The 71,527-nt window shown below is 42.2% G+C and overlaps 17 non-coding genes across 17 annotated transcripts; all 17 read left to right on the forward strand.

The window, feature by feature from the left end:
• The first annotated feature begins 34,793 nt into the window (after positions 1-34,793).
• On the forward strand, positions 34,794-34,866 carry TRNAF-GAA (transfer RNA phenylalanine (anticodon GAA)). The gene has a single exon. It is a non-coding gene; the product is annotated as a tRNA-Phe (tRNA).
• A 1,184-nt stretch (positions 34,867-36,050) lies between these two features.
• On the forward strand, positions 36,051-36,133 carry TRNAL-CAG (transfer RNA leucine (anticodon CAG)). The gene has a single exon. It is a non-coding gene; the product is annotated as a tRNA-Leu (tRNA).
• Positions 36,134-37,068: 935 nt separating this feature from the next.
• On the forward strand, positions 37,069-37,141 carry TRNAN-GUU (transfer RNA asparagine (anticodon GUU)). The gene has a single exon. It is a non-coding gene; the product is annotated as a tRNA-Asn (tRNA).
• Positions 37,142-38,326: 1,185 nt separating this feature from the next.
• Positions 38,327-38,409, forward strand: TRNAL-CAG (transfer RNA leucine (anticodon CAG)). Its single transcript has one exon. It is a non-coding gene; the product is annotated as a tRNA-Leu (tRNA).
• A 935-nt stretch (positions 38,410-39,344) lies between these two features.
• Positions 39,345-39,417, forward strand: TRNAN-GUU (transfer RNA asparagine (anticodon GUU)). Its single transcript has one exon. It is a non-coding gene; the product is annotated as a tRNA-Asn (tRNA).
• Positions 39,418-40,602: 1,185 nt separating this feature from the next.
• Positions 40,603-40,685, forward strand: TRNAL-UAG (transfer RNA leucine (anticodon UAG)). The gene has a single exon. It is a non-coding gene; the product is annotated as a tRNA-Leu (tRNA).
• A 935-nt stretch (positions 40,686-41,620) lies between these two features.
• On the forward strand, positions 41,621-41,693 carry TRNAN-GUU (transfer RNA asparagine (anticodon GUU)). Its single transcript has one exon. It is a non-coding gene; the product is annotated as a tRNA-Asn (tRNA).
• A 1,185-nt stretch (positions 41,694-42,878) lies between these two features.
• On the forward strand, positions 42,879-42,961 carry TRNAL-CAG (transfer RNA leucine (anticodon CAG)). Its single transcript has one exon. It is a non-coding gene; the product is annotated as a tRNA-Leu (tRNA).
• A 935-nt stretch (positions 42,962-43,896) lies between these two features.
• On the forward strand, positions 43,897-43,969 carry TRNAN-GUU (transfer RNA asparagine (anticodon GUU)). The gene has a single exon. It is a non-coding gene; the product is annotated as a tRNA-Asn (tRNA).
• A 1,185-nt stretch (positions 43,970-45,154) lies between these two features.
• Positions 45,155-45,237, forward strand: TRNAL-UAG (transfer RNA leucine (anticodon UAG)). Its single transcript has one exon. It is a non-coding gene; the product is annotated as a tRNA-Leu (tRNA).
• A 935-nt stretch (positions 45,238-46,172) lies between these two features.
• On the forward strand, positions 46,173-46,245 carry TRNAF-GAA (transfer RNA phenylalanine (anticodon GAA)). Its single transcript has one exon. It is a non-coding gene; the product is annotated as a tRNA-Phe (tRNA).
• Positions 46,246-48,447: 2,202 nt separating this feature from the next.
• TRNAF-GAA (transfer RNA phenylalanine (anticodon GAA)) lies at positions 48,448-48,520 on the forward strand. Its single transcript has one exon. It is a non-coding gene; the product is annotated as a tRNA-Phe (tRNA).
• A 1,184-nt stretch (positions 48,521-49,704) lies between these two features.
• Positions 49,705-49,787, forward strand: TRNAL-CAG (transfer RNA leucine (anticodon CAG)). The gene has a single exon. It is a non-coding gene; the product is annotated as a tRNA-Leu (tRNA).
• A 935-nt stretch (positions 49,788-50,722) lies between these two features.
• Positions 50,723-50,795, forward strand: TRNAF-GAA (transfer RNA phenylalanine (anticodon GAA)). Its single transcript has one exon. It is a non-coding gene; the product is annotated as a tRNA-Phe (tRNA).
• A 1,183-nt stretch (positions 50,796-51,978) lies between these two features.
• TRNAL-CAG (transfer RNA leucine (anticodon CAG)) lies at positions 51,979-52,061 on the forward strand. Its single transcript has one exon. It is a non-coding gene; the product is annotated as a tRNA-Leu (tRNA).
• A 2,180-nt stretch (positions 52,062-54,241) lies between these two features.
• On the forward strand, positions 54,242-54,324 carry TRNAL-CAG (transfer RNA leucine (anticodon CAG)). The gene has a single exon. It is a non-coding gene; the product is annotated as a tRNA-Leu (tRNA).
• A 16,834-nt stretch (positions 54,325-71,158) lies between these two features.
• TRNAF-GAA (transfer RNA phenylalanine (anticodon GAA)) lies at positions 71,159-71,231 on the forward strand. Its single transcript has one exon. It is a non-coding gene; the product is annotated as a tRNA-Phe (tRNA).
• Positions 71,232-71,527: the final 296 nt, after the last annotated feature.

The following is a 71,527-nucleotide window of genomic DNA, read 5'->3' on the forward strand; positions in this document are numbered from 1 at the left end:
TGATTGTTCTGATTATTTAAAAGAGTCGGGTGTAGGCCAGAGAAATAGAACTGTGGTTTTCCTCTTTCACGGTTCTAATCTACTTTTTATTACCCTTTTTCCATTGATAGTGCAAGTGTAAGCTATTTTATTTCATTTACAATGGGCAAGGCGCGTGGCAAGGTTCGTGGAACTGGACATTCTGGTGATGGTGCGTGCAGAGGACGGGGCCGTGGCTAAGGTGAAAATGTGCCACAACCAACAGCCACATCTTCTCGCTTCCACTTCTTGACCGAATTACTAGGTAAGCACAGAACAACACCAGTATTGCGAACTGATCAGTGTGAACAGGTTATTAATTGGATAGCAGATAATACTTCCAGTTACCTGGGCACCACCACCTCCGGTCTGTCTTCCACACGGTCAACTCTTAGTAGCTGTGAGTCTCGACCGCATACTCCTCCTCACCCTGATGCTCCTTCCTCCCATCATGCCGAGTGTCGTCAGCCAGCAATTGATCCCACACTTGGACACTCTGAAGAGCTGTACACTGGTCCATTTCCATATTTGTGCCCCTCGCCTGCTACGCTTGAAGTGGTGGAAGAGGAGATCCCATGTAGTGATGACCAAATATTTGAATAGCCACGGCCACAGGAAGTTGACGCTGGCAATTTGTCACAAGAGGTGGACGATGACGAGACACAATTGCCAGGAAGTGAGGAGGAGCATCGTGGTGAGCAAGTGGAAGTGGAGGAGGTGGTGAATGATCTAGTAACTGACCCAATGTGGCAGGAGGACATGCAGAGTGAGGCCAGCAGCACACAGGGGGAGGGAGGCAGAGTACCCCAACAGGCAGGAAGAAGCAGTGTGGTGGCCGCAGACAGAAGGCGGGCAACCGTTCCCTATAACACCAACACGAGGGATGTTGCCAGTACAAGCGGTAGGTCTTCCAGAGTCAGGAATTTTTTTAAAGACTCTGCTGATAACCCCAAAAAGGCCATTTGTACCACCTGCCATGCCAGCATCAGCAGGGGTGACAAAACTACCCGCCTGACCACCACCAGCATGATCAGGCACATGGCAGCAAAGCACCACGACCAGTGTCAGCGGGTGTCACCACTGCTTCTTCCGCTGTTGTGCATGCAATAGAACCCCCTGTTGTGTGTGCAAGGCAATCCCCTGTCCATACTGCATGTAAAGATGCCCCCTCCTCTCAGTCTTCACTTGTTATGGCAGTTTCTCAAGAAAAAGCATTAACGTCCACGTCCATGTCCCACCGCAGCATTCAATTGTCCATATCCCAGACCTTTGAACGAAAGCGGAAATTTGCAGCTAATGCCCCACAGGCCACAGTCCTAAATTCGCACATTTCAAGACTGCTTGAATTGGAAATGCTGCCTTTTAGGCTGGTGGAGACGGAATCCTTCCGCAACCTTATGGCGGTGGCCGTCCCTCGGTACTCGGTCCCCAGCCGACACTATTTGGCCCGGTGTGCCATCCCCGCACTACACAAGCATGTGTCACAAAACATCTGCGTTGCCCTCAACAACGCAGTTACTGGGAGAGTCCACCTGACAACGGACACGTGGACAAGTGCTTGTGGCCAGGGACGGTACATCTCCCTGACGGCACACTGGGTAAACATAGTGGAAGCCAGGACCCAGTCGGACCTTGGGACGGAACACATCCTCCCCACACCGAGGATTGCGGGCCCTATGTCAGTCAGAGTTGCCCCCACAGTATTCAGCTCCTGCGCATCATCCTCCTCCTCATGTTCAGCCTCCATCTCAGATATCACAACATCAGTTACAAGCTGGAAGCACTGCAGTACTGCCTCCGCCAAGCGGCAACAGGCTGTGCTGAAACTCATAAGCTTAGGTGATAAACCTCACACTGCTTGTGAGTAGTTTTGAGCCACCCCGGTAGTGTTCGAGTTCGGTTCGTCGAACACCCGTATGTTCGCCGAACTGTTCGTCGAACTGTTCATCGAACTGTTCATCGAACACCTTCGAACACCGTTAAAACCAATGGCAGGCAAACAAAAACACATAGAAATACATAGAAAACACATAGAAAACACTTCAAAGGTGTCCAAAAGCCGACAAACTGCTCAGAAGACACAACTAACAAATGGAAAAGTGACAAGTACATATAGTCATGCGAAAAGAAAAGAGGTGGAGAAGTAAAAGGAGGGGGAGACACCGATATAGGCATGTCATGCCATTCTAAAACCAAAAAAGTGCGAAGCCGACACGGCCAGTCCGTTCCTGCCCGTGCCACCTCCGTGTCGCCGGGTTTGTGGCAGAGCTGCGGTGGACCCTGACGGCCAGCCCCCCTCTCCCAATACTGGTGCCTGTCCACTGGTGGGTCGAGCGAGCCCCCCTGCGGTGGAGGCAGGTCTAATCTTTTTAATTTAAATTGTCTCTCTAATTTGAATGAGTACACTTTAAATCCTTTTACAAGGATCTATTCGAGGGCAAGTCTCATGCCAGCAGCCGTGGTAATTCCAGCTCCAGTAGCGTCCACTAAAGCTGCTGCAGTTAAAAAGCTTTTATAAGGATTGAGCTTGGCGGACCACCGCAAGGTGTCCTACTGCAAGTCCCAGCCCCTGTGCCTTAGGGTGCCTCCCCGATGCTCTTCACTGAGTGTCCCGGGGGCCAGAACCATTTCCTTTGAAAAAATTAAGTGTCCAAGCTACAGGTGGTGTAGCTTGCTTAACAGCTGGGTTAATCCGCTGACTAGCAGACACTGCTACTAGGCACAAAGTATTGCTTGGGCTACATGCAGTTAAAAATTTGTAATTAGATACTCTCGTTGGATGCTGAGAAAGCATTCCATAGAGTCTCCTGGCACGCCATATATTATTCTCTTAAAAAGCTTGGGGTAGGGGACCCTGTTATAGCCAAAATCATGGCCCTGTATCGCAATCCGTCAGCTAGGCTGAAGATAAATGGAACATTTTCATCACCTTTCATAATCACCAATGGGACAAGGCAGGGATGTCCTCTGTCCCCTCTCTTATACATCCTAGTGATGGAGCACCTGCTCTCATCAATTCACGATAACCCCAATATTAAGGGGATTGAGGTGGGAAGCACCAAGTACAAGTGCTCTGCATTTGCTGATGATGTCCTAGTATGTATCACTCAACCACATATATCCATCACTGCTGTTATGGCTGAAATAGATCACTTTGGTACATGGTCAAATTTTAAATAAATTCAGCGAAGTCTGAGGCCCTCGATGTCTCCCTCCCCAAATCCATACAGGATTCCATCCAATCCAACTTTCCCTTTGTCTGGCCCTCACAGGGTATCAAATACTTAGGGATTCATATTCATAGAGACCTCTCCCGTCTATTTTATCTTAATTTTGGGCCCTTTATTGAACAACTCCATAGAGATCTTACTTCTTGAACGTTGAAGGATTTTTCCTCGTTCGGCAGAATAAATATACTAAAAATGAACGTCCTACCTAAACTCTTATACCTCTTCCAAACCATTCCCGTGGCAATTCCCTCAAATTTCTGGAAAAGACTACGCAGTAGCTTTTGCAGATTTATCTGGGCAAGTGGGCGTCCACGCATTCGGGGGGACGTTCTGATCAGACACAAACAAAAGGGGGGCCTTAGCCTTCCGGATTGTAGAAGGTATTACATGGCAGCAGTAAGTAAGAAGTAGAATCCTGGACTTCTTCCATCATTCGGAGGGGAAATTGTGCTTCAAAATAGCTCAATCCATTTGTCCTAAAGCTCTTACCACTCTCCCATGGTGCGCCCATTTAATTGTCCCCTCTCTTGGTCTCATGTCATATATTACTTATGCCACTGCTTTGGCTTTGAGATCCCAAAAAAAAAGCTTATCCTCATTCGACCCCCAGGGCCCCTTGCTCCCGATTTCAGATAATCCAGATTTCCCACCAGGACTATCTGCAAATAGATTTCTCGGTTCCAATAAATCCCATCCGATATTATTTTCTCATGTCATCTCCAATACTTCGCTGCTCCCCCTCAATGACTTGTTACAGGGAAGAGCCACTTCCCCGAAGGCTAATTTTGAATATAGCCAGTTGCAACACTTCTATTCAACTGTGAAGAAGCGCACACATCTTCATAGAGATCTCACAAACTTTGAAAAATTGAGCCTATCATTGTCACCCCCTACACACTCCATCTCTCTACTGTATAATCTCCTCATTGCCCAGGTAACTGACAATAGGCCACGACTGCATGGGAAAGGGAACTGGGGAAGTCCTTCTCTGACTCACAATGGGATAAATGTTTATTCCTAAAACATAAAACCTCAAAAGGGTCTAAAGCTCAGGAAACCTCCTTCAAAATTATCTCTAGATGGTACCGGGTACCAGCAGTCCTTCATAGATGGTATCCATTGGTCTCAGATAGATGTTGGAGATGTGGGGAGGGGGAAGGGACAATGTCACACATATGGTGGGCATGCCCTATAATAAATGCATTTTGGGCAAAGGTGGTTCCCATGATTGAGAAAATAACTGGTTTGACTATCCCTAATACGCCAGAAGTCCTCCTTTTCTCAATGTTACCAATAAGTAAATGTAGTTATAAAAGGTCATCAATAGGCTACCTAATACAGGCGGCTAAGAATGTCATTCCACGACACTGGAAAAGCAGAGACCCACCCACTGTGGGCTGATGCTGATAGATACTGTGTGATTTGGAGGGATTGGATTGATTTGCAAAACTCTGACGCCTACCATCTAGCCCCCAACTAAAGATATCCATGATGTCGGCACAACAATGATCATAATCACACTCTATTGATTGGTGGTCTGCCGTGGTCCGCTCCCTCTCTCTCTATCTTTCATACGGAAAAATACATGATTGATCTGGATATTGATGGAAAACCCTCCCTGTACCCCCCAATGTACTGTCGTTATGCATAGATTTATAGTTATACTACCCATTTTACTATGTATATTGTATTTTCTTGTACTTTTTCAACACAAAAATAAAAAAAAAAATTAATTTGAAAAAAAAATTGTAATTAGATCTACAGGCGGTGGCTACTCCGCTGACTAGCAGACACTGAAGCTTTGGAGCAGACCTCTGATTCCCAGGCTATAGTATGAGTAAACAGCTCTTCAGACTCAACCATCTGTGTTACCCCAAGCCATAGTGTATGTAGTTTCTTGCGGTTAAAAGGGGGGGGGAGACCCGACCCACCTGGAATTGACGATGGCAACGTCATGTAAAACACAGCAAGGGGACTCCAAAAAGAGTTTCCATTTTTTCCCAAAATTGTGGCACAGACACCACTTAAGTGGCATCAATTGTCCCAGAGTTGCTTAAAATGGTTGGTGAGGTCATTTTCCAAAATCCTCAAGCTTTTAGTCTCCCCAGAATGACACAGGTGGGGCAGATGGTGGTTGTCCCAGCCCGCTAGGCCGCATTGTAGCACAGTGAGCTTCGCACTGCAACTTAAGCTTCATATCCATGTGACGGTTCATGCATGAAGTACTCAAACTATGGATTTTTTGGCCTCTACTTAGCTTTTGGTGACAAATGTTACAGATAAGACGAGTTGGGTCATCCTTATCGATCTGAAAAAATGCACAGGCTATGCAAGGTTTAGAGCCCATGCGACTCTGCTACTAGCAATACTATCAAATGATTGGCTGGGTTAGATGCAGAGCGTCTGGGTTGGTTGGGGGTCCTCACAGTCTGCCTAGGCTAGATGCAGCTAAAAATTATTATTAAATACATAGGCGGTGCAGCTTGCTTCGCAGCTGGGCTAATACGCCCAAAGTATTGGTAGACTCTATACTAAATAAGGAAGGATTCACTGACTGTGGTGGCCCCTCCATGGGCCGTGGCGATTGGTGGAGATTTGGTGGATGATTAGAGGAGAAAGTTCCTTAATAGAGAAAGTTGGTGGATTTATACTTTAAATACATGTGTACCAGCGGGTTTAAACATCAGACATGATTTGAAGTATCATTATGAATGATCATTTATAGATTATTATTATTATATATGTTCCTTTTTTCTTCTTTTCTTTTTCTTTAGGATTATTTACATTTATATGCATTGTTTCTATGCTATACGATTTTAACATGGTATGTGTGTTTACATTTCTGATTAACTCAGCCTTGAACAGGTGGATAGCAGGACATGACATATAAATTCCACTTCCTTGCTGTTTTTTTGCAATGCAATGCAATGATTAAGAACCTTTAGTTCGAAACGCGTTTGCTGTTCTTCTCCAAGGTGGACTTTTAAAATATTTTTTGTATGACCCAATAAAAAGTGGATTTTAGAAGATTTGTTCAGCTGGATCTTCCTAGTTCCTCATGTTCGTCTTGTAGCATTCCTGGCTCCGTGCTGTTGATCTTCTAGGTGGGTGAGCTGATTTTTTCCTTTCTTTTCTACCATGTGGCGATTGGTCATCCACTTTCGCTGCCCCTTACTCAACGAATTCACAAACATCTCCTGTCGGTTTGGAGTCCCATTATGCCCAACCAAAAACATAGGCCCCACAACTAAAAAAAATCGTTCTTAGGCATCGAAATCGACACCACAGCAAGGTTGTTCCGCCTCCCATGGGAAAAAATACCAAAACATTACACCTGATCTAGGTTTTTTGCGCAGTATGGAAAGTAACACTACAGCAGATGCAAGTATTACTAGGTCTCCTCGTGTTTGCGAACCGGGTGATGCCAGTCGGAAGGGTTTTTTCTCTTCATTTATTGCCCGCAACAAAAGGGGCATCTAAACCGAGTCATACAATCAGAATCAGCAGGCAACTACGGGCGGACTTAGAGGTGTGGAAAACCTTCTTATAATCATTCAACGGTCACACGTTATTTATGTCAGCAGAACAGTCTAACATTCAACTAAAATTATTCACCGGGGCGGCAGAATCAGGCGGATATGCAGCGATACTAAGTAACCAATGGTGCACAAGCTTATGGCCTCCGTATTGGGCAGAACAAGTGCTGACAAAAAATCAGACAGTCCTGCAACTGTTTCCTATAGTGGTAGCAATAGAAATATTGGGTGTGCGTCTGGCTAACAAAAATATACTCTTCATAACCAAAAACACCAGCCTAGCGCACTGCATTAATAATATGGCATCATCGTCTCTCCCAGTGCTAGGTCTACTACGCCCGCTAGCATTCCTGTGCCTAAAACACAATGTATGGGTCTGCGCTAGCCACGATGCTGAGGGGTCTAACGCTGCTGCTAATGCTTTATCAAAATTCAATTGGCAGATTTTCACAGAGCTCCTCCCCAACACCAACCCATTGGGCAACAGTTGCCCAGCCTCCTTATGGGATCTAGTGGAGAATAGTTGATGCCATTAATCAGAGCGTCAGTTGCCCCGTCAATGTGGCAAGCATACAGTAAGGCATGGGAACAGTGGACACGATTAGTAGCAGCAGACGGGTTGACCAATTTGATCAAGCCAGATTACAAGTCACCATAGAATTTCTCCACCAGCTAATGATGAGGGGCATATCAGGGGCGTCAGCGCAGCGGTGGCTGACCAGAGTAGCATTTCACTTCCAACTACTGAATTGGGGATATGTGACAAAGAGATTCATCATCAGACAATCCATAAAAGGGTGGAAAAAGGGTCAGCCAAGTCAGGAGTGTAGACGTCCCATCCCGTGTCACTAAAACTGATTTCTCACATCATATCCCTAACACCATTAACATGATACTCACAATTCGAAGCAACACTACTGTCTACTGTATTTGCGATCGCCTTCTTTGGGGCGCTATGCATAAGCGAATTAGTCCCTTAATCCAAAATTAACACCAGTGGAGGCTTATTACACCAGGATGTAGTCATAGCCAATAATGCAATACGTCTACGCATACGCCAATTGAAAACGGTTCCAGCGGGCAGGGGCACTTGGGTACTTCTACAACCCACAAATGGTACGCTGAATCTGGTAACAATAGTAAAAACATATATAACCATCAGATCACAAAGTAATTTCTTCCTATCACACATTGATGGAACGCCATTATCAAGATAACAGTTCCAAGCTATATTTAATAAATGCATAACATCGGCAGGGAACCACCCCAAAGATTATGGGACACACTCATTCCGCATAGGCGCGGCCACGGAAGCAGCAAGAGCAGGACTGTCAGAAACGGAAGTTCAGAGGATAGGGAGATGGCGATCCACGTGTTTGGCGAGATACATAACACCGGACTTGTTATCCTAACGATGTTTGTTTCATTTACAAGTGACGCTAAGCCAACAGTGTGGGTGATAGGCCACTCGTATATATATTGTGCAGAAAAAAGGGCGAAAATCTGCCCAGGAGGGAGGAAATTTGAGTTTCATAACACATATTTGAACAGGAGAGGTATTAGAGAACTGCAATGGCCACATGTACTAATGGAGGTAATAAAGGAAGGGAGAGAGGCAAGAGGTCCGGTCATCTTAGTTATACAGGCCGGGGGAAACGACCTAGGTCATCACTAGAGCGCATAACTAATGGCAATAATGAAACTAGACACTAAGCGCTTCAGAGAATTTTTCACAAAAATAGTCAGAGATTGTGCCGATCGCGGTATGGCAAGGTGCCCGAGACATCACGGCCATCGAACGGACAAGGCGGCTAATAAATATTTGGATGCCAAAATTTATAAGAGACAGAGGCAGACAACTGGAAGGAGATAAAGCAGGCCTCATACTGCCCGACTGTGTTCACTTAATGGATATTGGACTGGACATATTCCTGTCAGGACTCCAGGACGGAGTGGAACAAGCGTTAAGAGTGATGGATGGGGGTCAGAGTCCTGCATACGAGTATGCAGGATCCTCCGTGGCCTGGAAATAGAAAGGACATGTTGAAGAGTTACACTTGTTGGCCAACTTGCCGTTGTGGAGGCTGGAGACACAGGGCATGCTACAACAATCTGAATAATTTTAGAAATAAAATGTCTTTCTAATGTAATGAGTATAAACAGTTAATAAAGCTGTGACCGATCCTCACCTATCCAGTTGTAAGAGTTACATGATTGTATTGTCAATGAAAGGGGGGCGGTAGGGGGCTGAGCGTCTGGGTTTGGTTGGGGGTCACCACAGTCTGCCTAGGCTAGATGCAGTTAAAAATCATTATTAGATACACAGGCGGTGCAGCTTGCTTCGCAGCTGGGTTACTATGCTGACTAGCAGACACTGAAGCTTTGGAGCAGACCTCTGAGTAAACAGCTCTTCAGACTCAACCATCTGTGTTACCCCAAGCCATAGTGTAAGTAGTTTCTTACGGTTAAAAAGGGGGGGAGAACCAACCCACCTGTAATTGTTGATACCAACATCACGTAAAACTCAGCAAGGGGACTCCAAAAAGAGTCTCCATTTTTTCCCAAAATTGTGGCACAGACACCACTTAAGTGGCATCAATTGTCCCAGAGTTGCTTAAAATGGTTGGTGAGGTGATTTTACCAAATCCTCAAGCTTTTAGTCTCCCCAGGATGACACAAGGGTAGAAAAGTCCTTGCGGATCCTTGATTTGTTCATCTTTATCAACGTGAGTCTGTCTACATTGTCAGTGGACAGCCGTGTGCGCTTATCTGTCAGCACACCACCAGCAGCACTGAACACACGTTCAGAGAGAACAAAAATTATTATTAATTTGAAAGCTGGTGGAGCTTAGTATAGATGGCCTAATAGAATGAGTACCACACACTGCTACTATGCCCAAAATTATTTTCCAGGCAAGATGCAGCTAAAAATTATTAGTAATTTGAAAGCTGGTGGAGCTTAGTATAAATGGCATTACAGAATGAGTACCACACACTGATACAGGCCAAAAATTATTTTCCAGGTTAGATGCAGCTAAAACTTATTATTAATTTCAAAGCTTAAAATGGTTGGTGAGGTGATTTTAACAAACCCTCAAGCTTTTACTCTCCCCAGGATGACACAGGGGTAGAAAAGTCCTTGCGGATCCATGATTTGTTCATCTTTATGAAAGTGAGTCTGTCTACATTTTCAGTGGACAGCCGCGTGCGCATATTTGTTAGCAAACCACCAGCAGCGCTGAACACACATTCAGAGAGAACGCTGGCTACGGGTCATGACAAGATCTCAAAGGCGTGAGTGGCGAGCTCCGGCCATTTATCCAGATTGGAAGCCCAAAAAGAGCAAGGGTCCAGTGACACAGTCAAGGCTTCGATGTTCACTTGGAGATACTCCTGTACTATTGTCTCTAGGCGTTGACTATGTGTCTGACTTCTTGTCTCCTGTGGCCTTGCAAAGGATGGGCTAAAAAAGTGGTGAAAGGATTCCGTAAAATTGCTCTTACCAGCAGATACTGTGTTTCTGTTACGGTTTGAGTGCTGAAGACTCGACAGTCTCACGGTTGGCAAGTTAGAACTGTGAGATTCACTATGTGCACCACTGGTATTTCGTGGAAAAGCACATGTAAGATTCTGCAACAGTCTCTGCTGATACTCCTGCATGCGTGAATCCCTTTCTATGGCAGGAATTATTTTGGCAAATTTACTTTTGTACCGGGGATCTAAGAGTGTGGCAACCCAGTAGTCAGGATTATTTTGAATTCTGACAATTCGAGGGTCATGTTGCAGGTAGTGCAGCAAGAAGGCACTCATGTGTCTTGCGCATCCAGCAGCACCAAGTCCCTGTTGTGTTGGTGGCAGGGTAAGAATCATGCTTCCTTCCTCTGCCCTCTCCCCCCAACCTCGCACAACAGAAATGTGATCAAGGTCTCCCTCATCTGATGAGTCTTCCATGCCCATCGCCAGTTCGTCCTCCACTTCTTCCTGGGTTCCTGCACCTTCCTCACTAGTTTGGCTGCTACCTTGCGCCCTGGTTAATCCCTCTCCCCCACCATACCATGCCTGCTGCCTTGGTGCTGCCGACCGTCTGGACCTTGCAGATGTTAGCCCTTCCGCATACAACTCCTTCTCCTCTACTTCCTCCACCTCCTCTTGTCCCACCACCTGACTCCGAATTCTGTTTAACATGTGCAGCTAAAAATTATTAGTAATTTGAAAGCTGGTGGAGCTTAGTATAGATGGCCTAATAGAATGAGTACCACACACTGCTAATATGCCAAAAAATTATTTTCCAGGCAAGATGCAGCTAAAAATTATTAGTAATTTGAAAGCTGGTGGAGCTTAGTATAGATGGCCTAATAGAATGACTACCACACACTGCTTTTATGCCCAAAATTATTTTCCAGTCAAGGTGCAGCTAAAAATTATTAGTAATTTGAAAGCTGGTGGAGCTTAGTATAGATGGCCTAATAGAATGACTACCACACACTGCTCATATGCCCAAAATTGTTTTACAGGCAAGATGCAGCTAAAAATTATTATTAATTTCAAAGCTGGTGGAGCTTGGTATAGATGGCCTAAAACAATGAGTACCACACACTGCTACTATGACCAAAATTATTTTTCGGGCTACATGCAGCTAAAAATTATTATTAATTTCAAAGCTGGTGGAGCTTGGTATAGATGGCATAATACAATGAGTACCACACACTGCTACTAAGCCCAAAATTATTTTCCGGGCTAGATGCAGCTAAAAATTATTAGTGGTTTGAAAGCTGGTGGAGCTTAGTATAGATGGCCTTATACAATGAGTACCACACACTGCTACTATGCCCAAAATTATTTTACAGGCAAGATGCAGCTAAAAATTATTATTAATTTCAAAGCTGGTGGAGCTTAGTATAGATGGCCTAATAGAATGAGTACCACACACTGCTAATATGCCCAAAAGGTTTTACTTGGCTAAGTGCAGTAAAAAATTTGTATTACATACACAGGTGGTGTAGCTTGCAACACAGATAGGCTACTCCACTGACTAACACACACTGCAAGAGGCCCAGAAGGATTTGCTTAGCTAGATTTAGCCAAATACTGTGAAAAACACTTGCACAGCACTTAAACAGACCTGCCTGGCAAAAAAGTGCTAGGAACTGATGTAACCTAGCCCTCAAAAGGGCTGCAATTACAACTAGTCACTACTCCCAACCTATCTGTCTATTTAAGAGCACAGACCTGCCTGCTAAAAGTCGTAGGAAATGCTGGAACCTAACCCTCAAAGGACTGCAATTAGAACTAGTTCCTACTAGTGTTGAGCCACCCCCGTAGTGTTCGAGTTCGGTTCGGTTCGTCGAACACCCGTGTGTTCGCCGAACTGTTCGTCGAACACCTTCGAACACCCTTAAAACCAATGGCAGGCAAACAAAAACACATAGAAACACATAGAAAACACCTTCAAAGGTGTCCAAAAGCTGACAAACTGCTCAGAAGACACAACTAACACATGGAAAAGTGACAAGTACATATAGTCATGCGAAAAGAAAAGAGGTGGAGGAGTAAAAGGAGGGGGAGACACAAATATAGGCATGTCATGCCCTTCTAAAATCCAAAAAGTGAGAAGCCGACATGTTCAGTCCGCTCCTGCCCGTGCCACCTCCGTGTCACCGGGTTTGTGCCAGAGCCGCGGTGAACCCTGACGGCCAGCCCCCCTCTCCCAATACTGGTGCCTGTCCGCTGGTGGGTCGAGCGAGCCCCCCTGTGGTGGAGGCAGCTCTAAGCTTTTTAATTTAAATTGTCTCTCTAATTTGAATGAATACACTTTAAATCCATTTACAAGGATCTATTGGAGGGCAAGTCTCATGCCAGCAGCCGCATAATTCCAGCTCCAGTAGCGTCCACTAAAGCTGCTGCAGTTAAAAAGCTTTTATAAGGATCGAGCTAGGCTGTCCACCGCAAGGCATTCTACTGCCAGTCCCAGCCCCTATGCCTTGGGGTGCCTCCTGATGCTCTTCACTGAGTATCCCGTGGTCCCGAAGCATTTCCTTTGAAAAAATTAAGTGTCCAAACTACAGGTGGTGTAGCTTGCTTAACAGCCGGGATAATCCGCTGACTAGCAGACACTGCTACTAGGCACAAAGTATTTCCTGGGCTAGATGCAGTTAAAAATTTGTAATTAGATACTCTCGTTGGATGCTGAGAAAGCATTCCATAGAGTCTCCTGGCACGCCATATATGATTCTCTTAAAAAGCTTGGGGTAGGGGTCTAGGGGACCCTTTTATAGCCAAAATCACGGCCCTGTATCACAATACGTCACCTAGGCTGAAGATAAATGGAACTGTAGCACCGTGAGGGCTCGGTTGCTACAGAGGTATTGCACCTCACCCAGAGGTGTGATATCTCACTCTCAGGTAAGGATGGAGTGTGGATCAGGACCCGACACCTGCATGCATTACACCACATTGCCGTGGGGCAGGGCGACCAATATGCCTCTGAGATGGGCACGACAGTCCCTGTCCCTGGCTGGAGTGGGGGGAGGGAACACTGAGGAAGGGGAACCCTGTAGTGCAGGAGCAGGGAGGAAGCAGTTCCTGGGTGCATTGAGAAGGGAGTATAAAAGGTGGGCACCATCTTAGTTCAGTGCAGAGAAGTCTGAGCAGAAGTAGCAGGGAGCAGGGGCTCTGCATGAGCTCTGCTCCGGAGGCGGGCCTAGTAACAGAGGCCCAGGCCTGGAAGAGGGAGAAGGAAGGAAGAGGAGCGGAGAAGGCTCCAGGAACGAGGAATGAAGGGATCCCAGGGGTGCGGACGGGCGAGTCGCCACCGCACGCCCGAATCCACCTGCGTGGAGGGGTCAGGCCAAAGGGGGAGACCGGTCCCCGAAACTAGTGGAGGCAGGAAACGACCCTCAGCTAGAAACGGGAGGCTCTGACATTTTATGTGGCGCAGCCCCTCGCTACACCCGCTTGGAAGGCACCACATAGGGTCAGGGAAACTGGCGCCAAGTTTACCAAGAGGAGGCCCGAGGCAGCCGGACAGAAGGGTTGGTAAGAAAGGCCAGACAAAGGACACACAAAGGGGGTCCTGTGAAGCGCTCCAAAGTTATCTGGGAGTTGTCTGAGCCCCTCACCTGGTGAGCACAGTACGACGTGGGCAGCCATTACCTGCAGACGTGGTCTGGATAATAAGAACTGTGAGTAAAGGCCCTGGACTGCATCACTGACTCCGTGTCGTTACTGCTGCTGCCCTGCAACATCACCCCCATCCTCCGCATACACTGCCCTGAGGCTATACTCCTCCCGTGGGGAGTTATGCTACGCTCTGCTGCACCCACAACACCAGCCTCAGTGGTCTGCCCTGCAGCGGCGGTTCACTCTGACCGCAATCCACGGGTGGCGTAGTCGGACATTTAAACATCAAAACCACATAAATAGTTCCGCCACTGGTTTGTCCACCCTGAGCCACGGAACCGGGTCGCCGCCACGAAGACTACAACCACCTGCATCCACCAAAAAGGGTCCGGCTCCGGGTGTCCCAAGGCCCAGGGGGTGCATCAGAACATTTTCATCACCTTTCACAATCACCAATGGGACAAGGCAGGGATGTAATCTGTCCCCTCTCTTATACATCCTAGTGACGGAGCACCTGCTCTCATCAATTCGCCATAACCCCAATATAAGGTGGATTGAGGTGGGAAGCACCGAGTACAAGTGCTCTCTATTTGCTGATGATGTCCTAGTATATATCACTCAATCACATATATCCATCCATGCTGTTATGGCTGAAATAGATCACTTTGTTACATGGTCAAATTTTAAAATCAATGCAGCGAAGTCTGAGGCCCTCGATGTCTCCCTCCCCAAATCCATATAGGATTCCATCCAGTCCAACTTTCCCTTTGCCTGGCCCTCACAGGGTATCAAATACTTAGGAATTCCTATTCATAGAGACCTCTCCCATCTATGTTATCTTAATTTTGGGCCCTTTATTGAACAACTCCATACAGACCACGGTTGGCAAGTTAGAACTGTAAGATTCACTACGTGTACCACTGGTGTTATGTGGAAAAGCACATGTACACTGTGTTCCAAATTATTATGCAAAAAGTGTTTAGGAGTGATAAGGGAAGAATTTGTTTGTTTGTCAGTTAAACTCATTGATGGTGATGTGTGTCAGGGCTCTTTATATCACTGTAAGCAATTGCAGACACCTGTGCTAATTAGTTTGGCAAGTGTGTCCAATGAAAGGCAAGACTACTTAAGAAGGCTGTCTCACATTATTAAGCAGCCTACATTTTCTGCCAAAATGGGAAAGAAAAAGGATGTGTCGGCTGCTGAGAAGCAACAAATTGTGGAGTGTTTAGGTCAAGGCATGACTACAATCAACATTGTGCGATGATCAGGATGAAGTGTCTTGGCAATCAAGAAGTATGTAGCTGATTCACAGTACACACGTGTGCGTGCTGATAAGGGCAAATTGAGGACTCTTTCCTACAGGCAATTACGTCAGGTTAAAAGAGCAGCGGCAAAAAAACCTTGTCATAGCAGCAGACAAGTTTTTGAAGCTGCTGGTGCCTCCAACGTCCCCCGAACAACAAGATGCAGGGTCCTTCAGAGGTTTGCAGCTGTGCATACGCCATCCTGTCGACCTCCTCTATCCACTTCACACAAGCAGAAACGGCTCCAGTGGGCTAAACATTACATGAAGACTGATTTAAAAACTGTTTTGTTCACGGATGAGTGCCGTGCAGCGCTCGATGGTCCAGATGGATGGAGTGGAGGATGGCTGGTTGATGGACACCCCACGCAAACACGGCTACAGCGCCAACAAGGAGGAGGTGGAGTAATGTTTTGGTCTGGAATCATGGGGAGAGAGATTGTCGGCCCCTTTAGGATCCCTGAAGGCGCTAAAGATGAACTACATAATGTATGTGGATTTTCTCAAACAGAACTTCCTGCCATGGTTCAAGAAGAAGAACCGTGTATTTCACAGCAAGATCATTTTTTTGCATGATAATGCACCATCTCATGCTGCACATAAAACATCTGCATCTCTGGCTGATATGGGCATAAAAGGGGACAAACTTATGGTGTGACCCCCATGCTCCCCTGACCTCTACCCCATTCAGAACCTCTGGAGCATCATCAAAAGGAGTGTCTATGATGGCGGGAGGCAGTTCACATCTAAGCAACACCTCTGGGAGGGTATTCTGTCCTCATGCAAAACAATTGAAGCAGAAACCATCCAAAACCTGACAAATTCAATGGACGGGAGAGTTCAGAAGCTCCTTTCGAACAAGGGGTCCTATGTGAAAATGTAACATCACCTAGAATAAAGTTTTGAGTTGAAAACTGTTTGATTTCAGTTTCTAATAACCTGATAATGCTTATAATTTCAAAAATGACCATTTTTTTGGTCTTTATTAAAATGAAAAGGTTGATCGAAAAGTTTGGGGGATCTAAGAGTGTGGCAACCCAGTAGTCATGATTACTTTGAATTCTGACAATATGAGGGTCATGTTGCAGGTAGTGCAGCAAGAAGGCACTTATGTGTCTTGCGCATCTCGGAGCCCCAAAATTATTTTCCGGGCTAGATGCAGCTAAAAATTATTATTAATTTTAAATCTGGTGGAGCTTAGCATAGATGGCCTAATAGGATCAGTGCTGCACACTGCTACAAAGCCCAAATTATTTTCCAGCTAAGATACAGATAAACATGATTAGTAATTTTAAATCTGGTGGAGCTTATTATAGATGGGGTAATAGAATCAGTGCTGCACACTGCTACAAAGCCCAAATTATTTTCCAGCCAAGATACAGATAAACATGATTAGTAATTTGAAAGCTTAAAACGGTTGGTAGGGTGATTTTAACCAATCATCAAGCTTTTACTCTCCCCAGGATGACACAGGGGTAGAAAAGTCGTTTCGGATCCATGATTTGTTCATCTTTATGAACGTGAGTCTGTCTACATTATCAGTGGAGAGCCGCGTGCGCTTATCTGTCAGCACACCACCAGCAGCGCTGAACACACGTTCAGACAGAACGCTGGCTGCGGGGCATGACAAGATCTCCAAGGCGTAAGTGGCTAGCTCCGGCCATTTATCCAGATTGGAAGCCCAAAAAGAGCAAGGGTCCAGTGACACAGTCATGGCTTCAATGTTTACTTGGAGATACTCCTGTACCATCGTCTCTAGGCGTTGACTATGTGTCAGACTTCTTGTCTCCTGTGGCCTTGCAAAGGATGGGCTAAAAAAGTGGTGAAATGATTCCGCAAAATTGATGTTACCAGCAGATACTGTGGTTCTGTTACGGTTTGAGTGCTGAACACTGGACGGTCCCACGGTTGGCAAGTTGGAACTGTGAGATTCACTACGTGCACCACTGGTGTTTTGTGGAAAAGCACATGTAAGATTCTGCAACAGTCTCTGCTGATAATCCTGCATGCGTGCATCCCTTTCTATGGCAGGAATAATTTCTGCAAATTTACTTTTGTACCGGGGATCTAACAGTGTGGCAACCCAGTAGTCAGGATTATTTCTAATTCTCACAATTCGAGGGTCATGTTGCAGGTAGTGCAGCAAGAAGGCACTCATGTGTGTTGCGCATCCAGGAGCACCAAGTCCCTGTTGTGTTGGTGGCGAGGTAACAATCATGCTTCCTTCCTCTGTCCTCTCCCCCCAACCTTGCACAACAGAAATGTGATCAAGGTCTCCCTCATCTGATGAGTCTTCCATCAGTTCGTCCTCCACTTCTTCCTGGGCTCCTGCACCTTTCTCACTAGTTTGGCTGCTACCATGCGCCCTGGTAAAACCATCTCCCCCACCCTCACATGCCTGCCGCCTTGGTGCTGTCGACCCTCTGGACCTTGCAGATGTTAGCCCTTCCGCATACAACTCCTCCTTCTCTACTTCCTCCACCTCCTCTTGTGCCACCACCTGACTCCGAATTCTGTTTAACATGTGCTCCAGCATGTAAATCACCGGAATAGTCATGCTGATAATGGCATCGTCAGCACTAAACATCTTCGTCGCCATTTCAAAACTGTGCAGAAGGGTGCATAGGTCCCTGATCTGAGACCACTCCTCCAGCGTGATTTGCCCCACCTCTGGATCTCGTTGGCCCAGGCTATACGTCAGAACGTAGTGCACCAGGGCTTGTCGGTGCTGCCACAGTCGCTGCAACATGTGCAGAGGTGAATTCCACCGGGTAGGCACATCGCATTTTAGCCAGTGAAGTGGCAGGCCCAACGACTTCTATAGAGATGTAAGTCGCTGAGCTGCGGGATGCGAACGGCGGAAGTGAGCACACAGCGACCGTGGTCTCTGCAGAAGGCCATCTAGTCTGGGATAGTGGGCTAAAAATTGCTGGACAACCAGGTTCAACACGTGAGCCATACAAGGCACGTGTGTGACATTGCCCCGGTGAAGGGCCGCACCCAGGTTTACAGCATTGTCGCACACGGCCTTCCCTGGTTTCAGGTCCAGTGGAGACAACCATTCATGAAATTGGTTCTCCAGAGCTGACCACAACTCCTCAGCTGTGTGACTCACATTTCCCAGACATTTCAATGTAAAAACCGCCTGATGACGTTGAGCCCTACTGCCAGCATAGTAAGGAGGTGTGCAGGATCCCTTCTGCGCAGTTAGAAAGCTTGTGGCATGACCAGACAGGCTTTGGGTGCAGGTGGAAGACCGAGAGGAGGTTGAGGAGGCAGAAGCAGTGGAGGAACTTTGACATAAAGAGGATTGACGCACAACTCGTGGGGACGGCAAGACTTGGACAGCAGCCCCTTGTCCTGCTGTCACCATAGTTACCCAGTGCCCAGTCAGCGACATGTAACGCCCCTGTTCATGCCTACTCGTCCAAGTGTCTGTGGTGAAATGCACCCTGTCACACACAGAGTTTCTCAAAGAAGCGTTGATATTGTGTGCGACATGCTGGTGGAGCGCAGGCACACCTTTCTTTGAGAAGTAGTGCCAACTGGGCATCTGGTACTGGGGCACTGCGACGGACATAAGGTCTCGAAAATCCTCTGTGTCCACCAGGCGGAAAGGCAGCATTTCTGTAGCCAAGAGCTTGCAGATGGTGAAATTCAACCTCTTAGCTTTCTCATGGCTAGAAGGAAATGATCTTTTACTTGTCCACATCTGAGGGACCGAGGGCTGGCTATTGTGCTTAGACGGGGTTGATAAGGGTGTCGCCGGCAAGCTGCCGGTCTGTGAGGAAGATGCAGGCGGACATGTTAGGTTGCCTTGATCCAAAGGTGGTGCTATCGATGTCAGACAGCGCTCAACACCAGCTGGTGTTACCACCTCCAAAGAAAATGATGACCTGCCAATCACGTTGGCTGTTGCGGGTAAAGAGTTGGCAGGTCTGCGCCCCAAAACAGGTGTGACTGCTGTCCCCCCAGTCACAGAGGATGAAGAGGCCGCGGATGCACAACATATGGCAGATGGTGGTTGGCCCGGCCGGCTAGGCCGCATTGTAGCACACTGAGCTTCCCACTGCAACTTATGCTTCATGTCCATGTGCCGGTTCATGCATGAAGTACTCAAACTATGTATTTTTTGGCCTCTACTTAGCTTTTGCTGACAAATGTTACAGATAACACGAGTTGGGTCATCTTTATCGATCTGAAAAAATGCCCAGGCTATGCAAGGCTTAGCACCCATGCGACCTGAAGAGCCACCACGACTTGTGGTGAGAGGCAGAGTTGTGTTTGAGGATGCAGTTGTTGACGTGCTTCCAGTACTACGTCTCTGTCCAGGAAGGCACAACCTGACCTCGTCGTCACTAGCATCTTCCTCCACCTCCTCTGCTGACCTCATCTCTTGGCTGACTGTGGGTTGACAGTAAGTGGGATCTCCAATCTCATCATCATCACCCTGTGCGTTATCACACCCGTCGTCCTCAGAGCCAACCTGTTCCTGCCCTGACAAAAAACTAAAGTTGTCGCTCCAATCAGGTATTTGAGTCTCATCATCGTCTTCCTCATTGTCTCCACCAACAGGAGTTACAGTTTGGGAATGGGGGTCTACATTATGGTCAGAACCTTCTGCGTCTGGTCCTGGATCCGACTCATAAAGATTCTGGGCATCAGTGCAGATCATTTCCTCGTCTGGATTCACAGAAGCGCTGGAGTCGACCTCTGATTCCTAGGCTATAGTATGAGTAAACAGCTCTGCAGACTCAACCATCTGTTCTACCTCATACTCAGACGGGCAGCTGGAGATTTGGGAGCTGTGAGGAAGCAAGTGCGATTGGGGTGACACCTTTGAGGACTGGAGTATTTGTGATGTTGAAGTTGATGTGGAGGAGAGCCCACTTAAAGGGCACTTGATATCCGTTGAAGCACCTGCTGTTTTTGTGCCTCATCTGGCATTTGTAGCGATTTGCGTGGCCCTAAGAAAGGGATCTTATCACATTGTCCGCTAAAAGAAGTAGACATTTTAATTTGGCTGGAAGATGGTCTTTCTTCTGCAGATGTTACTGTTGCTTTAACACCTACCCCACGGACACAACCTTTTTTCCCCTTCCCAACACGCCTATTCCCCTTTCCACCAGCAGCAGGCCTTTTTCCACTCATTTTGGTGGTTAACTAATTCACTCTGGAGTTGTTTGCACAAAAAAACAATGGATGGGAACCGAGCAGAGCTGAGTGGCCAAACTGTGGTATTAGGCCAAAACTATTGGCTGGGTTAGATGGAGAAAAAATTATATTCGATTTGCAACCTGATGGAGGTCAGTATAGATGGACTAATAGAACAAGTCCCACACACAGCTAGAAGCCCAAATATTTTTTCAGAGGTAGATGCAGAAAAAAAATATATTCAGTTTGCAACCTGATGGAGGTCAGTATAGATGGACTAATAGAGAAAGTCCCACACACTGCTAGAAGGACAAATATTTTTTCAGAGCTAGATGCAGACAAAAAATTATTTTGAATTTGCAACCTGATGGAGGTCAGTATAGGTGGACTAATAGAACAAGTCCCACACACTGCTAGAAGGCCAAATATTTTTTCAGAGCTAGATGCAGAAAAAAATTATATTCAGTTTGCAACCTGATGGAGGTCAGTATAGATGGACTAATAGAAAAAGTCCCACACACAGCTAGAAGCCCAAGATTTTTTCAGAGGTAGATGCAGAAAAAAAATTATTTTTAATTTGCAACCTGATGGAGGTAAGTATAGATGGACTAATAGAAAAAGTCCCACACACTGCTAGAAGGCCAAATATTTTTTCAGAGCTAGATGCAGAAAAAAATTATATTCAGTTTGCAACCTGATGGAGGTCAGTATAGATGGACTAATAGAACAAGTCCCACACACAGCTAGAAGCCCAAATATTTTTTCAGAGGTAGATGCAGATAAAAATTATTTTTAATTTGCAACCTGATGGAGGTCAGTATAGATTGACTAATAGAGAAAGTCCCACACACTGCTAGAAGGCCAAATATTTTTTCAGAGCTAGATGCAGATAAAAATTATTTTTAATTTGCAACCTGATGGAGGTCAGTATAGATGGACTAATAGAGAAAGTCCCACACACTGCTAGAAGGCCAAATATTTTTTCAGAGCTAGATGCAGATAAAAATTATTTTTAATTTGCAACCTGATGGAGGTCAGTATAGATGGTCTAATAGAGAAAGTCACACACACTACTAGAAGGCCAAATATTTTTTCAGAGCTAGATGCAGAAAAAAATTATATTCAGTTTGCAACCTGATGGAGGTCAGTATAGATGGACTAATAGAACAAGTCCCACACACAGCTAGAAGCCCAAATATTTTTTCAGAGGTAGATGCAGATAAAAATTATTTTTAATTTGCAACCTGATGGAGGTCAGTATAAATGGACTAATAGAGAAAGTCCCACACACTGCTAGAAGGCCAAATATTTTTTCAGAGCTAGATGCAGACAAAAAATTATTTTGAATTTGCAACCTGGTGGAGGTCAGTATAGGTGGACGAATAGAACAAGTCCCACACACTGCTAGAAGGCCAAATATTTTTTCAGAGCTAGATGCAGAAAAAAATTATATTCAGTTTGCAACCTGATGGAGGTCAGTATAGATGGACTAATAGAACAAGTCCCACACACAGCTAGAAGCCCAAATATTTTTTCAGAGTTAGATGCAGAAAAAAATTATATTCAGTTTGCAACCTGATGGAGGTCAGTATAGATGGACTAATAGAGAAAGTCCCACACACTGCTAGAAGGCCAAATATTTTTTTCAGAGCTAGATGCAGAAAAAAATTATATTCAGTTTGCAACCTGATGGAGGTCAGTATAGATGGACTAATAGAGAAAGTCCCACACACTGCTAGAAGGCCAAATATTTTTTCAGAGCTAGATGCAGAAAAAAATTATTTTTAATTTGCAACCTGATGGAGGTCAGTATAGATGGACTAATAGAGAAAGTCCCACACACTGCTAGAAGGCCAAATATTTTTTCAGAGCTAGATGCAGATAAAAATTATTTTTAATTTGCAACCTGATGGAGGTCAGTATAGATGTACTAATAGAGAAAGTCCCACACACTGCTAGAAGGCCAAATATATTTTCAGAGCTAGATGCAGAAAAAAAATATATTCAGTTTGCAACCTGATGGAGGTCTGTATAGATGGACTAATAGAACAAGTCCCACACACAGCTAGAAGCCCAAATATTTTTTCAGAGGTAGATGCAGAAAAAAATTATATTCAGTTTGCAACCTGATGGAGGTCTGTATAGATGGATTAATAGAAAAAGTCCCACACACAGCTAGAAGCCCAATATTTTTTCAGAGGTAGATGCAGAAAAAAAATTATTTTTAATTTGCAACCTGATGGAGGTCAGTATAGATGGACTAATAGAGAAAGTCCCACACACTGCTAGAAGGCCAAATATTTTTTCAGAGCTAGATGCAGATAAAAATTATTTTTAATTTGCAACCTGATGGAGGTCAGTATAGATGGACTAATAGAGAAAGTCCCACACACTGCTAGAAGGCCAAATATTTTTTCAGAGCTAGATGCAGATAAAAATTATTTTTAATTTGCAACCTGATGGAGGTCAGTATAGATGGACTAATAGAGAATTCCCACACACTGCTAGAAGGCCAAATATATTTTCAGAGATAGATGCAGAAAAAAATTATATTCAGTTTGCAAACTGATGGAGGTCAGTATAGATGGACTAATAGAACAAGTCCCACACACAGCTAGAAGCCCAAATACTTTTTCAGAGGTAGATGCAGAAAAAAATTATATTCAGTTTGCAACCTGATGGAGGTCTGTATAGATGGATTAATAGAACAAGTCCCACACACAGCTAGAAGCCCAATATTTTTTCAGAGGTAGATGCAGAAAAAAAATTATTTTTAATTTGCAACCTGATGGAGGTCAGTATAGATGGACTAATAGAGAAAGTCCCACACACTGCTAGAAGGCCAAATAATTTTTCAGAGCTAGATGCAGATAAAAATTATTTTTAATTTGCAACCTGATGGAGGTCAGTATAGATGGACTAATAGAGAAAGTCCCACACACTGCTAGAAGGCCAAATATTTTTTCAGAGCTAGATGCAGATAAAAATTATTTTTAATTTGCAACCTGATGGAGGTCAGTATAGATGGACTAATAGAGAAAGTCCCACACACTGCTAGAAGGCCAAATATATTTTCAGAGCTAGATGCAGAAAAAAATTATATTCAGTTTGCAACCTGATGGAGGTCAGTATAGATGGACTAATAGAACAAGTCCCACACACAGCTAGAAGCCCAAATATTTTTTCAGAGGTAGATGTAAATAAAAATTATTTTTAATTGCAACCTGATGGAGGTCAGTATAGATGGACTAATAGAGAAAGTCCCACACACTGCTAGAAGGCCAAATATTTTTTCAGAGCTAGATGCAGATAAAAATTATTTTTAATTTGCAACCTGATGGAGGTCAGTATAGATGGACTAATAGAGAAAGTCCCACACACTGCTAGAAGGCCAACTATATTTTCAGAGCTAGATGCAGAAAAAAATTATATTCAGTTTGCAAACTGATGGAGGTCTGTATAGATGGATTAATAGAACAAGTCCCACACACAGCTAGAAGCCCAATATTTTTTCAGAGGTAGATGCAAAAAAAATATATATTCAGTTTGCAACCTGATGGAGGTCTGTATAGATGGATTAATAGAACAAGTCCCACACACAGCTAGAAGCCCAATATTTTTTCAGAGGTAGATGCAGAAAAAAAATATATTCAGTTTGCAACCTGATGGAGGTCAGTATAGATGGACTAATAGAGAAAGTCCCACACACTGCTAGAAGGCCAAATATTTTTTCAGAGCTAGATGCAGAAAAAAATTATATTCAGTTTGCAACCTGATGGAGGTCAGTATAGATGGACTAATAGAACAAGTCCCACACACTGCTAGAAGTCCAAATATTTTTTCAGAGCTAGATGCAGAAAAAAATTATATTCAATTTGCAACCTAATGGAGGTCAGTATAGATGGACTAATAGAATGATGCTATGCCCAAAAGATTTTACTTCACTAGGTGCAGTAAAAAAATTGGTATTCTATACACAGGTGGTATATCTTGCAACACAGATAGGCTACTCCACTGACTAACACACTCTGCAATAGGCCAAAAAGGATTAGCTTTGCTAGATTCAGCCAAATGCTGTGAAAAAAACTTGCACAGCACTGGCACAGACCTGCCTGGCAAAAACTGATAGGAACTGATGTAAGCTAGTCCTGAAAAGGACTGCAATTACAATTAGTCTTTACTCCCACAATCTATCTATTTAAGAGCACAGACCTGCCTGATAAAAGTCGTAGGAAATGCTGTAACCTAGTACTTAAAAAGACTGCAATCACAACTATTCCCTACTCCCAAGCTATCTGTAGATTTGTGCGAAAATTGGCTTGAAATTAACAAGGTATAGCGCACACAGCAACAGCGGTGCCGTCTAACACTCAGCTGCAGCAGTGAGAAAATGGTGGCGATGGGGAAAATGGCTTGGTCTTATAGGGCAAGGACATGTGACATACACTGCCAATGACACATGCCCTTGCTTGTGTGAAAAACAGCAGTTCGCTCCGTGTGTGCGCTGTTGATAGGCTGACAGACTGCACCTCCCCACTGCAAAAGCGGGAAAGAGAAAAAAAAATGGAGATCTTCATTATTCCTGCAGAGATCCATCCCCTGCCCCTCCCCCCCACCCCGCTGTACACTGAAACTGCGTATTAACATTAATTTTCATCATTACTGAGAAAAAATCCAGTTATGATTTTGGTGTACGAACAGTTATCGAACATAACCTCGAACAGCCGAATTTTTCTCAAATCGTTCGTGTTCGCCGAACGGCTCGAACACCGCCCAAAACAGCTCGAATTTGAGATTGGCGAACAGTTCGAGTAGAACAACGCTCATCTCTAGTTCCTACTCCCTAAACCTATCTGTCTATTTAAGAACAAATTCGCTTGCAATTCACACAGTTACAAAATATAGCACCCACAGCAGCAGCGGTGCCGTCTAACACTCAGCTGCAGCAGTGAGAAAATGGTGGCGATGGGGAAAATGGCTGGGTCTTATAGGGCAAGGACATGTGACATACACAGCCAATGTCACATGCCCTTGCTTGTGTGAAAAAAAGCACTGATAGGCTGACAGACTGCAGCTCCCCACTGTAAATGCGGGAAAGAGAAAAAAAATGAAGATCTTCATTATTTCTGCAGAGATCCATCCCATGCCCCTCCCTCCGCACCGCTGTACGCTCAAACTGTGTATTAACATTTATTATCAGCATTACTGTGAAAAAATCCAGTTACGATTTTGGTGCACTAACAGTTATCGAACATAACCTCGAACAGCCTGATTTTTTTCAAATCGTTCGGGTTCGTCGAACGGCTCGAACACCGCCCAAAACAACTCGAATTTGAGATTGGCAAACAGTTCGATTCGAACACCGCTCATCTCTTCTTGTGAGTTGTGGACAGCTGTGAAAGAGCAGGCAGATCTGTGGCTGAGACCGCTGAACCTACATCCAGGCATGGTCGTGTGTGACAATGGCCGTAACAAGGTGGCGGCTCTGAGGCGAGGCGAGATCACACACGTACCATACCTGGCTCATGTGCTTAACCTCCTCATTCAGCGGTTTCTTAAATCGTACCCTGAGTTGCCAGATCTGCTCGTCAAAGTACGCCGCCTGTCAGCTCATTTTCGCAAATCGGCTACAGCTTCCGCCGCCCTTGCTGTGTTGCAGCAGAGTTTGCAGCTTCCGGCACACCGACTGGTGTGTGATGTCCCCACACATTGGAACTCTACCCTCCACATGTTGCAAAGGATTTGTGAGCAGAAGAGAGCAGTTGTGGAGTACCAGCTGCAACAAGGCCGTCGATATTCAGGTCAGACTCCACACATAAGACCTCATGAGTGGACCTGGATGTCTGACATATGTACCATCCTGACAAACTTTGAGGAGGCCACCAAGATGGTGAGTGGCGATGACGCCATCATTAGTGTCAGCATCCCACTTGTCTGTCTTTTGCAATGCTCTCTGCAGAGAATTAAAGAGGAGGCATTGCAGCCAGAGTATGATGAGATGGATTAAGAAGCCATAGTGGGCGATTACACACAGCCCAGCCTCTTCTCATCCCAATGTGCATTGGGGGACAATGAGGGAGAGGAGGAGAGAGAACAGGAGCAGTTATCATGCGCAGTAGACGGTAGTACCTGTACAAGTATCATACTGTCGGTTCAGCGTGGGTGGCCTGAGGACAGGGGGGAGGAGGAGGAGGAGGAGGAGAGCATGGTCAGTCGTCATCTTGGTGAGGACACGGAAATCTTTCCCGTTACCAGTTTGGCATGCATAGCTCACTTTATGTTACGCTGCCTTAACCGTGACCCTCGCGTCGTCAAAATGTTGGGTGACATTTATTACTGGTTGGTGACACTTGTAGACCCCCGCTACAAGGAGAACTTTCACTCTCTTATTCCTGAGGTGGAGAGGTCTACAAAAATGGGCCAGTACCAGAAGGGCCTTGCTGCAGAACTGTTAAAAAAATTCCCATCTGAACACGCTAGCGGCAGAGGTCACAGTTCGTTGACCAACCAAAGCGTACAAGCGAGAGAGAGGCAACTCCAATCCAGCAGAGGCAGTGGAACACTGTCAATGTTCTGGGACAGTTTTCTCAGACCCTCCCTTCGAACAGACCCTGAGGCGCTGGGTACTCTCACATAGAGTGGAAAGTTTCAAAAGATGGTTAGGGAGAACCTTGCCGACCGTACCAGCGTCCTCCGTGATTCCTCTGTGCCTTTTAATTATTGGGAATCCAAGCTGGACACTTGGAATGACCTCGCTCTGGGAGGTCCTGGCCTGCCCTGCTGCTAGCGTGTTATCGGAGCGTGTTTTTAGTGCCGCTGGGGGAATTATAACTGATAAGCGCACTCACCTGTCAACTGACAATGCTGACAAGCTGACCCTTATCAAAATGAACAAGGGCTGGATTGGGCCAGACTTCTCATCACCACCAAATGACAACAGAGTAACATAAAGTCAAATCCACTCTGTTATTTCGGGAGGTGTATTCATATGCACCGCTTCACACCCACACATGGGTATAGGCTTCCTCATTTCGGCTGTTTTATGTTCTTCTCCTTATCCTCAGCCTCCACCACCACTATACCACCAGGGTGACCGTGGTCCATGTTGCCATTATTGAAAGTTCCTCCGTCCTTATTTTTGTCAGCTTTTGCTTGGGGGGCATAAGCAAAGACTGTGGGAGACCCACTCCCCAATAATGGGAATAATATTTTTAAGATGCTCTACTGTGTGGCTCTTGTAAGGGGCATTAAAACCATCTTGTTATACGCCTCTGACCTCCACGTCTCTTCTGAGGGGCATTAAAACCGTCTTGTTATACCACTCTGACCTCCACGTCTCTTGTAAAGGGCATTAAAAGCGTCTTGTTAAACCACTCTGACCTCCACGTCTCTTCTGAGGGGCATTAAAACCGTCTTGTTATACCACTCTGACCTCCACGTCTCTTGTAAGGGGCATTAAAAGCATCTTGTTATACCACTCTGAACTCCACGTCTGTTGTAAGGGGCATTAAAAGTATCTTGTTATACCACTCTGACCTCCACATCTCTTGTAAAGGGCATTAAAAGCGTCTTGCTATACCACTCTGACCTCCACGTCTCTTGTAAGGGGCATTAAAAGCATCTTGTTATACCACTCTGACCTCCACATCTCTTGTAAGCAGCATTAAAACCGTCTTGTTATACCACTCTGACCTCCATGTCTCTTCTGAGGGGCATTAAAACCGTCTTGTTATACCACTCTGACCTCCACGTCTCTTCTGAGGGGCATTAAGATCGTCTTGTTATACCACTCTGACCTCCACGTCTCTTCTGAGGGGCATTAAAACTATCTTGTTATACCACTCTGACCTCCACGTCTCTTGTAAGGGGCATTAAAAGCGTCTTGTTATACCACTCTGACCTCCACGTCTCTTGTAATGGGCATTAAAAGCGTCTTGTTATACCACTCTGATCTCCACGTCTCTTGTAAGGGGCATTAAAAGCTTCATGTTATACCACTCTGACCTCCACGTCTCTTGTAATGGGCATTAAAAGTGTCTTGTTATACCACTCTGACCTCCACGTCTCTTGTAAGGGGCATTAAAAGCGTCTTGATATACCACTCTGACCCCCACGTCTCTTCTGAGGGGCATTAAAAGGGTATTGTTATAGCACTCTGACCTCCACGTCTCTTCTGTGGGGCATTAAAAGCGTCTTGTTATACCACTCTGACCTCCACGTCTTTTGTAATGGGCATTAAAACCATCTTGTTAAGCTACTGGGACCTCCACGAGTCTTCGAACGGGCATTGCATTTCCTCCTAATTTTTTGAAGCTTTTGCTTGGAAGGCATAAGCAAATACTATGGGAGACCCACTCCCCAATAATGGGACTTATGTTTTTAATATGCTGTACTGCATGGCTCTTGTAAGGGGCATTGCAAGTTGCTCCGTCTTAATTTTTTGAAGCTTTTGCTTGGAAGGCATAAGCAAATACTATGGGAGACCCACTCCAGAATAATGGGACTTATGTTTGTAATATGCTGTACTGCATGGCTTTTGTAAGGGGCATTGCAAGTTGCTCCGTCTTAATTTTTGGAATCTTTTGCTTGGAAGGCATAAGCAAATACTATGGGAGACCCACTCCCAAATAATGGGACTTATGTTTGTAATATGCTGTACTGCATGGCTCTTGTAAGGGACATTGCAAGTTGCTCCATCCTAATTTTTGGAAGCTTTTGCTTGGAAGGCATAAGCAAAAACTATGGGAGACACACTCCCCAATAATGGGAATAATGTTTGTAATATGCTGTACTACATGGCTCTTGTAAGGTGCATTGCAAGTTGCTCCGTCCTAATTTTTGGTAGCTTTTGCTTGGAAGGCATAAGCAAATACTATGGGAGACCCACTCCCCAATAATGGGACTTATGTTTGTAATATGCTCTACTGCATGGCTCTTGTAAGGGGCATTTCAAATTGCTCCATCCTAATTTTTGGAAGCTTTTGCTTGGAAGGCATGAGCAAATACTATGGGAGACCCACTCCCCAATAATAGGAATAATATTTTTAAGATGCTGTACTGTATGGCTCTTGTAAGGGGCATTATAAGTGTCTTGTTAAGCTACTGTGACCTCCACGTCTATTCCAAGGGGCATTCAAGCCATCTTGTTAAGCTACTGGGACCTCCACATCTTTTCCGAGCGGCATTAAAACCCTCTTGTTAAGCTACTGCGACCTCCACCACTTTTCCGAGGGGCATTAAAACCGTCTTGTTAAGCTTCTGTGACCTCCACGTCTCTTCCAAGGGGCATTCAAACCGTCTTGTTAAGATACTGGGACCTCCACGTCTTTTCCGAGGGGCATTAAAACCGTCTTGTTAAGCTACTGTGACCTCCACGTCTCTTCAAAGGGGCATTAAAATCATCTTATTAAGCCACTCTGAACTCCACAGCTCTTCCAAGGGCCATTGAAATGTTGTTTTTAATTACCTCTAACGTCCACGACTCTTCCAACGGGCATTGCATTTCCTCCTAATTTTAGTCAGTTTTTGCTTTTCAATGCAAAGGCGAAAACTAAGGGAGACAATAATGGGTAGAAGGTTTTTAGTAAGCTCTAATCCACGTCTGTTTCATGGGGCATTGCAGTTCCTCATAATTTTTGGAAAGCCTTCCATTCACTGCTTAGGCCAACAGTGTACAGGACATCCAGTTGCTATAAATGGAAAAAATGGTTTAGTTAGGGCCCTCTGACCTCCATGTCATTTCCAAGGGGCATTGGAGTGCCTCAAAATTTTTGGTAGGCATTGCACTCACTGTATGAACTATAACTGTGTAGACGAACTGCTCCTTTTGTTACTGAAACATATCCTACAAGACATATGTGGTTGACTGGCCTGATATTGATATGAATGGTCCCTGTTTCTCCTCCTCTTTCTCCTTTGCCACTACCTCATCCATCATTTATCACCTGAAGCTTTGTTTTAAAGGGAGTCATAGAACTGGAATAGTAGCAGGAAAACATCCAGCAATCCTCAGAGGAGGTAGGATATGCACCAAAACGCTGACCACCTCAGGCCTAGCCGCTACTACATACATGCGCTTGCATTCCAAGAAAACAAAGCAGATGCTAACTTGTATCATCATCATCATGGTCCTCACCTTGGCACTCTCAACTCCCCTGATGGAGAAGCCAGGGCCCACCGGAGTAGTCTGGTTCTCTGGTGGGCTTGTCCAATGCTGCCCTAAAGCAGGCCGGGCTAAGAAAAGTGTGGGGGGGGATGTTCCAAGGAGAAATAAGGGTGGCTGGGGACCGTTTATGGACACCCGGCTGCCCCCAGGCGGCTGGGGATCGTGTGTGGACAACCGGCTGCAGGGTGGCTGGGGACCGAGTGTGGACACCCGGGGATAGTTGCAAGTCTGCATCTTCTGATGCGGCAAGGATGACTTCTGATGGGCACACTTTTAGGCAGTGACCTGGGTGTAAGAGATGCTTACAGGGGTCTTCCCCATGCTGTTCCCATGTCTTTTCAGCACTGTATGCATGTGTCACACAGCACATGGCCAGATAAGGTTGTAAAATGTTAAAATTACATTTCCCGGTGAATGCATTTGTCACGGTTGAAAGCAATACAAAAGTGCAAAAACGCATAAAAAATGATACTTGTGAACATAGCCCAAGGTGTGGAGGAGTATTTTTTTGGGGGGGGTTATTTATTTTACCTTATACACAAGTTTTTACCCTGGAAAGGAAGTTCCTTAACATATTTCACAGGAAAGCAGTTTCAGTTTCGTTTTTGAACGTTTTATTGTGAGCCCTTAAAAGTGGCTTACTACCTCTGACCACGTTGTTGAGAGCAGTGACCTGGGCATCAGAAATGCTTCCTGGGGCGATCCCCATGCTGTCCCCATGTCATTTGAGCACTGTCACTATTGTTTTGGGCACTTGTTAGGCTTTTAAAAGACTGCCGGGTGTGTGACGCCAAAAATGCTCGGGTCTCCCTTAGACTAACATTGGGCTCGTTGCTCGGGACGAGCACCCGAGTATCACGGCGAGCTCGGCCCAAGCTTCGAGCACCCGAACATTTTAGTGCTCGATCAACACTAGCTGTAACTAATAGGTTACGAATCAATATTAAAATAAAAGAAATCATGGTATATTTCCTTTCATCACAAGTAATGCTCATCTTTCTACTGCTTAGCTTAGAAAGAGTTAAATCACAAAATGCCAGAAGAAGTCAGGTTGCTGAGCGGTCTAAAGCGCTGCGTTCAGGTCACAGTCTCTACTGGAGGCTTGGGATCGAATAACACTTCTGACATTAGCATTTTCTTTCAAGAAATTGTACAGCTTCACTCCTGTTACTGATTAGTTGGGGGTCTGCTTTATTGGTGGCAATCTCAAACCGAAAACTAAAAGTGACGGGGCTTAGCAAAACCAATTCTCAACGTTGGCACTTTGGCAGTATTCCTGGGGGTCCTTGAGGCAAATGTTAAATGTCCTGAATTTGTGCTTTCACAAAAGAAAAATACTGTGGATATTAAAATGGGAGGGACTATTTCATCTCTATGTGTTCTCTGTCCCTATTACGGCGGAGAGTGAACCTCCTAAGGTGCTGTCGTGGAAGATTCCTAGAAACTTAATTACCTGTAAGTCTAATTTCAGATTTTTCTACCTCAGGAATAAATAGACTATAAATATACTTATTAAACAAAAGCTAAAAGAGCAGATGAACATAGTTTAACAAGTCTGAAATGCGCATGTGATACTGACATCAAAGTTTCACCACATTTTGGGACAAATGTTTTCAGTTTCAACATTAACAATCAGTAGAATATTTTCTCTAAATTTGCATCTCCTTTCTTCACTCCAATTGTTTGCACCTAAGAAAAAATAAATCTTGATGCAACATTATGCTTACAAATTGTGTTTTATGCTCAATCATCACCTGTCCTACAGAGACACAGTCAGAATTACCCTGGCGAATTGAGTAAATTTTAATATGTAAAAAAAATGCAGAATTGCTGTTTTCTTCTATTCATTCACAAAGAGTTAATGTAAGTTATTAAATATGTACGCAAAATAGCGTGACTTTCAAATATAGATCATCTTGCAAAAACAAGTCAAAGTAAAAATAAAAACATCCAGTTGTGACATTTACAGTGTGTTGAACATTCGTGAAGCTAAATGTGTCCAGCCGAAATAGCTTAGCTGGGAGATCGTTAGACTGAAGATCTAAAGGTCACAGGTTTCGGCAAAAGTTTTTTTCTTCACCCATTAAATTTTAAGCAGAAAATAAACAAAGCATATGGACTGACTGTTTACAGAGAATGTAAAAATCCTAATCATTATAACTATCTACAGGAAATAAAATGATAGAAACTTGAGAACTGAACACTTTTAACTTTTGAGGAAAATAATATTTTTTGTAATTTTTCCTTCATTCTGGACGTCATCACTTTGTTTTATTTTAGTTTGACTTAGCTGTATGAGGATTTAAAGGAAACCTGATAGCTAATACGGGCAGCATGTATCAGACACTAGCTGAATGATTTCAGCCATTTATGTTTGACTATGAATCGCTGTGGCATTACTGAGACAAATATGCTTAAAAAATATGCCAGGAACAAAGCAGTTTGGGGAAAAAGCCAGGAAGGCAAAAAACACAAGGCCCAACTCAGGACCATCATCTTTCATTCTAAAAATAGGGGTTTCCACGTTAATGGTAAGACAAAGAATCCACAGATTTGGCATTTCTCTAGCGAGGAGAGCCCACTTAAAATGTATGGGGTGCTTGTCTCCATAAGCGCAAGCTGGGCACTAAACTGGCTTATTTGCAATTCTGGATGTTGCAGAGTGAAAACACCTGTTGGACAATAATAGTAATTGCTGGCGTTGATGAATTCATTGTGAGGAGTAATTTATAAAATGGGATCACTTTGGAGGGGTTTCTGCTGTTTTGGTACTTTTGGAACTCCGCAAATGTCACCCTCAAAATATTCTTGCAAAATCTGCATTCCCAAAACTCAAATAGCGCTCTTACTTTCAAAGCCCTGCTGTGTGACCAAACAGTAGTTTCTGAAGACATATGGGGCATCACCGCATTTCAATGAAATTGTGCAACTTTAGATATTTTCACAAGAAAAACTAAATATATATTGACCTAAATTTACCATTAATATAAAGTACATTGTGTTACAAAATAACACTATCAGAATCACAGGGATATGTTAAGCATTTCAGTGTTATTGCCACATATATTGATACATGTCAGATTTAAAAAACGGTGCCTGGTCATGAAGCTCAAAATTGGCTGTAACTAATAGGTTACAAATCAATATTAAAATAAAAGAAATCATGGCATATTTCCTTTCATCACAAGTAATGCTCATCTTTCTACTGCTTAGCTTAGAAAGAGTTAAATTACAAAAGCCAGAAGAAGTCATGATGGCCGGGCGGTCTAAGGCGCTGTGTTCAGGTCGCAGTCTCTTCTGGAGGTGTGGGTTCGAATCCTAATTCTGACATTAGAATTTTCTTTCAAGAAATTTTACTGCTTCACTCCTGTTACTGATTTGTTGGGGGTCCGCTCTATTGGTGGCAATCTCAAATCCATAATTTAAAGTGATGGGGCTTAGCAAAACCAATTCTCAACGTTGGCACTTTGGCAGTATTCCTTGGGGTCCTTGAGGCAAATCTTAAATGTCCTGAATTTGTGCTTTCACAAAAGACTTCTGGGAACATCAAATAGTTTCTTTGTGCATATGTTAGTTGTTGCTTTGGCATCGGAAAAATACTGTGGATAGGAAAATGGGAGGGACTATTTCATCTCTATGTGTTCTCTGTCCCTATTAGGGCAGAGAGTGAACCTCCTAAGGTGCTGTCGTGGAAGATTCCTAGAAACCAAATTACCAGTAAGTCTAATTTCAGATTTTTTTACCTCAAGGCATCAATAGACTATATATATACTTAATAAACAAAAGCTAAAACAGCAGATGAACATAGTTTAACAAGTCTGAAATGCGCATGTGATACTGACATCAAAGTTTCACCACATTTTGGGACAAATGTTTTCACTTTCAACATTAACAATCAGTAGAATATTTTCTCTAAATTTGCATCTCCTATCTTCACTCCAATTGTTTGCACCTAAGAAAAAAATAAAGGTTGATGCAACATTATGCTTACAAATTGTGTTTTATGCTCAATCATCACCTGTCCTACAGAGACACAGTCAGAATTACCCTGGTGAATTGAGTAAATTTGAAAATGTAAAAAAAATGCAGAATTGCTGTTTTTTCTATTCATTCACAAAGAATTAATGTAAGTTCTTAAATATGTACGCAAAATAGCGGGACTTTCAAATATAGATAATCTTGCAAAAACAGGTCAAAGTAAAAATAAATACATCCAGTTGTGACATCTACAGTGTGTTGAACATTCCTGAATCTAAATGTGTCCTGCCGAAATAGCTCAGTTGGGAGAGTGTTAGACTGAAGATCTAAAGGTCCCTGGTTCAATCCCGGGTTTCGGCATAAGTTTTTTTCTTCACCCATTAAATTTTAAGCAGAAAATAAACAAAGCATATGGACTGACTGTTTACAGAGAATGTAAAAATCCTAATCATTATAACTATCTACAGGAAATAAAATGATAGAAACTTGAGAACTGAACACTTTTAACTTTTGAGGAAAATAATATTTTTTGTAATTTTTCCTTCATTCTGGACGTCATCACTTTGTTTTATTTTAGTTTGACTTAGCTGTATGAGGATTTAAAGGAAACCTGATAGCTAAAACGGGCAGCATGTATCAGACACTAGCTGAATGATTTCAGCCATTTATGTTTGACTATGAATCGTTGTGGCATTACTGAGACAAATATGCTTCAAAAATATGCCAGGAACAAAGCAGTTTGGGGAAAAAGCCAGGAAGGCAAAAAACACAAGCCCCAACTCAGGACCGTGATCTTTCATTCTAAAAATAGGGGTTTCCACGTTAATGGTAAGACAAAGAATCCACAGATTTGGCATTTCTCTAGCGAGGAGAGCCCACTTAAAATGTATGGGGTGCTTGTCTCCATAAGCGCAAGCTGGGCACTAAACTGGCTTATTTGCAATTCTGGATGTTGCAGAGTGAAAACACCTGTTGGACAATAATAGTAATTGCTGGCGTTGATGAATTCATTGTGAGGAGTAATTTATAAAATGGGATCACTTTGGAGGGGTTTCTGCTGTTTTGGTACTTTTGGAACCCCGCAAATGTCACCCTCAAAATATTCTTGCAAAATCTGCATTCCCAAAACCCAAATAGCGCTCTTACTTTCAAAGCCCTGCTGTGTGACCAAACAGTAGTTTCTGAAGACATATGCGGCATCACCACATTTCAATGAAATTGTGCAACTTTAGATATTTTCACAAGAAAAACTAAATATATATTGACCTAAATTTACCATTAATATAAAGTACAATGTGTTACAAAATAACACTATCAGAATCACGGGGATATGTTAAGCATTCCAGTGTTATTGCCACATAAATTGATACATGTCAGATTTAAAAAACGGTGCTTGGTCATGAAGCTCAAAATTGGCTGTAACTAATAGGTTACAAATCAATATTAAAATAAAAGAAATCATGGCATATTTCCTTTCATCACAAGTAATGCTCATCTTTCTACTGCTTAGCTTAGAAAGAGTTAAATTACAAAAGCCAGAAGAAGTCAGGATGGCCGAGTGGTCTAAGGCGCTGCGTTCAGGTTGCAGTCTCTCCTGGAGGCGTGGGTTCAAATCCCACTTCTGACATTAGAATTTTCTTTCAAGAAATTGTACAGCTTCACTCCTGTTACTGATTAGTTGGTGGTCCGCTCTATTGGTGGCAATCTCAAATCGAAAACTAAAAGTGATGGGGCTTAGCAAAACCAATTCTCAACGTTGGCACTTTGGCAGTATTCCTTGGGGTCCTTGAGGCAAATCTTAAATGTCCTGAATTTGTGCTTTCACAAAAGACTTCTGGGAACATCAAATAGTTTCTTTGTGCATATGTTAGTTGTTGCTTTGGCATGGGAAAAATACTGTGGATAGGAAAATGGGAGGGACTATTTCATCTCTATGTGTTCTCTGTCCCTATTAGGGCAGAGAGTGAACCTCCTAAGGTGCTGTCGTGGAAGATTCCTAGAAACCAAATTACCAGTAAGTCTAATTTCAGATTTTTTTACCTCAAGGCATCAATAGACTATAAATATACTTAATAAACAAAAGCTAAAACAGCAGATGAACATAGTTTAACAAGTCTGAAATGCGCATGTGATGCTGACATCAAAGTTTCACCACATTTTGGGACAAATGTTTTCACTTTCAACATTAACAATCAGTAGAATATTTTCTCTAAATTTGCATCTCCTATCTTCACTCCAATTGTTTGCACCTAAGAAAAAAATAAAGCTTGATGCAACATTATGCTTACAAATTGTGTTTTATGCTCAATCATCACCTGTCCTACAGAGACACAGTCAGAATTACCCTGGTGAATTGAGTAAATTTGAAAATGTAAAAAAAATGCAGAATTGCTGTTTTTTCTATTCATTCACAAAGAATTAATGTAAGTTCTTAAATATGTACACAAAATAGCGGGACTTTCAAATATAGATAATCTTGCAAAAACAGGTCAAAGTAAAAATAAATACATCCAGTTGTGACATCTACAGTGTGTTGAACATTCCTGAATCTAAATGTGTCCTGCCGAAATAGCTCAGTTGGGAGAGTGTTAGACTGTTGATCTAAAGGTCCCTGGTTCAATCCTGGGTTTCGGCATAAGTTTTTTTTCTTCACCCATTAAATTTTAAGCAGAAAATAAACAAAGCATATGGACTGACTCTTTACAGAGAATGTAAAAATCCTAATCATTATAACTATCTACAGGAAATAAAATGATAGAAACTTGAGAACTGAACACTTTTAACTTTTGAGGAAAATAATATTTTTTGTAATTTTTCCTTCATTCTGGAAGTCATCACTTTGTTTTATTTTAGTTTGACTTAGCTGTATGAGGATTTAAAGGAAACCTGATAGCTAATACGGGCAGCATGTATCAGACACTAGCTGAATGATTTCAGCCATTTATGTTTGACTATGAATCGCTGTGGCATAACTGAGACAAATATGCTTCAAAAATATGCCAGGAACAAAGCTGTTTGGGGAAAAAGCCAGGAAGGCAAAAAACACAAGCCCCAACTCAGGACCGTCATCTTTCATTCTAAAAATAGGGGTTTCCACGTTAATGGTAAGACAAAGAATCCACAGATTTGGCATTTCTCTAGCAAGGAGAGCCCACTTAAACTGTATGGGGTGCTTGTCTCCATAAGCGCAAGCTGGGCACTAAACTGGCTTATTTGCAATTCTGGATGTTGCAGAGTGAAAACACCTGTTGGACAATAATAGTAATTGCTGGCGTTGATGAATTCATTGTGAGGAGTAATTTATAAAATGGGATCACTTTGGAGGGGTTTCTGCTGTTTTGGTACTTTTGGAACTCCGCAAATGTCACCCTCAAAATATTCTTGCAAAATCTGCATTCCCAAAACCCAAATAGCGCTCTTACTTTCAAAGCCCTGCTGTGTGACCAAACAGTAGTTTCTGAAGACATATGCGGCATCACCGCATTTCAATGAAATTGTGCAACTTTAGATATTTTCACAAGAAAAACTAAATATATATTGACCTAAATTTACCATTAATATAAAGTACAATGTGTTACAAAATAACACTATCAGAATCACGGGGATATGTTAAGCATTCCAGTGTTATTGCCACATAAATTGATACATGTCAGATTTAAAAAACGGTGCTTGGTCATGAAGCTCAAAATTGGCTGTAACTAATAGGTTACAAATCAATATTAAAATAAAAGAAATCATGGCATATTTCCTTTCATCACAAGTAATGCTCATCTTTCTACTGCTTAGCTTAGAAAGAGTTAAATTACAAAAGCCAGAAGAAGTCAGGATGGCCGAGTGGTCTAAGGCGCTGCGTTCAGGTTGCAGTCTCTCCTGGAGGCGTGGGTTCAAATCCCACTTCTGACATTAGAATTTTCTTTCAAGAAATTGTACAGCTTCACTCCTGTTACTGATTAGTTGGTGGTCCGCTCTATTGGTGGCAATCTCAAATCGAAAACTAAAAGTGATGGGGCTTAGCAAAACCAATTCTCAACGTTGGCACTTTGGCAGTATTCCTTGGGGTCCTTGAGGCAAATCTTAAATGTCCTGAATTTGTGCTTTCACAAAAGACTTCTGGGAACATCAAATAGTTTCTTTGTGCATATGTTAGTTGTTGCTTTGGCATGGGAAAAATACTGTGGATAGGAAAATGGGAGGGACTATTTCATCTCTATGTGTTCTCTGTCCCTATTAGGGCAGAGAGTGAACCTCCTAAGGTGCTGTCGTGGAAGATTCCTAGAAACCAAATTACCAGTAAGTCTAATTTCAGATTTTTTTACCTCAAGGCATCAATAGACTATAAATATACTTAATAAACAAAAGCTAAAACAGCAGATGAACATAGTTTAACAAGTCTGAAATGCGCATGTGATGCTGACATCAAAGTTTCACCACATTTTGGGACAAATGTTTTCACTTTCAACATTAACAATCAGTAGAATATTTTCTCTAAATTTGCATCTCCTATCTTCACTCCAATTGTTTGCACCTAAGAAAAAAATAAAGCTTGATGCAACATTATGCTTACAAATTGTGTTTTATGCTCAATCATCACCTGTCCTACAGAGACACAGTCAGAATTACCCTGGTGAATTGAGTAAATTTGAAAATGTAAAAAAAATGCAGAATTGCTGTTTTTTCTATTCATTCACAAAGAATTAATGTAAGTTCTTAAATATGTACACAAAATAGCGGGACTTTCAAATATAGATAATCTTGCAAAAACAGGTCAAAGTAAAAATAAATACATCCAGTTGTGACATCTACAGTGTGTTGAACATTCCTGAATCTAAATGTGTCCTGCCGAAATAGCTCAGTTGGGAGAGTGTTAGACTGTTGATCTAAAGGTCCCTGGTTCAATCCTGGGTTTCGGCATAAGTTTTTTTTCTTCACCCATTAAATTTTAAGCAGAAAATAAACAAAGCATATGGACTGACTCTTTACAGAGAATGTAAAAATCCTAATCATTATAACTATCTACAGGAAATAAAATGATAGAAACTTGAGAACTGAACACTTTTAACTTTTGAGGAAAATAATATTTTTTGTAATTTTTCCTTCATTCTGGAAGTCATCACTTTGTTTTATTTTAGTTTGACTTAGCTGTATGAGGATTTAAAGGAAACCTGATAGCTAATACGGGCAGCATGTATCAGACACTAGCTGAATGATTTCAGCCATTTATGTTTGACTATGAATCGCTGTGGCATAACTGAGACAAATATGCTTCAAAAATATGCCAGGAACAAAGCTGTTTGGGGAAAAAGCCAGGAAGGCAAAAAACACAAGCCCCAACTCAGGACCGTCATCTTTCATTCTAAAAATAGGGGTTTCCACGTTAATGGTAAGACAAAGAATCCACAGATTTGGCATTTCTCTAGCAAGGAGAGCCCACTTAAACTGTATGGGGTGCTTGTCTCCATAAGCGCAAGCTGGGCACTAAACTGGCTTATTTGCAATTCTGGATGTTGCAGAGTGAAAACACCTGTTGGACAATAATAGTAATTGCTGGCGTTGATGAATTCATTGTGAGGAGTAATTTATAAAATGGGATCACTTTGGAGGGGTTTCTGCTGTTTTGGTACTTTTGGAACTCCGCAAATGTCACCCTCAAAATATTCTTGCAAAATCTGCATTCCCAAAACCCAAATAGCGCTCTTACTTTCAAAGCCCTGCTGTGTGACCAAACAGTAGTTTCTGAAGACATATGCGGCATCACCGCATTTCAATGAAATTGTGCAACTTTAGATATTTTCACAAGAAAAACTAAATATATATTGACCTAAATTTACCATTAATATAAAGTACAATGTGTTACAAAATAACACTATCAGAATCACGGGGATATGTTAAGCATTCCAGTGTTATTGCCACATAAATTGATACATGTCAGATTTAAAAAACGGTGCTTGGTCATGAAGCTCAAAATTGGCTGTAACTAATAGGTTACAAATCAATATTAAAATAAAAGAAATCATGGCATATTTCCTTTCATCACAAGTAATGCTCATCTTTCTACTGCTTAGCTTAGAAAGAGTTAAATTACAAAAGCCAGAAGAAATCAGGATGGCCGAGTGGTCTAAGGCGCTGCGTTTAGGTTGCAGTCTCTCCTGGAGGCGTGGGTTCAAATCCCACTTCTGACATTAGAATTTTCTTTCAAGAAATTGTACAGCTTCACTCCTGTTACTGATTAGTTGGTGGTCCGCTCTATTGGTGGCAATCTCAAATCGAAAACTAAAAGTGATGGGGCTTAGCAAAACCAATTCTCAACGTTGGCACTTTGGCAGTATTCCTTGGGGTCCTTGAGGCAAATCTTAAATGTCCTGAATTTGTGCTTTCACAAAAGACTTCTGGGAACATCAAATAGTTTCTTTGTGCATATGTTAGTTGTTGCTTTGGCATGGGAAAAATACTGTGGATAGGAAAATGGGAGGGACTATTTCATCTCTATGTGTTCTCTGTCCCTATTAGGGCAGAGAGTGAACCTCCTAAGGTGCTGTCGTGGAAGATTCCTAGAAACCAAATTACCAGTAAGTCTAATTTCAGATTTTTTTACCTCAAGGCATCAATAGACTATAAATATACTTAATAAACAAAAGCTAAAACAGCAGATGAACATAGTTTAACAAGTCTGAAATGCGCATGTGATGCTGACATCAAAGTTTCACCACATTTTGGGACAAATGTTTTCACTTTCAACATTAACAATCAGTAGAATATTTTCTCTAAATTTGCATCTCCTATCTTCACTCCAATTGTTTGCACCTAAGAAAAAAATAAAGCTTGATGCAACATTATGCTTACAAATTGTGTTTTATGCTCAATCATCACCTGTCCTACAGAGACACAGTCAGAATTACCCTGGTGAATTGAGTAAATTTGAAAATGTAAAAAAAATGCAGAATTGCTGTTTTTTCTATTCATTCACAAAGAATTAATGTAAGTTCTTAAATATGTACACAAAATAGCGGGACTTTCAAATATAGATAATCTTGCAAAAACAGGTCAAAGTAAAAATAAATACATCCAGTTGTGACATCTACAGTGTGTTGAACATTCCTGAATCTAAATGTGTCCTGCCGAAATAGCTCAGTTGGGAGAGTGTTAGACTGTTGATCTAAAGGTCCCTGGTTCAATCCTGGGTTTCGGCATAAGTTTTTTTTCTTCACCCATTAAATTTTAAGCAGAAAATAAACAAAGCATATGGACTGACTCTTTACAGAGAATGTAAAAATCCTAATCATTATAACTATCTACAGGAAATAAAATGATAGAAACTTGAGAACTGAACACTTTTAACTTTTGAGGAAAATAATATTTTTTGTAATTTTTCCTTCATTCTGGAAGTCATCACTTTGTTTTATTTTAGTTTGACTTAGCTGTATGAGGATTTAAAGGAAACCTGATAGCTAATACGGGCAGCATGTATCAGACACTAGCTGAATGATTTCAGCCATTTATGTTTGACTATGAATCGCTGTGGCATAACTGAGACAAATATGCTTCAAAAATATGCCAGGAACAAAGCTGTTTGGGGAAAAAGCCAGGAAGGCAAAAAACACAAGCCCCAACTCAGGACCGTCATCTTTCATTCTAAAAATAGGGGTTTCCACGTTAATGGTAAGACAAAGAATCCACAGATTTGGCATTTCTCTAGCAAGGAGAGCCCACTTAAACTGTATGGGGTGCTTGTCTCCATAAGCGCAAGCTGGGCACTAAACTGGCTTATTTGCAATTCTGGATGTTGCAGAGTGAAAACACCTGTTGGACAATAATAGTAATTGCTGGCGTTGATGAATTCATTGTGAGGAGTAATTTATAAAATGGGATCACTTTGGAGGGGTTTCTGCTGTTTTGGTACTTTTGGAACTCCGCAAATGTCACCCTCAAAATATTCTTGCAAAATCTGCATTCCCAAAACCCAAATAGCGCTCTTACTTTCAAAGCCCTGCTGTGTGACCAAACAGTAGTTTCTGAAGACATATGCGGCATCACCGCATTTCAATGAAATTGTGCAACTTTAGATATTTTCACAAGAAAAACTAAATATATATTGACCTAAATTTACCATTAATATAAAGTACAATGTGTTACAAAATAACACTATCAGAATCACGGGGATATGTTAAGCATTCCAGTGTTATTGCCACATAAATTGATACATGTCAGATTTAAAAAACGGTGCTTGGTCATGAAGCTCAAAATTGGCTGTAACTAATAGGTTACAAATCAATATTAAAATAAAAGAAATCATGGCATATTTCCTTTCATCACAAGTAATGCTCATCTTTCTACTGCTTAGCTTAGAAAGAGTTAAATTACAAAAGCCAGAAGAAGTCAGGATGGCCGAGTGGTCTAAGGCGCTGCGTTCAGGTTGCAGTCTCTCCTGGAGGCGTGGGTTCAAATCCCACTTCTGACATTAGAATTTTCTTTCAAGAAATTGTACAGCTTCACTCCTGTTACTGATTAGTTGGTGGTCCGCTCTATTGGTGGCAATCTCAAATCGAAAACTAAAAGTGATGGGGCTTAGCAAAACCAATTCTCAACGTTGGCACTTTGGCAGTATTCCTTGGGGTCCTTGAGGCAAATCTTAAATGTCCTGAATTTGTGCTTTCACAAAAGACTTCTGGGAACATCAAATAGTTTCTTTGTGCATATGTTAGTTGTTGCTTTGGCATGGGAAAAATACTGTGGATAGGAAAATGGGAGGGACTATTTCATCTCTATGTGTTCTCTGTCCCTATTAGGGCAGAGAGTGAACCTCCTAAGGTGCTGTCGTGGAAGATTCCTAGAAACCAAATTACCAGTAAGTCTAATTTCAGATTTTTTTACCTCAAGGCATCAATAGACTATAAATATACTTAATAAACAAAAGCTAAAACAGCAGATGAACATAGTTTAACAAGTCTGAAATGCGCATGTGATGCTGACATCAAAGTTTCACCACATTTTGGGACAAATGTTTTCACTTTCAACATTAACAATCAGTAGAATATTTTCTCTAAATTTGCATCTCCTATCTTCACTCCAATTGTTTGCACCTAAGAAAAAAATAAAGCTTGATGCAACATTATGCTTACAAATTGTGTTTTATGCTCAATCATCACCTGTCCTACAGAGACACAGTCAGAATTACCCTGGTGAATTGAGTAAATTTGAAAATGTAAAAAAAATGCAGAATTGCTGTTTTTTCTATTCATTCACAAAGAATTAATGTAAGTTCTTAAATATGTACACAAAATAGCGGGACTTTCAAATATAGATAATCTTGCAAAAACAGGTCAAAGTAAAAATAAATACATCCAGTTGTGACATCTACAGTGTGTTGAACATTCCTGAATCTAAATGTGTCCTGCCGAAATAGCTCAGTTGGGAGAGTGTTAGACTGTTGATCTAAAGGTCCCTGGTTCAATCCTGGGTTTCGGCATAAGTTTTTTTTCTTCACCCATTAAATTTTAAGCAGAAAATAAACAAAGCATATGGACTGACTCTTTACAGAGAATGTAAAAATCCTAATCATTATAACTATCTACAGGAAATAAAATGATAGAAACTTGAGAACTGAACACTTTTAACTTTTGAGGAAAATAATATTTTTTGTAATTTTTCCTTCATTCTGGAAGTCATCACTTTGTTTTATTTTAGTTTGACTTAGCTGTATGAGGATTTAAAGGAAACCTGATAGCTAATACGGGCAGCATGTATCAGACACTAGCTGAATGATTTCAGCCATTTATGTTTGACTATGAATCGCTGTGGCATAACTGAGACAAATATGCTTCAAAAATATGCCAGGAACAAAGCTGTTTGGGGAAAAAGCCAGGAAGGCAAAAAACACAAGCCCCAACTCAGGACCGTCATCTTTCATTCTAAAAATAGGGGTTTCCACGTTAATGGTAAGACAAAGAATCCACAGATTTGGCATTTCTCTAGCAAGGAGAGCCCACTTAAACTGTATGGGGTGCTTGTCTCCATAAGCGCAAGCTGGGCACTAAACTGGCTTATTTGCAATTCTGGATGTTGCAGAGTGAAAACACCTGTTGGACAATAATAGTAATTGCTGGCGTTGATGAATTCATTGTGAGGAGTAATTTATAAAATGGGATCACTTTGGAGGGGTTTCTGCTGTTTTGGTACTTTTGGAACTCCGCAAATGTCACCCTCAAAATATTCTTGCAAAATCTGCATTCCCAAAACCCAAATAGCGCTCTTACTTTCAAAGCCCTGCTGTGTGACCAAACAGTAGTTTCTGAAGACATATGCGGCATCACCGCATTTCAATGAAATTGTGCAACTTTAGATATTTTCACAAGAAAAACTAAATATATATTGACCTAAATTTACCATTAATATAAAGTACAATGTGTTACAAAATAACACTATCAGAATCACGGGGATATGTTAAGCATTCCAGTGTTATTGCCACATAAATTGATACATGTCAGATTTAAAAAACGGTGCTTGGTCATGAAGCTCAAAATTGGCTGTAACTAATAGGTTACAAATCAATATTAAAATAAAAGAAATCATGGCATATTTCCTTTCATCACAAGTAATGCTCATCTTTCTACTGCTTAGCTTAGAAAGAGTTAAATTACAAAAGCCAGAAGAAATCAGGATGGCCGAGTGGTCTAAGGCGCTGCGTTTAGGTTGCAGTCTCTCCTGGAGGCGTGGGTTCAAATCCCACTTCTGACATTAGAATTTTCTTTCAAGAAATTGTACAGCTTCACTCCTGTTACTGATTAGTTGGTGGTCCGCTCTATTGGTGGCAATCTCAAATCGATAACTTAAAGTGATGGGGCTTAGCAAAACCAATTCTCAACGTTGGCACTTTGGCAGTATTCCTTGGGGTCCTTGAGGCAAATCTTAAATGTCCTGAAGTTGTGCTTTCACAAAAGACTTCTGGGAACATCAAATAGTTTCTTTGTGCATATGTTAGTTGTTGCTTTGGCATCGGAAAAATACTGTGGATAGGAAAATGGGAGGGACTATTTCATCTCTATGTGTTCTCTGTCCCTATTAGGGCAGAGAGTGAACCTCCTAAGGTGCTGTCGTGGAAGATTCCTAGAAACCAAATTACCAGTAAGTCTAATTTCAGATTTTTTTACCTCAAGGCATCAATAGACTATAAATATACTTAATAAACAAAAGCTAAAACAGCAGATGAACATAGTTTAACAAGTCTGAAATGCGCATGTGATGCTGACATCAAAGTTTCACCACATTTTGGGACAAATGTTTTCACTTTCAACATTAACAATCAGTAGAATATTTTCTCTAAATTTGCATCTCCTATCTTCACTCCAATTGTTTGCACCTAAGAAAAAAATAAAGCTTGATGCAACATTATGCTTACAAATTGTGTTTTATGCTCAATCATCACCTGTCCTACAGAGACACAGTCAGAATTACCCTGGTGAATTGAGTAAATTTGAAAATGTAAAAAAAATGCAGAATTGCTGTTTTTTCTATTCATTCACAAAGAATTAATGTAAGTTCTTAAATATGTACACAAAATAGCGGGACTTTCAAATATAGATAATCTTGCAAAAACAGGTCAAAGTAAAAATAAATACATCCAGTTGTGACATCTACAGTGTGTTGAACATTCCTGAATCTAAGTGTGTCCTGCCGAAATAGCTCAGTTGGGAGAGCGTTAGACTGAAGATCTAAAGGTCCCTGGTTCAATCCCAGGTTTTGGCAAAAGTTTTTTTCTTCACCCATTAAATTTTAAGCAGAAAATAAACAAAGCATATGGACTGACTGTTTACAGAGAATGTAAAAATCCTAATCATTATAACTATCTACAGGAAATAAAATGATAGAAACTTGAGAACTGAACACTTTTAACTTTTGAGGAAAATAATATTTTTTGTAATTTTTCCTTCATTCTGGACGTCATCACTTTGTTTTATTTTAGTTTGACTTAGCTGTATGAGGATTTAAAGGAAACCTGATAGCTAAAACGGGCAGCATGTATCAGACACTAGCTGAATGATTTCAGCCATTTATGTTTGACTATGAATCGCTGTGGCATTACTGAGACAAATATGCTTAAAAAATATGCCAGGAACAAAGCTGTTTGGGGAAAAAGCCAGGAAGGCAAAAAACACAATCCCCAACTCAGGACCATTATCTTTCATTCTAAAAATAGGGGTTTCCACGTTAATGGTAAGACAAAGAATCCACAGATTTGGCTTTTCTCTAGCGAGGAGAGCCCACTTAAAATGTATGGGGTGCTTGTCTCCATAAGCGAAAGCAGGGCACTAAACTGGCTTATTTGCAATTCTGGATGTTGCAGAGTGAAAACACCTGTTGGACAATAGTAGTAATTGCTGGCGTTGATGAATTCATTGTGAGGAGTAATTTATAAAATGGGATCACTTTGGAGGGGTTTCTGCTGTTTTTGTACTTTTGCAACTCCGCAAATGTCACCCTCAAAATATTCTTGCAAAATCTGCATTCCCAAAACCCAAATAGCGCTCTTACTTTCAAAGTCCTGCTGTGTGACCAAACAGTAGTTTCTGAAGACATATGCGGCATCACCGCATTTCAATGAAATTGTGCAACTTTAGATATTTTCACAAGAAAAACTAAATATATATTGACCTAAATTTACCATTAATATAAAGTACAATGTGTTACAAAATAACACTATCAGAATCACGGGGATATGTTAAGCATTCCAGTGTTATTGCCACATAAATTGATACATGTCAGATTTAAAAAACGGTGCTTGGTCATGAAGCTCAAAATTGGCTGTAACTAATAGGTTACAAATCAATATTAAAATAAAAGAAATCATGGCATATTTCCTTTCATCACAAGTAATGCTCATCTTTCTACTGCTTAGCTTAGAAAGAGTTAAATTACAAAAGCCACAAGTAGTCAGGATGGCCGAGCAGTCTAAGGCGCTGCGTTCAGGTCCCAGTCTCTTCTGGAGGCGTGGGTTCGAATCCCTCTTCTGACATTAGAATTTTCTTTCAAGAAATTGTACAGCTTCACTCCTGTTACTGATTAGTTGGTGGTCCGCTCTATTGGTGGCAATCTCAAATCGATAACTTAAAGTGATGGGGCTTAGCAAAACCAATTCTCAACGTTGGCACTTTGGCAGTATTCCTTGGGGTCCTTGAGGCAAATCTTAAATGTCCTGAATTTGTGCTTTCACAAAAGACTTCTGGGAACATCATATAGTTTCTTTGTGCATATGTTAGTTGTTGCTTTGGCATCGGAAAAATACTGTGGATAGGAAAATGGGAGGGACTATTTCATCTCTATGTGTTCTCTGTCCCTATTAGGGCAGAGAGTGAACCTCCTAAGGTGCTGTCGTGGAAGATTCCTAGAAACCAAATTACCAGTAAGTCTAATTTCAGATTTTTTTACCTCAAGGCATCAATAGACTATATATATACTTAATAAACAAAAGCTAAAACAGCAGATGAACATAGTTTAACAAGTCTGAAATGCGCATGTGATACTGACATCAAAGTTTCACCACATTTTGGGACAAATGTTTTCACTTTCAACATTAACAATCAGTAGAATATTTTCTCTAAATTTGCATCTCCTATCTTCACTCCAATTGTTTGCACCTAAGAAAAAAATAAAGCTTGATGCAACATTATGCTTACAAATTGTGTTTTATGCTCAATCATCACCTGTCCTACAGAGACACAGTCAGAATTACCCTGGTGAATTGAGTAAATTTGAAAATGTAAAAAAAATGAAGAATTGCTGTTTTTTCTATTCATTCACAAAGAATTAATGTAAGTTCTTAAATATGTACGCAAAATAGCGGGACTTTCAAATATAGATAATCTTGCAAAAACAAGTCAAAGTAAAAATAAATACATCCAGTTGTGACATCTACAGTGTGTTGAACATTCCTGAATCTAAGTGTGTCCTGCCGAAATAGCTCAGTTGGGAGAGCGTTAGACTGAAGATCTAAAGGTCCCTGGTTCAATCCCAGGTTTCGGCAAAAGTTTTTTTCTTCACCCATTAAATTTTAAGCAGAAAATAAACAAAGCATATGGACTGACTGTTTACAGAGAATGTAAAAAACCTAATCATTATAACTATCTACAGGAAATAAAATGATAGAAACTTGAGAACTGAACACTTTTAACTTTTGAGGAAAATAATATTTTTTGTAATTTTTCCTTCATTCTGGACGTCATCACTTTGTTTTATTTTAGTTTGACTTAGCTGTATGAGGATTTAAAGGAAACCTGATAGCTAAAACGGGCAGCATGTATCAGACACTAGCTGAATGATTTCAGCCATTTATGTTTGACTATGAATCGCTGTGGCATTACTGAGACAAATATGCTTAAAAAATATGCCAGGAACAAAGCTGTTTGGGGAAAAAGCCAGGAAGGCAAAAAACACAATCCCCAACTCAGGACCATTATCTTTCATTCTAAAAATAGGGGTTTCCACGTTAATGGTAAGACAAAGAATCCACAGATTTGGCTTTTCTCTAGCGAGGAGAGCCCACTTAAAATGTATGGGGTGCTTGTCTCCATAAGCGAAAGCAGGGCACTAAACTGGCTTATTTGCAATTCTGGATGTTGCAGAGTGAAAACACCTGTTGGACAATAGTAGTAATTGCTGGCGTTGATGAATTCATTGTGAGGAGTAATTTATAAAATGGGATCACTTTGGAGGGGTTTCTGCTGTTTTTGTACTTTTGCAACTCCGCAAATGTCACCCTCAAAATATTCTTGCAAAATCTGCATTCCCAAAACCCAAATAGCGCTCTTACTTTCAAAGTCCTGCTGTGTGACCAAACAGTAGTTTCTGAAGACATATGGGGCATCACCGCATTTCAATGAAATTGTGCAACTTTAGATATTTTCACAAGAAAAACTAAATATATATTGACCTAAATTTACCATTAATATAAAGTACAATGTGTTACAAAATAACACTATCAGAATCACGGGGATATGTTAAGCATTCCAGTGTTATTGCAACATAAATTGATACATGTCAGATTTAAAAAACGGTGCTTGGTCATGAAGCTCAAAATTGTCTGTAACTAATAGGTTACAAATCAATATTAAAATAAAAGAAATCATGGCATATTTCCTTTCATCACAAGTAATGCTCATCTTTCTACTGCTTAGCTTAGAAAGAGTTAAATTACAAAAGCCAGAAGAAGTCAGGATGGCCGAGTGGTCTAAGGCGCTGCGTTCAGGTTGCAGTCTCTCCTGGAGGCGTGGGTTCAAATCCCACTTCTGATATTAGAATTTTCTTTCAAGAAATTGTACAGCTTCACTCCTGTTACTGATTAGTTGGTGGTCCGCTCTATTGGTGGCAATCTCAAATCGATAACTTAAAGTGATGGGGCTTAGCAAAACCAATTCTCAACGTTGGCACTTTCGCAGTATTCCTTGGGGTCCTTGAGGCAAATCTTAAATGTCCTGAATTTGTGCTTTCACAAAAGACTTCTGGGAACATCAAATAGTTTCTTTGTGCATATGTTAGTTGTTGCTTTGGCATCGGAAAAATACTGTGGATAGGAAAATGGGAGGGACTATTTCATCTCTATGTGTTCTCTGTCCCTATTAGGGCAGAGAGTGAACCTCCTAAGGTGCTGTCGTGGAAGATTCCTAGAAACCAAATTACCAGTAAGTCTAATTTCAGATTTTTTTACCTCAAGGCATCAATAGACTATATATATACTTAATAAACAAAAGCTAAAAGAGCAGATGAACACAGTTTAACAAGTCTGAAATGCGCATGTGATACCGACATCAAAGTTTCACCACATTTTGGGACAAATGTTTTCACTTTCAACATTAACAATCAGTAGAATATTTTCTCTAAATTTGCATCTCCTATCTTCACTCCAATTGTTTGCACCTAAGAAAAAAATAAAGCTTGATGCAACATTATGCTTACAAATTGTGTTTTATGCTCAATCATCACCTGTCCTACAGAGACACAGTCAGAATTACCCTGGTGAATTGAGTAAATTTGAAAATGTAAAAAAAATGCAGAATTGCTGTTTTTTCTATTCATTCACAAAGAATTAATGTAAGTTCTTAAATATGTACGCAAAATAGCGGGACTTTCAAATATAGATAATCTTGCAAAAACAAGTCAAAGTAAAAATAAATACATCTTGTTGTGACATCTACAGTGTGTTGAACATTCCTGAATCTAAGTGTGTCCTGCCGAAATAGCTCAGTTGGGAGAGCGTTAGACTGAAGATCTAAAGGTCCCTGGTTCAATCCCAGGTTTCGGCAAAAGTTTTTTTCTTCACCCATTAAATTTTAAGCAGAAAATAAACAAAGCATATGGACTGACTGTTTACAGAGAATGTAAAAATCCTAATCATTATAACTATCTACAGGAAATAAAATGATAGAAACTTGAGAACTGAACACTTTTAACCTTTGAGGAAAATAATATTTTTTGTAATTTTTCCTTCATTCTGGACGTCATCACTTTGTTTTATTTTAGTTTGACTTAGCTGTATGAGGATTTAAAGGAAACCTGATAGCTAAAACGGGCAGCATGTATCAGACACTAGCTGAATGATTTCAGCCATTTATGTTTGACTATGAATCGCTGTGGCATTACTGAGACAAATATGCTTAAAAAATATGCCAGGAACAAAGCTGTTTGGGGAAAAAGCCAGGAAGGCAAAAAACACAAGCCCCAACTCAGGACCATCATCTTTCATTCTAAAAATAGGGGTTTCCACGTTAATGGTAAGACAAAGAATCCACAGATTTGGCTTTTCTCTAGCGAGGAGAGCCCAATTAAAATGTATGGGGTGCTTGTCTCCATAAGCGCAAGCAGGGCACTAAACTGGCTTATTTGCAATTCTGGATGTTGCAGAGTGAAAACACCTGTTGGACAATAGTAGTAATTGCTGGCGTTGATGAATTCATTGTGAGGAGTAATTTATAAAATGGGATCACTTTGGAGGGGTTTCTGCTGATTTGTACTTTTGCAACTCCGCAAATGTCACCCTCAAAATATTCTTGCAAAATCTGCATTCCCAAAACCCAAATAGCGCTCTTACTTTCAAAGCCCTGCTGTGTGACCAAACAGTAGTTTCTGAAGACATATGGGGCATCACCGCATTTCAATGAAATTGTGCAACTTTAGATATTTTCACAAGAAAAACTAAATATATATTGACCTAAATTTACCATTAATATAAAGTACAATGTGTTACAAAATAACACTATCAGAATCACGGGGATATGTTAAGCATTCCAGTGTTATTGCCACATAAATTGATACATGTCAGATTTAAAAAACGGTGCTTGGTCATGAAGCTCAAAATTGGCTGTAACTAATAGGTTACAAATCAATATTAAAATAAAAGAAATCATGGCATATTTCCTTTCATCACAAGTAAAGCTCATCTTTCTACTGCTTAGCTTAGAAAGAGTTAAATTACAAAAGCCAGAAGAAGTCAGGATGGCCGAGCGGTCTAAGGCGATGCGTTCAGGTCGCAGTCTCTCCTGGAGGCGTGGGTTCGAATCCCACTTCTGACATTAGAATTTTCTTTCAAGAAATTGTACAGCTTCACTCCTGTTACTGATTAGTTGGGGGTCCGCTATATTGGTGGCAATCTCAAATCGAAAACTAAAAGTGATGGGGCTTAGCAAAACCAATTCTCAACGTTGGCACTTTGGCTGTATTCCTTGGGGTCCTTGAGGCAAATCTTAAATGTCCTAAATTTGTGCTTTCACAAAAGACTTCAGGGAACATCAAATAGTTTCTTTGTGCATATGTTAGTTGTTGCTTTGGCATTGGAAAAATACTGTGAATAGGAAAATGGGAGGGACTATTTCATCTCTATGTGTTCTCTGTCCCTATTAGGGCAGAGAGTGAACCTCCTAAGGTGCTGTCGTGGAAGATTCCTAGAAACCGAATTACCAGTAAGTCTAATTTCAGATTTTTTTACCTCAAGGCATCAATAGACTATATATATACTTAATAAACAAAAGCTAAAAGAGCAGATGAACATAGTTTAACAAGTCTGAAATGCGCATGTGATACTGACATCAAAGTTTCACCACATTTTGGGACAAATGTTTTCACTTTCAACATTAACAATCAGTAGAATATTTTCTCTAAATTTGCAACTCCTTTCTTCACTCCAATTGTTTGCACCTAAGAAAAAAATAAAGCTTGATGCAACATTATGCTTACAAATTGTGTTTTATGCTCAATCATCACCTGTCCTACAGAGACACAGTCAGAATTACCCTGGCGAATTGAGTAAATTTGAAAATGTAAAAAAATTGCAGAATTGCTGTTTTTTCTATTCATTCACAAAGAATTAATGTAAGTTCTTAAATATGTACGCAAAATAGCGGGACTTTCAAATATAAATAATCTTGCAAAAGCAAGTCAAAGTAAAAATAAATACATCCAGTTGTGACATGTACAGTGTGTTGAACATTCCTGAATCTAAATGTGTCCTGCCGAAATAGCTCAGTTGGGAGAGCATTAGACTGAAGATCTAAAAGTCCCGGGTTTCGGCAAAAGTTTTTTTCTTCACCCATTAAATTTTAAGCAGAAAATAAACAAAGCATATGGACTGGCTGTTTACAGAGAATGTAAAAATCCTAATCATTATAACTATCTACAGGAAATAAAATGATAGAAACTTGAGAACTGAGCACTTTTAACTTTTGAGGAAACTAATATTTTTTGTAATTTTTCCTTCATTCTGGACGTCATCACTTTGTTTTATTTTAGTTTGACTTAGCTGTATGAGGATTTAAAGGAAACCTCATAGCTAATACAGGCAGCATGTATCAGACACTAGCTGAATGATTTCAGCCATTTATGTTTGACTATGAATCGCTGTGGCATTACTGAGACAAATATGCTTCAAAAATATGCCAGGAACAAAGCTGTTTGGGGAAAAAGCCAGGAAGGCAAAAAACACAAGCCCCAACTCAGGACCGTCATCTTTCATTCTAAAAATAGGGGTTTCTACGTTAATGGTAAGACAAAAAATCCACAGATTTGGCATTTCTCCAGCGAGGAGAGCCCACTTAAAATGTATGGGGTGCTTGTCTCCATAAGCGCAAGCTTGGCACTAAACTGGCTTATTTGCAATTCTTGATGTTGCAGAGTGACAACACCTGTTGGACAATAATAGTAATTGCTGGTGTTGATGAATTCATTGTGAGGAGTAATTTATAAAATGGGATCACTTTGGAGGGGTTTCTGCTGTTTTGATACTTTTGGAACTCCGCAAATGTCACCCTCAAAATATTCTTGCAAAATCTGCATTCCCAAAACCCAAATAGCGCTCTTACTTTCAAAGCCCTGCTGTGTGACCAAACAGTAGTTTCTGAAGACATATGGGGCATCACCGCATTTCAATGAAATTGTGCAATTTTAGATATTTTCACAAGAAAAACTAAATATATATTGATCTAAATTTAAAATTAATATAAAGTACAATGTGTTACAAAATAACACTATCAGAATCACGGGGATATGTTAAGCATTCCAGTGTTATTGCCACATAAATTGATACATGTCAGATTTAAAAAACGGTGCTTGGTCATAAAGCTCAAAATTGGCTGTAACTAATAGGTTACAAATCAATATTAAAATAAAAGAAATCATGGTATATTTCCTTTCATCACAAGTAATGCTCATCTTTCTACTGCTTAGCTTAGAAATAGTTAAATTACAAAAGCCAAAAGAAGTCAGGATGGCCGAGCGGTCTAAGGCGCTGCGTTCAGGTCGTAGTCTCTCCTGGAGGTGTGGGTTCGAATCCCACTTCTGACATTAGCATTTTCTTTCAAGAAATTGTATAGCTTCACTCCTGTTACTGATTAGTTGGGGGTCCGCTCTATTGGTGGCAATCTCAAATTGAAAACTAAAAGTGATGGGGCTTAGCAAAACCAATTCTCAACGTTGGCACTTTGGCAGTATTCCTGGGGGTCCTTGAGGAAAATCTTAAATGTCCTGAATTTGTGCTTTCAAAAAAGACTTCTGGGAACATCAAATAGTTTCTTTGTGCATATGTTAGTTGTTGCTCTGGCATCAGAAAAATACTGTGGATAGGAAAATGGGAGGGACTATTTCATCTCTATGTGTTCTCTGTCCCTATTAGGGCAGAGAGTGAACCTCCTAAGGTGCTGTCGTGGAAGATTCCTAGAAACCGAATTACCAGTAAGTCTAATTTCAGATTTTTTTACCTCAGGCATCAATAGACTATAAATATACTTAATAAACAAAAGCTAAAAGAGCAGATGAACATAGTTTAACAAGTCTGAAATGCGCATGTTATACTGACATCAAAGTTTCACCACATTTTGGGACAAATGTTTTCACTTTCAACATTAACAATCAGTAGAATATTTTCTCTAAATTTGCATCTCCTATCTAGTGTTGAGCCACCCCCGTAGTGTTCGAGTTCGGTTCGTCGAACACCCGTGTGTTCGCCGAACTGTTCGTCGAACTGTTCGTCGAACACCTTCGAACACCGTTAAAACCAATGGCAGGCAAACAAAAACACATAGAAACACATAGAAAACACCTTCAAAGGTGTCCAAAAGCTGACAAACTGCTCAGAAGACATAACTAACACATGGAAAAGTGACAAGTACATATAGTCATGCGAAAATAAAAGAGGTGGAGGACTAAAAGGAGGGGGAGACACAGATATAGGCATGTCATGCCCTTCTAAAATCCAAAAAGTGAGAAGCCGACACGGCCAGTCCGTTCCTGCCCGTGCCACCTCCGTGTCGCCGGGTTTGTGCCAGAGCCGCGGTGGACCCTGACGGCCAGCCCCCCTCTCGTAATACTGGTGCCTGTCCGCTGGTGGGTCGAGCCCCCCGCGGTGGGTGGGGAGTAACATCTGCAGAAGAAAAAACATCTTCCAGCCAAACTAACATGTCGACTTCTTTTCGTGGACAATGTGATACGATCCCTTTGTTACGGACACGCCCATCGCTACAAATTCCAGATGAGGCACAAAAACAGCAGGTGCTTCAGCGGATATCAAGTTCTCCTTCAAGTGGGCTCTCCTCCACCTCAACTTCAACATCACAAATACTCCAGTCCTCAGAGGTGTCACCCCAATCGCACTTGCTTCCTCACAGCTCCCAAGTCTGCAGCTGCCCGTCTGAGTATGGGGTAACACAGATGGTTGAGTCTGCACAGCTGTTTACTCATACTATAGCCTGGGAAACGGAGGTCTGCTCCAGAGCTTCTGTTAATCCAGACGAGGAAATGATCTGCACTGATGCCCAGAATCTTTATAAGTCGGATCCAGGACCAGATGAAAAAGGTTCTGAGCATAATGTAGACCCTCGTTCCCAAACTGTAACTCCTGTTGGTGGAGACAATGATGAAGACGATGATGAGACTCAAATACCTGATTGGAGCGACAACTTGACTTTTCGGTCAGGGCAGGAAGAGGTTGGCTTTGAGGACGACGGGTGTGATAACTAGAGATGAGCGTTGTTCTACTCGAACTGTTCGCCAATCTCAAATTCGAGCTGTTTTGGGCGGTGTTCGAGCCGTTCGGCAAACACGAACAATTTGATAAAAATTCGGCTGTTCGAGGTTATGTTCGATAACTGTTCGTGCACCAAAATCATAACTGGATTTTTTCTCAGTAATGATGAAAATTAATGTTAATACGCAGTTTGAGTGTACAGCGGGGTGGGGGGAGGGGCAGAGGATGGATCTCTGCAGGAACAATGAAGATCTCCATTTTTTTTTCTCTTTCCCGCATTTGCAGTGGGGAGGTGCAATCTGTCAGCCTATCAGCAGCGCACACACGGAGCGAAGTGCTTTTTTTCACACAAGCAAGGGCATGTGTCATTGTCAGTGTATGTCACATGTCCTTGCCCTATAAGACCAAGCCATTTTCCCCGTCGCCACCATTTTCTCACTGCTGCAGCTGCATGTTAGACGGCACCGCTGTTGCTGTGTGCGCTATACCTTGTTAATTTCAAGCCAATTTTCGCACAAATATACAGATAGCTTCTAAGTAGGGAATAGTTGTGATTGCAGTCCTTTTAAGGACTAGGTTACAGCATTTCCTACGACTTTTATCAGGGAGGTCTGTGCTCTTAAATAGATAGGTTGTGGGAGTAAAGACTAATTGTAATTGGAGTCCTTTTCAGGACTAGGTTACATCAGTTCCTATCAGTTTTTGCCAGGCAGGTCTGTGCCAGTGCTGTGCAAGTTTTTTTCACAGCATTTGGCTGAATCTAGCAAAGCTAATCCTTTTTGGCCTATTGCAGAGTGTGTTAGTCAGTGGAGTAGCCTATCTGTGTTGCAAGATATACCACCTGTGTATAGAATACCAATTTTTTTACTGCACCTAGTGAAGTAAAATCTTTTGGGCATAGCATCATTCTATTAGTCCATCTATACTGACCTCCATCAGGTTGCAAACTGAATATATTTTTTTCTGCATCTACCTCTGAAAAAATATTGGGCTTCTAGCTGTGTGTGGGACTTGTTGTATTAGTCCATCTATACTGACCTCCATCCGGTTGCAAACTGAATATATTTTTTTCTGCATCTACCTCTGAAAAAATATTGGGCTTCTAGCTGTGTGTGGGTCTTGTTCTATTAATCCATCTATACTGACCTCCATCAGGTTGCAGACTGAATATATTTTTTTCTGCATCTACCTCTGAAAAAATATTGGGCTTCTAGCTGTGTGTGGGACTTGTTGTATTAGTCCATCTATACTGACCTCCATCAGGTTGCAAACTGAATATATTTTTTTCTGCATCTACCTCTGAAAAAATATTGGGCTTCTAGCTGTGTGTGGGACTTGTTCTATTAATCCATCTATACTGACCTCCATCAGGTTGCAAACTGAATATATTTTTTTCTGCATCTACCTCTGAAAAAATATTGGGCTTCTAGCTGTGTGTGGGACTTGTTGTATTTGTCCATCTATACTGACCTCCATCAGGTTGCAAACTGAATATATTTTTTTCTGCATCTACCTCTGAAAAAATATTGGGCTTCTAGCTGTGTGTGGGTCTTGTTCTATTAATCCATCTATACTGACCTCCATCAGGTTGCAAACTGAATATATTTTTTTCTGCATCTACCTCTGAAAAAATATTGGGCTTCTAGCTGTGTGTGGGTCTTGTTCTATTAATCCATCTATACTGACCTCCATCAGGTTGCAAACTGAATATATTTTTTTCTGCATCTACCTCTGAAAAAATATTGGGCTTCTAGCTGTGTGTGGGTCTTGTTCTATTAATCCATCTATACTGACCTCCATCAGGTTGCAAACTGAATATATTTTTTTCTGCATCTACCTCTGAAAAAATATTGGGCTTCTAGCTGTGTGTGGGACTTGTTTTATTAGTCCATCTATACTGACCTCCATCAGGTTGCAAACTGAATATATTTTTTTCTGCATCTACCTCTGAAAAAATATTGGGCTTCTAGCTGTGTGTGGGTCTTGTTCTATTAATCCATCTATACTGACCTCCATCAGGTTGCAAACTGAATATATTTTTTTCGGCATCTACCTCTGAAAAAATATTGGGCTTCTAGCTGTGTGTGGGTCTTGTTCTATTAATCCATCTATACTGACCTCCATCAGGTTGCAAACTGAATATATTTTTTTCTGCATCTACCTCTGAAAAAATATTGGGCTTCTAGCTGTGTGTGGGTCTTGTTCTATTAATCCATCTATACTGACCTCCATCAGGTTGCAAACTGAATATATTTTTTTCTGCATCTACCTCTGAAAAAATATTGGGCTTCTAGCTGTGTGTGGGACTTGTTGTATTAGTCCATCTATACTGACCTCCATCCGGTTGCAAACTGAATATATTTTTTTCTGCATCTACCTCTGAAAAAATATTGGGCTTCTAGCTGTGTGTGGGTCTTGTTCTATTAATCCATCTATACTGACCTCCATCAGGTTGCAAACTGAATATAATTTTTTTCTGCATCTAGCTCTGAAAAAATATTTGGCCTTCTAGTAGTGTGTCGGACTTTCTCTATTAGTCCATCTATACTGACCTCCATCAGGTTGCAAATTAAAACTAATTTTTATCTGCATCTACAGTACCTCTGAAAAAATATTTGGGCTTCTAGCTGTGTGTGGGACTTGTTGTATTAGTCCATCTATACTGACCTCCATCAGGTTGCAAATTCAAAATAATTTTTTTCTGCATCTAACCCAGCCAATAGTTTTGGCCTAATACCACAGTTTGGCCACTCAGCTCTGCTCGGTTACCATCCATTGTTTTTTTGTGCAAACAACTCCAGAGTTGTGAATTAGTTAACCACCAAAATGAGTGGAAAAAGGCCTGCTGCTGGTGGAAAGGGGAATAGGCGTGTTGGGAAGGGGAAAAAAGGTTGTGTCCGTGGGGTAGGTGTTAAAGCAACAGTAACATCTGCAGAAGAAAGACCATCTTCCAGCCAAACTAAAATGTCTACTTCTTTTAGCGGACAATGTGATAAGATCCCTTTCTTACGGCCACGCCAATCGCTACAAATTCCAGATGAGGCACAAAAACAGCAGGTGCTTCAACGGATATCAAGTGCTCCTTTAAGTGGGCTCTCCTCCACATCAACTTCAACATCACAAATACTCCAGTCCTCAAAGGTGTCACCCAAATCGCACTTGCTTCCTCACAGCTCCCAAATCTCCAGCTGCCCGTCTGAGTATGAGGTAGAACAGATGGTTGAGTCTGCAGAGCTGTTTATTCATACTATAGCCTGGGAATCAGAGGTCGACTCCAGCGCTTCTGTGAATCCAGACGAGGAAATGATCTGCACTGATGCCCAGAATCTTTATGAGTCGGATCCAGGACCAGACGCAGAAGGTTCTGACCATAATGTAGACCCTCATTCCCAAACTGTAACTCCTGTTGGTGGAGACAATGAGGAAGACGATGATAAGACTCAAATACCTGATTGGAGCGACAACTTTAGTTTTTTGTCAGGGCAGGAACAGGTTGGCTCTGAGGACGACGGGTGTGATAACGCACAGGGTGATGATGATTAGGTCGGAGATCCCACTTACTGTCAACCCACAGTCAGCCAAGAGATGAAGTCAGCAGAGGAGGTGGAGGAAGATGCTAGTGACGACGAGGTCAGGTTGCGCCTTCCTGGACAGAGACGTAGTACTGGAAGCACGTCAACAACTGCATCCTCAAACACAACTCTGCCTCTCACCACAAGTCGTGGTGGCTCTTCAGGTCGCATGGGTGCTAAGCCTTGCATAGCCTAGGCATTTTTTCAGATCGATAAAGATGACCCAACTCGTGTTATCTGTAACATTTGTCAGCAAAAGCTAAGTAGAGGCCAAAAAATACATAGTTTGAGTACTTCATGCATGAACCGGCACATGGACATGAAGCATAAGTTGCAGTGGGAAGCTCAGTGTGCTACAATGCGGCCTAGCCGGCCGGGCCAACCACAGTCTGCCATATCTTGTGCATCCGCGGCCTCTTCATCCTCTGTGACTGGGGGGACAGCAGTCACACCTGTTTTGGGGCGCAGACCTGCCACCTCTTTACCCGCAACAGCCAGCGTGATTGGCAGGTCATCATTTTCTTTGGAGGTGGTAACACCAGCTGGTGTTGAGCGCTGTCCGACATCGATAGCACCACCTTTGGATGAAGGCAACCTAACATGTCCGCCTGCATCTTCCTCACAGACCGGCAGTTTGCCGGGGACACCCTTATCAACCCCGTCTAAGCACAATAGCCAGCCCTCGGTCCCTCAGATGTGGACAAGTAAAAGACCATTTCCTCCTAGCCATGAGAAAGCTAAGAGGTTGAATTTCACCATCTGCAAGCTCTTGGCTACAGAAATTCTGCCTTTCCGCCTGGTGGACACAGAGGATTTTCGAGACCTTATGTCCGTCGCAGTGCCCCAGTACCAGATGCCCAGTCGGCACTACTTCTCAAAGAAAGGTGTGCCTGCGCTCCACCAGCATGTCGCACACAACATCACCGCTTCTTTGAGAAACTCTGTGTGTGACAGGGTGCATTTCACCACAGACACTTGGACGAGTAGGCATGGACAGGGGCGTTACATGTCGCTGACTGGGCACTGGGTAACTATGGTGACAGCAGGACAAGGGGCTGCTGTCCAAGTCTTGCCGTCCCCACGAGTTGTGCGTCAATCCTCTTTATGTCAAAGTTCCTCCACTGCTTCTGCCTCCTCAACCTCCTCTCGGTCTTCCACCTGCACCCAAAGCCTGTCTGGTCATGCCACAAGCTTTCTAACTGCGCAGAAGGGATCCTGCACACCTCCTTACTATGCTGGCAGTAGGGCTCAACGTCATCAGGCGGTTTTTACATTGAAATGTCTGGGAAATGTGAGTCACACAGCTGAGGAGTTGTGGTCAGCTCTGGAGAACCAATTTCATGAATGGTTGTCTCCACTGGACCTGAAACCAGGGAAGGCCGTGTGCGACAATGCTGCAAACCTGGGTGCGGCCCTTCGCCGGGGCAATGTCACACACGTGCCTTGTATGGCTCACGTGTTGAACCTGGTTGTCCAGCAATTTTTAGCCCACTATCCCAGACTAGATGGCCTTCTGCAGAGGGCACGGTCGCTGTGTGCTCACTTCCGCCGTTCGCATCCCGCAGCTCAGCGACTTACATCTCTACAGAAGTCGTTGGGCCTGCCACTTCACCGGCTAAAATGCGATGTGCCTACCCGGTGGAATTCAACTCTGCACATGTTGCAGCGACTGTGGCAGCACCGACAAGCCCTGGTGCAATACGTTCTGACGTATAGCCTGGGCCAACGAGATTCAGAGGTGGGGCAAATCACGCTGGAGGAGTGGTCTCAGATCAGGGACCTATGCACCCTTCTGCACAGTTTTGAAATGGCGACGAAGATGTTTAGTGCTGACGATGCCATTATCAGCATGACTATTCCGGTGATTTACATGCTGGAGCACATGTTAAACAGAATTCGGAGTCAGGTGGTGGCACAAGAGGAGGTTGAGGAAGTAGAGGAGGAGGAGTTGTATGCGGAAGGTCTAACATCTGCAAGGTCCAGAAGGTCGGCAGCACCAAGGCGGCAGGCATGTGAGGGTGGGGGAGATGGTTTTACCAGGGCGCATGGTAGCAGCCAAACTAGTGAGGAAGGTGCAGGAGCCCAGGAAGAAGTGGAGGACGAACTGATGGAAGACTCATCAGATGAGGGAGACCTTGATCACATTTCTGTTGTGCGAGGTTGGGGGGAGAGGACAGAGGAAGGAAGCATGATTGTTACCTCGCCACCAACACAACAGGGACTTGGTGCTCCTGGATGCGCAACACACATGAGTGCCTTCTTGCTGCACTACCTGCAACATGACCCTCGAATTGTGAGTGCTGTGCGTACTCAGTGAGGGGCTCAGTCCACCCCCAGATAGCTCCGGAGTACTTAGCAGGACCCCCTTCTGTGTGTCCTTTCTCTGGCCTTCTCCCTGCACCTCACACCCAGTGACACTTCTATCCGGTATCCTCGGGCCTTGGCGGGCGACTTGTGTTCCGTCCCCTGGGTCCTATGTGGCTACCTTCTTAGTGAGACTGGTGTGGACTTTTGCCTGCAGTACATGAAATGCTGCAGCCTCCGGTTTCTAGTTGAGCCTTGCTGTTTCTCCTCTAGTTGAGGGACCGGTTCCCCTTATCTGGCCTGACCCCTCTACCTCCTGGTAGCAGCGGGAGTACAGGTGGCCTTCTGCACGGCCGGTAGCCCTAGGGTCCCTTCGGTTCCTGGAGCCTTCCTGCTCCCACTCCTCTCTTCTCTCCTTCAGTCCTGGGCCTCCCAGGCTAGGCCCGCCTCCGGAGCAGAGCTCATGCCGAGCCTCTGCTCCTGTCACTTTTCCTCCTCTGACTGGCTTGCTCTTTCTAAGATGGCTTCCTATTTATACTCTCCCTGTCATGTGCTCCCCTAAGCTGCTCCCCTAAGCACCCACTACATAGGATCCTCCCACCAGCTAGGGACCTGGGACTGTGCTCTCCCTTAGGAGCAATCTCGCCCTAACCCCACTGCGGGTATGTGTTGGATGCAGGTGTTAGGGTCCCGAGCCATACGCCTTCCTTACCTGAGGGTGAGATACCACACCTCTGGGTGAGATGCAGTAACTCTGTGGTGACTGCACCCTCAGGGGCGCCACACACCTTTCTGCACAGTTTTGAAATGGCGACGAAGATGTTTAGTGCTGACGACGATGCCATTATCAGCATAACTATTCCGGTGATTTACATGCTGGAGCACACATTAAACAGAATTCAGAGTCAGGTGGTCGGACAAGAGGAGGTGGAGGAAGTAGAGGAGGAGTCGTATGCGGAAGGGATAACATCTCCAAGGTCCAGACGGTTGGCAGCACCAAGGAGGCAGGCATGGGAGGGTGAGGGAGAGGGATTAAACAGGGCGCATGGTAGCAGCCAACTGTTGAGGAAGGTGCAGGAGCCGAGGAAGAAGTGGAGGATGAACTGGCGATGGGCATGGAAGACTCATCAGATGAGGGAGACCTTGATCACATTTCTGTTGTGCGAGGTTGGGGGGAGAGGGCAGAGGAAAGAAGCATGATTCTTACCTCGCTACCAACACAACAAGGACTTGGTCCTCCTGGATGCGCAAGACACATGAGTGCCTTCTTGCTGCACTACCTGCAACATGACCCTCAGATTGCAGAATTCGAAGTAATCTCGACTACTGGGTTGCCACACTCTTAGATCCCCGGTACAAAAGTAAATTTGCCGAAATAATTCCTGCCATAAAAAGGGATTGACGCATGCAGGAGTATCTGCAGACGCTGTTGCAGAATCTTACATGTGCTTTTCCACAAAACACCAGTGGTGCACGAAGTGAATCTCACAGTTCTAACTTGCCAACCGCGGGACTGTCGAGTCTTCATCACTCAAACCGTAACAGTAACACAGTATCTGCTGGTAACAGCAATTTTGTAAAATCGTTTCACCACTTTTTTAGACCATCCTTTGCAAGGCCACAAGAGACAAGAAGTCTGACACATAGTCAATGCCTAGAGAGGATGGTGCAGGAGTATCTCCAAGTGAACATCGAAGCCATGACTGTGTCACTGGACCCTTGCTCATTTTGGTATTCCAATCTGGAAAAATGGCCGGAGCTCGCCACTCACGCCTTGGAGATCTTGTCATGCCCTGCAGCCAGTGTTCTCTCTGAACGTGTGTTCAGCGCTGCTGATGGTGTGCTGACAGATAAGCGCACGCGGCTGTCCACTCAGAATGTAGACAGACTCACGTTCATAAAGATGAACAAATCATGGATTCGCAAGGACTTTTCTAATCCTGTGTTATCCTTGGGAGGCTAAAAGCTTGAGGATTTGGTAATATCACCTCACCAACCGTTTTAAGCAACTGTGGGGCAATTGATGCCACTTAACCCTAGAACGCATGACCATAAAAATCTACACTTTCATATACCTGGGGCCTTTTAGGCCCGTGTGCAAATAACATTGAATAACTCAAACTCAAATGACAAACAACTATATACATGAAGAATACCTAGAGTTTCAAAATTCTAACTAAAGTAATCTTGCAGAAAATAGAAAACAATTAACAGGGCGGGACTGCGAGGCCCCAGGTATGCGTTCTAGGGTTAAGTGGTGTCTGTGCCACAATTTTGGGAAAAAATGGAAACTCTTTTTGGAGTCCCCTTGCTGTGTCTTACGTGACGTTGGCATCGTCAATTCCAGGTGGGTTGGGTCGCTCCCCCACCCCTTTTAACTGTAAGAAACTACATACACTATGGCTTGGGGTAACACAGATGATTGAGTCTGAAGAGCTGTTTACTCAGAGGTCTGCTCCAAATCTTCAGTGTCTGCTAGTCAGCGTAGAATTTTTAACTGCATCTAGCCTAGGCAATACTTTGGGCGTAGTAGCCCAGCTGCGAATCAAGCTGCACCGCCTGTGTATCTAATAAGAATTTTTAAATGCATCTAGCCTAGGCAGACTGTGGGGACCCCCAACCAAACCCAGACGCTCAGCCCCCCTACCGCCCCCCTTTCCTTGACAATACAATAATGTAACTCTTACAACTGGATGGGTGAGGATCGGTCACAGCTTTATTAACTCTTTATACTCATTCCATTAGAAAGACATTTTATTTCTAAAATAATTCAGCTTGTTGCAGCATGCCCTGGGTCTCCACTCCGGCAACTTGGCCAACAAGTGTAACTCTCCAACATGTCCTTTCTATTTCCAGGCCACGGAGGATCCTGCGTACTCGTATGCAGGACTCTGACCCCCACCCATCACTCTTAACGCTTGTTCCACTCCGTCCTGGAGTCCTGACAGGAATATGTCCAGTCCAATATCCATTAAGTGAACACCGTCGGGCCGTATGAGGCCTGCTTTATCTCCTTCCAGTTGTCGGTGTCGTACCACTACACCGCCTCTGTCTCTTCTAAATTTTGCCATCCGAATATTTATTTCCCGCCTTGTCCGTTCGATGGCCGTGATGTCTCGCGCACCTTGCCATACCGCTATCGGCACAATCTCTGACCATACTATAGCTAGTTTTGTGAAAAATTCTCTGAAGCGCTCAGTGTCTAGTTTCATTATTGCCATTAGTTATGCGCTCTTGTGATGACCTAGGTTGTTTCCCCCGGCCTGTATAACTAAGATGACCAGACATCTTGCCTCTCTCCCTACCTTGATTACCTCCATTAGTACCTATGGCCATAGCAGGCCTCTAATACCTCTCCAGTTGAAATATGTGTTATGAAACTCTAATTTCCTCCCGCCTGGGCGGACTTTCGCCCTTTAATCTGCCCAGTATATATACGAGTGGCCTATCACCCACACTGTTGGCTTAGCGTCACCTGTAAAAGAAACAAACTACGTTAGGATAACAAGTCTGGTCTTATGTATCTTGCCAAACACGTGGATCACCATCTCTCTATCCTCTGAACTTCCGTTTCTGACAGTCCTGCTCTTGCTGCTTCTGTGGCCGCGCCTATGCGGAATGAGTGTGTCCCGTAATCTTTGGGGTGGTTCCCTGCCGATGTTATGCATTTATTAAATATAGCTTGGAACTGGTATCTTGATAATGGCGTCCCATCAATGTGTGATAGGAACAAATTACTTTGTGATCTGATGGTTAGATATGGTTTTACTATTGTTACCCGACTCAGTGTACCGTTTGTGGGTTGTAGAAGTACCCAAGTGCCCCTGCCCGCTGGAACCATTTTCGATTTGTGTATGCGTAGACGTATTGCATTAGTGCCTATGACTACGTCCTGGTGTAATAAGCCTCCACTGGTGCTAATTTTGGATTGAGGGACTAATTCGCTTATGCATAGCGCCCCGAAGAAGGCGATCACAAATGCAGTAGACAGTAGTGTTGCTTCAAATTGTGAGTGTCATGTTAATGGTGTTAGGGATATGATGTGAGAAATCAGTTTTAGTGACACGGGACGGGACGTCTACACTCCTGACTTGGCTGACCCCTTTTCCACCCTTTTATGGATTGTCTGATGATGAATCTTTGTCACATCTCCCCAATTCAGTAGTTGGAAGTGAAATGCTACTCCGGTCAGACACCGCTGCGCTGACGCCCCTGATATGCCCCTCATCATTAGCTGGTGGAGAAATTCTATGGTGACTTGTGATCTGGCTTGTTCACATTGGTCAACCCGTCTGCCTGCTACTAGTCGTGTCCACTCTTCCCATGCCTTACCATATGCTTGCCACGTCGACGGGGCAACTGACGCTCTGATTAATGGCATCAACTATTCGCCACTAGATCCCATAGGGAAGGTGGGCAACTGTTGTCCCGATGGGTGGGCATTGTGGAAGAGCTCTGTGAAAATCTGCCAATTGAATTGTTATAAAGCGTTAGCAGCAGCTTTAGACCCCTCAGCATAGTGGCTAGCGCGGACCCATACATTGTGTTTTAGACACAGGAATGCTAGCCTGGGTAGTAGGCCTAGCACTGGGAGAGACGATGATGCCATCTTATTAATGCAGTGCGCTAAGCTGGTGTTTTTTGTTATGAAGCGTATATTTTTGTAAGCCAGGAGCGCGCCCCATATTTCTATTGCTACCACTATTGGGAAGAAAAATTATTTTCAGGGCTAGATGCAGCGAAAAATTATTATTAATTGAAAAGCTGGTGGAGCTTGGTATAGATGGCCTAATACAATGAGACCCACACACTGCTAGAAGGCCAAATATTTTTTCAGAGTTAGATGCAGAAAAAAATTATATTCAGTTTGCAACCTGATGGAGGTCAGTATAGATGGACTAATAGAACAAGTCCCACACACTGCTAGAAGGCCAAATATTTTTTCAGAGGTAGATGCAGACAAAAAATTATTTTGAATTTGCAACCTGATGGAGGTCAGTATAGATGACTAATAGAACAAGTCCAACACACTGCTAGAAGGCCAAATATTTTTAGAGTGCTAGATGCAGAAAAAAATTATATTCAGTTTGCAACCTTATGGAGGTCAGTATAGATGGACTAATAGAACAAGTCCCACACACAGCTACAAGGCCAAATATTTTTTCAGAGGTAGATGCAGAAAAAAATTATATTCAGTTTGCAACCTTATGGAGGTCAGTATAGATGGACTAATAGAACAAGTCCCACATACAGCTAGAAGCCAAATATTTTTTCAGAGGTAGATGCAGAAAAAAATTATATTCAGTTTGCAACCTGATGGAGGTCAGTATAGATGGACTAATAGAACAAGTCCCACACACTGCTAGAAGGCCAAATATTTTTTCAGAGGTAGATGCAGACAAAAAATTATTTTGAATTTGCAACCTGATGGAGGTCAGTATAGATGGACTAATAGAACAAGTCCCACACACTGCTAGAAGGCCAAACATTTTTTCAGAGCTAGATGCAGAAAAAAATTATATTCAATTTGCAACCTGATGGAGGTCAGTATAGATGGACTAATAGAACAAGTCCCACACACAGCTAGAAGGTCAAATATTTTTTCAGAGGTAGATGCAGAAAAAAATTATATTCAGTTTGCAACCTTATGGAGGTCAGTATAGATGGACTAATAGAACAAGTCCCACACACAGCTAGAAGCCCAAATATTTTTTCAGAAGTAGATGCAGAAAAAAATGATATTCAGTTTGCAACCTGATGGAGGTCAGTAGAGATGGACTAATAGAACAAGTCCCACACACAGATAGAAGGCCAAATATTTTTTTAGAGCTAGATGCAGACAAAAATATATTCAGTTTGCAACCTGATGGAGGTCTGTATAGATGGATTAATAGAACAAGTCCCACACACAGCTAGAAGCCCAATATTTTTTCAGAGGTAGATGCAGAAAAAAATATCTTCAGTTTGCAACCTGATGGAGGTCAGTATAGATGGACTAATACAATAAGTCCCACACACAGCTAGATGCCCAATATTTTTTCAGAGGTAGATGCAGAAAAAAATATATTCAGTTTGCAACATCATGGAGGTCTGTATAGATGGATTAATAAAACAAGTCCCACACACAGCTAGAAGCCCAATATTTTTTCAGAGGTAGATGCAGAAAAAAATATATTCAGTATGCAACCTGATGGAGGTCTGTATAGATGGATTAATAGAACAAGTCCCACACAAAGCTAGAAGCCCAATATTTTTTCAGAGGTAGATGCAGAAAAAAATATATTCAGTTTGCAACCTGATGGAGGTCAGTATAGATGGACTAATACAACAAGTCCCACACACTGCTAGAAGCCCAATATTTTTTCAGAGGTAGATGCAGAAAAAAATATATTCAGTTTGCAACCTGATGGAGGTCTGTATAGATGGATTAATAGAACAAGTCCCACACACAGCTAGAAGCCCAATATTTTTTCAGAGGTAGATGCAGAAAAAAATATATTCAGTTTGCAACCTGATGGAGGTCTGTATAGATGGATTAATAGAACAAGTCCCACACACAGCTAGAGGCCCAATATTTTTTCAGAGGTAGATGCAGAAAAAAATATATTCAGTTTGCAACCTGATGGAGGTCTGTATAGATGGATTAATAGAACAAGTCCCACACACAGCTAGAAGCCCAATATTTTTTCAGAGCTAGATGCAGAAAAAAATTTTATTCAATTTGCAACCTGATGGAGGTCAGTATAGATGGACTAATAGAATGATGCTATGCCCAAAAGATTTTACTTCACTAGGTGCAGTAAAAAAATTGGTATTCTATACACAGGTGGCATATCTTGCAACACAGATAGGCTACTCCACTGACTAACACACTCTGCAATAGGCCAAAAAGGATTAGCTTTGCTAGATTCAGCCAAATGCTGTGAAAAAAACTTGCACAGCACTGGCACAGACCTGCCTGGCAAAAACTGATAGGAACTGATGTAACCTAGTCCTGAAACGGACTCCAATTATAATTAGTCTTTACTCCCACAATCTATCTATTTAAGAGCACAGACCTGCCTGATAAAAGTCGTAGGAAATGCTGTAACCTAGTCCTTAAAAGGACTGCAATCACAACTATTCCCTACTCCCAAGCTATCTGTAGATTTGTGCGAAAATTGGCTTGAAATTAACAAGGTATAGCGCACACAGCAACAGCGGTGCCGTCTAACACGCAGCTGCAGCAGTGAGAAAATGGTGGCGACGGGGAAAATGGCTTGGTCTTATAGGGCAAGGACATGTGACATACACTGCCAATGACACATGCCCTTGCTTGTGTGAAAAAAAGCACTTCGCTCCGTGTGTGCGCTGCTGATAGGCTGACAGATTGCACCTCCCCACTGCAAATGCGGGAAAGAGAAAAAAAAATGGAGATCTTCATTGTTCCTGCAGAGATCCATCCCCTGCCCCTCCCCCCACCCCGCTGTACACTCAAACTGCGTATTAACATTAATTTTCATCATTACTGAGAAAAAATCCAGTTATGATTTTGGTGCACGAACAGCTATCGAACATAACCTCGAACAGCCGAATTTTTCTCAAATCGTTCGTGTTCGCCGAACGGCTCGAACACCGCCCAAAACAGCTCGAATTTGAGATTGGCGAGCAGTTCGAGTAGAACAACGCTCATCTCTAGTTGCAGAGTGAAAACACCTGTTGGACAATAATAGTAATTGCTGGGATTGATGAATTCATTGTGAGGAGTAATTTATAAAATGGGATCACTTTGGAGGGGTTTCTGCTGTTTTGGTACTTTTGGAACTCCCCAAATGTCACCCTCAAAATATTCTTGCAAAATCTGCATTCCCAAAACCCAAATAGCGCTCTTACTTTCAAAGCTCTGCTGTGTGACCAAACAGTAGTTTCTGAAGACATATGGGGCATCACCGCATTTCAATGAAATTGTGCAACTTTAGATATTTTCACAAGAAAAACTAAATATATATTGACCTAAATTTACCATTAATGTAAAGTACAATGTGTTACAAAATAACACTATCAGAATCACGGGGATATGTTAAGCATTCCAGTGTTATTGCCACATAAATTGATACATGTCAGATTTAAAAAACGGTGCTTGGTCATGAAGCTCAAAATTGGCTGTAACTAATAGGTTACAAATCAATATTAAAATAAAAGAAATCATGGCATATTTCCTTTCATCACAAGTAATGCTCATCTTTCTACTGCTTAGCTTAGAAAGAGTTAAACTACAAAAGCCAGAAGAAGTCAGGAACAGTTTAAGTCGCTGCGTTCAGGTCACTGTCTCTCCTGGAGGCGTGGGTTCGAATCCCACTTCTGACATTAGCATTTTCTTTCAAAAAATTGTACAGCTTTACTCATTTTACTGATTAGTTGGGGGTCCACTCTATTGGTGGCAATCTCAAATCGAAAACTAAAAGTGATGGTGCTTAGCAAAACCAATTCTCAACGTTGGAACTTTGGCAGTATTCCTGGGGGTCCTTGAGGCAAATCTTAAATGTCCTGTATTTGTGCTTTCACAAAAGACTTCTGGGAACATCAAATAGTTTCTTTGTGCATATGCTAGTTGTTGCTTTGGCATCGGAAAAATACTGTGGATAGGAAAATGGGAGGGACTATTTCATCTCTATGTGTTCTCTGTCCCTATTAGGGCAGAGAGTGAACCTCCTAAGGTGCTGTCGTGGAAGATTCCTAGAAACCGAATTACCAGTAAGTCTAATTTCAGATTTTTTTACCTCAGGCATCAATAGACTATATATATACTTAATAAACAAAAGCTAAAAGAGCAGATGAACATAGTTTAACAAGTCTGAAATGCGCATGTGATACTGACATCAAAGTTTCACCACAATTTGGGACAAATGTTTTCACTTTCAACATTAACAATCAGTAGAATATTTTCTCTAAATTTGCATCTCCTTTCTTCACTCCAATTGTTTGCACCTAAGAAAAAAATAAAGCTTGATGCAACATTATGCTTACAAATTGTGTTTTATGCTCAATCATCACCTGTCCTACAGAGACACAGTCAGAATTACCCTGGCGAATTGAGTAAATTTGAAAATGTAAAAAAAATGCAGAATTGCTGTTTTTTCTATTCATTCACAAAGAATTAATGTAAGTTCTTAAATATGTACGCAAAATAGCGGGACTTTCAAATATAGATAATCTTGCAAAAACAAGTCAAAGTAAAAATAAATACATCCAGTTGTGACATCTACAGTGTGTTGAACATTCCTGAATCTAAATGTGTCCTGCCGAAATAGCTCAGTTGGGAGAGCGTTAGACTGAAGATCTAAAGGTCCCTGGTTCAATTCCGGGTTTCGGCAAAAGTTTTTTTCTTCACCCATTAAATTTTAAGCAGAAAATAAACAAAGCATATGGACTGACTGTTTACAGAGAATATAAAAATCCTAATCATTATAACTATCTACAGGAAATAAAATGATAGAAACTTGAGAACTGAACACTTTTAACTTTTGAGGAAAATAATATTTTTTGTAATTTTTCCTTCATTCTGGACGTCATCACTTTGTTTTATTTTAGTTTGACTTAGCTGTATGAGGATTTAAAGGAAACCTGATAGCTAATACGGGCAGCATGTATCAGACACTAGCTGAATGAT

Source organism: Phyllobates terribilis, unplaced genomic scaffold (assembly GCF_046119375.1).
Source record: "Phyllobates terribilis strain yellow unplaced genomic scaffold, ASM4611937v1 Scaffold_65__1_contigs__length_7625178, whole genome shotgun sequence".
NCBI lineage: Eukaryota > Metazoa > Chordata > Amphibia > Anura > Dendrobatidae > Phyllobates > Phyllobates terribilis.